The sequence below is a fragment of the Taudactylus pleione genome, unplaced genomic scaffold (assembly GCF_031769625.1).
Source record: "Taudactylus pleione unplaced genomic scaffold, aTauple2 ptg000172l, whole genome shotgun sequence".
Lineage (NCBI taxonomy): Eukaryota > Metazoa > Chordata > Amphibia > Anura > Myobatrachidae > Taudactylus > Taudactylus pleione.
In genome coordinates, this window is record NW_028284574.1 from 3,688,277 (window position 1) to 3,760,365 (window position 72,089).

Below are 72,089 nucleotides of genomic sequence, written 5' to 3' on the forward strand. Positions count from 1 at the left end.
CCTATCTTCCCCTTCTGTGTCACGCCTGTCTGTCTGCCCCTCCCCTTAGAATGTAAGCTCTCATGAGCAGGGACCTCTTCCCTCATGTGCTTCTTTTTACATTTTCTTCTACTCTCTACTCCCCATAGGGCACCTAACACGTGACTGCCAACTCCCGGCAGCTTATTGTGAGTGCTTTAATCACTCTTTCAGCAATGTATATAAGTTGTGTCCTTGTCCTGCACTGTAATGTACTGTAAGTTACTTGTTTCTTGTTCACCTATTAGTTCTATGTACTATGTAAGGCGCTGCGGAACACTTGTGGCGCCATATAAATAAAGGATAATAATAATAAATATTCCAAAAGGAAACCCATAGGCTTCTAATGGGTAATGTCATCTATAGATGGCGTTGCCTATTGAGTACAAGCTCTGGAAAGTTTCACTTTCTAGAGCTTTGAACATATTAAAAACACAGTCCAAACTCCAAAAATGGCAGTTTTCAGAGGCAGTTTTTGACCACATTTCAGCGTTAGTACATCCCGCCATACAGTATGTCTGTGTGACCACTCTACTACCATCCTGCTGTTTGTTTATTAATTTACAGCTTATACTTTCACTGCACTATTGTGACAAGAGGACTATTTTGAAGGGACTGTTGCTCTTTCTATCAAATTACTCCCTGCTAGGGGCCTTACTAATAGCTCTGTTTAATATCTGCACTAGCTCAGGTGGTCAGAGTTCTGGTAGCAACTTGGAATGGATGTTGCTGACCCCCAACGCCAAAAGAGGAAAGCCACCCAACTTATACAGAACACAAGTGATTAAAACATGAAAAAAAAACTTATAGTTTTATTGATTTAAAAAAGGACAGTATTGGATAGAGCCGTAACTAGACTTTTTGGTGCCCTGTGCCAGAAAGAGCATTGGCGCCCTCCCCCTTTATTTTTCAAATAGTGACATAAGATGCGCACCCGAAAAAAGGCCATGGCCTCATGGGTAAGGGCCAGGGAAGAGATAGTAGAGGCCAGGAGATGCTGGGGATAAAAGAAGAGGAAGCTACAAGTGAGGATGATAATAAACAGAAAATTGACAGGCCAGAACAGTGCCCCCTGCCCTGAGGTGCCCTGTGCCATGGCACGGGCCGCACTACCCTAGTTACGGCCCTGGTATTGGGTACAGAAAGTTCAACATTTTTAAAAGGCAGTTGTTTATTAGCGTGCACAGGGAAGGATGGGAAAGGGAGGAGGTTTCAGATTTCCATTAAAAACAAAATACAGTATACATTTTCTAGAATAATTGCTTATTATTTTCAATAGACTGTACTTACATGTCCATCTTTTCTTTTACATTCAATTGCACACTTTGATAACACAGTATAAACATTGAAGAGTTCAGGTTACATACACCTTCTGAATTAGATAAAACAGAAATATCACATAATAGTACATAATTACCTAGGAGAATTCATTTTATACTTGCAGACTGAGCATAATCTTTTTAGTTTCATAAAATTAAAATTTTCAGTGCTGCCAAATAGGAGGATCCCATGAAAACAGGAGTAAGGCACATGTCTCCTAGTCTTTTTTTGATGTTATTTTTGTTTGCTTACAGTATATAGTTGGAAGTTTTATAATTATCATTATGTGAATACTAAATTCTACACATTCCATGGGCTTGTTGACAGTGCACAGCATATTTGGCGTAGTGGTTAGCATTATTGCCTTACTGCACCGAGGTCATAAATTCCTGACCGAGACACTATCTGCATGGAGTTTGTATGTTCTCCATGAGTTTGTGTGGGTACCCCTGTTTCTTCTCACACTCCAAAAGTATACTAGTAGGTTAATTGGCTTCTAGTAAAATTCTGTTCTATTACTATTTCTACTGTGGTCATGGTATGTGCTGGGGAGGGGGATTTCCAGGCAGACGGAAACTCCCCCTGCGTTTGCCTATGCCAAGTGCTACGTAATATATAAATAACTGTTACTGAATAAATAAAGTGTGTACTACATGCAAAGTGTAGGCCTGCAATGTTAACTCGTATCTGATACAGTTGCATGTGAGGGATGATTTTCATGCTGCTTTTCCATGTCTCATTAGCAGACTATTCTACCGAACTTTGCCTGAGTGAGATCGCCCTTTCAATCCAAAGAGGAGATGCATAGGATACATGCATACAGTTACAGTGTCAGAAGCTGTAACACTAACATAGCATTTCGCATGCAGATACACCCGCAGTCACACACAGAATATAGGTATGCTGCATATCATTTTAATAAGCAGAAGCTGCTTGTGCTAACATCACGTCACTAAACTCACATCGCTGTGTGAATAAAACTTATTTGAAGGTAAAAAGTAGCACGTAAAGACGCTTGGCACTACCGAGTCATGCCACGGCATGGCATGACTACAAGGGCTGTTTAACGTGCAAGGAGGCTAGATGTTTGAGACCACATCTGTACTAGTCTCTGGGGGCAGCCCAGCATCTGTGGGGATGCTGGGCACACCCCCGGAGTGATGCAATCAGGATTTCCAGACAGACCTCGCCCCTCATGTTAGACCACACCCCCTTTTTGAGCACATGCGGCGGAGCTGCACGAGGAGGGTTCTGGATTGCACGCCGGGTGACACCAGACACGGTGACTCCTTTGCAGTAAAGATATATTAAATATAAACTTCTGTACAGTACCTTATATTTCTCAATACAAATCTAATAACTATAGATTATTGTTTGTCGCGCATTCTCTGTTTTTTTTCATCACTGTGAGCTCTCTCCTCTCTGTCTCAAATGGTAGATGTATTAAGCCTCAGAAAGAGATAAAGTGGAGAGAGATAAAGTACCAACAACATCAGCTCCTAACTGTCATGTTACAGGCTGTGTTTGAGAAATGACGGCAGCTGATTGATTGGTACCTCCATTGCTTCCTGTTCTGTATTTTCTTAGATTTGCAATTTGTTTTGATCCTCAGCTTCTCCATCTACATCTCTAAAATATCCTTTTCTCTGTTCTGTCTTGTTGATATTCCCCTCATATAACATCAGCTATATTATTTTTATTTTTCCCTCAGACCTAAAGTTTCTTTCCTGATTCTTTCCCTCTTCCTCTCTAGTTTTTGTTATATCCGTCTCTCTTTCCATGATGGGCAGCATGACACACTATATGGGCCATACTGTAGGCAGCCTTCCATTCTTCAAAAGTGATGTACATTATCCATAATTTGAAGAATAGAAAAAAAATTAATCCCAAAATGCCCTTAAACTACTCCTAAATTCCACCACAGACCGTCTCCCCCGAAAACTCTAAGATTCTACAAGCAATCCAAACTTCTCTCACACCTAACCATATGTCACTCAAATCTCCTCACATACCACCACATGCCACATAGGGGGATCCTGGGGTATCCAGTCCCTACTCTCCATAGCAAGATTCAGCAGCGGGCATGGGTGCAGCCGCAGCACTACCCCACATGGAGAATGGCAACGAGCCTGAATTCAGGCCCCACTTGACATGGGGCTGCAGTTCAAAAAGGCGCAGTGAGCGAGCCAATCACGTCTTGCCATGACACAAATCTAATGTGGCTGTTGCAAGTCAATCATAGCAAGTTATGTCATTGCCCCTCTACCTTGCTTAGTCGGTGCAAGATGTCAGAAAGCAGACCGGTGGCCAGGAAGGAGCGTAGAAGAGTTCCAGAAGACTAAGGAAGCAGGAGGAAGATGCCAGATGTTCTGGAGGGAGGCCATTGCAAGAGAGTTTAAACAGACTGCTGCCCACCAGGGGAAGACAAAAGGGCTGTCGTCCACCACAGGCAGGGTTGGGGAAGACAACGGAAACCCTGAGGCAGTAGTGTGCCTTGCAAAAGAGCTAAGATTGGCTGCTAAGGCAAAGACTGGTAAGTCCAATTGCTTTATATCCTCCTAGGTAACCAGAGTTTGGGCACAGGGCACGTGCCACCAACAGGCACTAGGCTTGGAGCACATTAGGCCCGGGGAGCCCTATAGCTTTGTTTAAGGCCCTTGTTATATGGGCTATTAGCTTGAAGCACCATGGGTTTCAAGCCCTGCATGGGAATGTGGCATAAACCCATTAGGCGGGAACTAGGCCTAAGGGGTAAAGGGCAAAAGGCCCTATAGGGATTTTAATTTGGGCCCATGTTATGTAGGCAATAGACCTAAGCACAAGAGGGCATTAGGCACTGTAGTTTGCTGTTACTGTACCCCCTGAATTAGGCAGACACTAGGCCTAATTTTGTTGCATTATGCCCCAGATTAGCTGTGTAGGAGGCCCCAATAATAGGAGTGAAATGGAGATTATGCTTGTACTTTTGCATTGTGTGTACTATTGCATGTGGCGTAAAATTTAATTGCTGTAGGAATACATTGCCATGGACTACAGGATTAGAGTGAAAGGGAGTACACTACATACAGCTTGTGATTGTTGTTCACTGGGTCAGCGAGAGTTAGGGCCCTTGTGTATGCATGAGTAGCCAGGTTGTTGTGTGTGGCAAACGCCAGGGAAACAAAAGTGTGGTACAGCCATGAGTGTGGGCTGTTGTTTTGTATTCAGTTGCAGGTGCTATGATCAGGACCATTCGTCCATCAAAAGGACAAGAGTGTATCGGGTGAGGACTTTGTAATGAGACAAAAATAATTCTGCACTTGTCACGTAATTGTTATTGAGAAGTAAGATCCTGACTCAATGAATATCCAGGGACTACAATCCACTAATATACTTCCTTGGTATAGCTGTTATGTACTGTATTTGTGTATCTCACTCCCTGTAATCAATCTGGATTTAGTTTTGAAGTGCTACCACATACCTTATTGATACAACACACTAACAAAAAAATCTTTAAACACTATTTACTAAAATGACTTAAATTAAAATATAATAAATCTTTATTAGTATTTAAAATATAATGTTTAGGACAATGAGGCAACATTTATCAAAATAATAGAATAGTTGCATAGAAAAAAAGTAGGAAATTATAAAGCTAAATTTGATCCTGTTAATAATCCCTGAATTTGTCTATATCAATCTTGCCTTTATGGTTGGTGATTCAAATTAAAGAATGGATTAATATAATGTAGTAATAATCCTAAATTGTACTGGGAAATAAATAAATTAACCCATCAAGGAGTGGTACATTTCAAGTTACAGTACGTGCCAAATAACTTTCACTGACTGATGTGACATGAAAATAGTACAGCTTTCACCTGCTGTCACTATAGTGTATGAATACTACCAAACTACTGTACAGATTTTAAGTCTGATACAATGTAATATTTATGTGGTTTAGCTGGACTAGTTTGGGGGTGTCATGCGCTCTGGATTTGAGCATGTTAGGAACCTAACCTACAGAGGTTACCCGGATGTGGTGGGTAGGCCCATAACCTTGGCCAAGATTATGCCAAAAACCTCTATTTATGGCAAAAATGTATTTATTTATATATAATCAGATAATTTGGAGTTGTACACTAGTATTCTCTTTTGTGTATATATCAATTGTCTCCACAGGTAGCACCACCAATTCGATATAGATATATATATATATATATAATATATATATATATATATATATATATAAATAACAGGCTTAATCCACGGCACTCAACCATCTGGGGTGCCCTTGGTATGTGACCACACCATCTACATAAAAAATATCATACAAACTCGGCACTCACATGCTTTTCAAACTGCAACTCCTTTGAACATAGGGAATGTTGGTTCCAAAATATTGGAATAATTTGTTAAGCTGACCACCACTTCACGGTCATTCCCATCTGGCCAGTCCCTACACTGATTCTCAGATATCATACAAACTCGGCATGTGAGTGCTGAGTTTGTATGATATTTTTTATGTAGATGGTGTGGTCACATACCAAGGGCACCCCAAATGGTTGAGTGCCATGGATTAAGCCTGTCGTTTATTTAAATCTTGTGGTCACACTTGCTAGGGCACCCTGTTTTTCAACTGTAAGACAAACTTTTTTTCTTTTTCCAGGTGCTTATTAACTGATAGCCCTGGGTGTGGTCCTGTCTCTTTAAGGCAGAACCCAATTAAATGTTTAAAATGTATGCAAGCTTGAGCCAAAGGTGGCAGATCAAGTTCATTTGTCTGAGAATCAGTGTAGGGACTGGCCAGATAGGAATGAAGCGGTGGTCATCTTAATAAATTATTGCAATATTTTGGAACCAACATTCCCTATGTTCAAAGGAGTTACAGTTTGAAAAGCATGTGAGTGCCGAGTTTGTATGATAATATATATATAATGGATGGTTGGCTAAGACAGAATCTGCTAAAATCAAAATCTGAAGACGCCATGTTTGCGTTGTCTGCACGACGCCATCTGACGTAGTCAGTATAATATCATTGTGCACGGCACTATTTTAGCATTGTGTACATCTGCCGTGTTACTACACACTGTTAAAGTCTTTATATAATAAATGCATACGGATACACATATGTATTTAAAAGACATATATATATATATATATATATATATATATATATATATATACAAGTCCAAATCACCGGCACTCACGGGTTCCACAATGTCCTGGGCCGGGTGCCCTCCACAGTCAGTCGCTGCAAAACAGGACGAACTGAACATAAACTCCACAAGGTGGCACTCCGTGTAAAAAACGACCAAATGTGACAAGATGCTGTCTGCAACGTTTCAGCGCCTTTAATTAGCGCTTTTTTCAAGCATAAAATACATACAAACATGTTACACTTACCAAACATATATAGAGCAGTTAGATACCATGCTGCACCGCGACATCACTTCCTGGCTCCAAACCGGAAGTCTACAGAGCCAGTAGTGACGTCACATCCTCCCGTTCAACGGTTACCATGGTAATCACCATGGTTACCAAATGACACAAATACAATGTGACCAAAAACACATAACATATAATTAAAAACAGTCTATCGTGCTCACTGGCCTCTAGATCAAACTAATCAGCGTAATAAACACAATGCATAGCGAACAGATAGAATGTAATAATAAGGCTGTGGATAATATAATATAAGTTTTAGCTATTAAGAGCACCATGAACAGAGTAATATCTAAACATATAAATTTCAACTCAAATAAACACGAATCTATTGTACACGGCCTCAAAATGTCGCAATCAATATGCTGCACACACCAGAACGTACTAAACGCTATAATGATCATAACATATCGGACCGATGCATGAATTGTACATAAATCACAAGGTGTTGACACCTACATTACTTACAAACAGCCAAGCGTAATCAGAATATAAACATATGCATAACAACCAACCTGCATAATAAAAAATTTAATAATCAAACAAAACACTGGAGCCCCAGAGTTTCATTTAAGCCTCGGGGGGAAAGTGTGTCTAACCTCATAATCCATTGAGACTCACACTGAAGCAATTTGCGCCCACGGTCCCCACCTCTAACGAGAGGGGGAACGTGGTCAATGACTTTATAGCGAAGTGCTGAAAGTTTATGTGACGCCATGGCAAAGTGTCTTGCCACTGGCTGCTCGCTAGAACCTGAAGCAAGAGCTGCCCGAATGGCAGATCGATGTTGGGCCATTCTCTCCTTTAAAGTACACTCGGTCTTGCCCACATACATCTTAGAGTATGGGCACGTTATGACATAAATTATAAATTTAGTTGAACATGTCAAATGATGTCTTATATTATACTTAGTGCCTAAATATGGATGGAAAAAAACCGATCCTGTTTGAAGGGAGCGACACGTAATACAATTGGGACATATATAACAGCCTACTTTCGGGATACCCATAAAAGATTTTTTCAGCTGAGATTTACCCAATAAAGACACATCGTTTCGCACCAAATAACAAGACATTAATTTTTTGTTGTGTAATGTTTTAAGATCGTTATCTGATGTTAATATGGGCCATAAAGATTTTGCTTGTTTGTTAATAACAGTACTAGCATGGTTGTATTTATTGATCCACAGGTGTCTATCGACACTGCGATCCTTCTTACTATTGTCTCAAATCAGCAATTTATCCATAGGAACAGCTAATGCCTTTTCTTTTGCACGATCTAAATAAATTTTATGATATCCTCTTTGAATGAATTTATCATACATGGTGTCTAACTGTTGCAGTGCTTCAGCCCTGTCAGATGGTATTCTTAAAGCTCTCAAAAATGGTGAAAAAGGCAACGCGTTTTTCAGTGGGACAGGATGAGCACTACTCGCCAACAAAATATTGTTCCTATCGGTAGGCTTAGAAAACAATGAGGGCACTAAATGTCCATCTTTTTTAGTTATGGTGACGTCCAAAAAATTGACCTTGTACTAATCAGTAGAGTATGTGAAATTAACCGGACTAGTCGAACTGTTGTGTTGTTCAATTAAAGCCACAAACGCCTGTTGGGACCCTCGCCACACAATGAATAAATCATCGATATAGTGGAAATAAGCTATGATGTTATTAGCAACATAAGGATTTGTAAAAAATATATCCTGGTCGACAGCAAACATAAAGGCGTTAGCATACGATGGGGCCACATTGGACCCCATCGCACAGCCGGAAACCTGTACAAAATACTGCTCATCGAACATAAAATAGTTGTGGGTCAAAACTAACTCCAGCATCTGTAAATACAAATCTACAGGAGGTCCTTTGTACAATGGATTGTTAGTAATCAACATTTCAGTAGCTCGTAAGCCCAGTGCATGGGGAATACACGTGTATAGATTACAAACATCCACTGAACATAAAACGCAATCGATCGGCAAATTAGGCAAGGACTTCAAAGATGACAATAAATGGTTGGTATCTTTTAAATAGGTCGGTCTAGCCTGTACACACGGTTGAAGGAGGGCGTCTAAATAGGTTGAAATGGTCTGATATAATGAGCCACGGGCAGCTAGGATAGGACGGCCCGGTGGCTTTACCGGGTCCTTATGTAATTTGGGGATCAAATAAAAAAGGGGCCTAATCGGAAAATTCACCTCTAAGGCTTTCCTAATGGATGAAGAAATAAAGCCTTGCGTGCAAGACAATGCCAGTAAGCTATCGATTTCTTTCTTAAAATCGCATGTAGGATCTTGCGGTAGCTTCCTATAGGTACTAACATCACTTAGTTGTCTAAATGCTTTTTTATAATCACATAAATTTAGGACCACAATCGCACCTCCTTTATCCGCTTGGCGGAACACAACATCATCATACTTCGATAACTGTTTTAGAGTTAATTGCTCAACTTTATTCAAATTACTAAACTTAGGTTGTGAAACTTTAGGATTGTTGCATACTGATTGGTCTAAAAGTCGAGAAAATGTCTTTAAAGACGCATTAGTATTAACGGGATCAAATGCAGATCTTTCCTGTAGTTTTGCAAGTTGTGGAGGTATATCTGGTTCCTGAATAGAGCTGTTAGCAAAATATTCTTTGATTTTAATGCTCCTGTTTAACATGTATAGTTCCTTTTTCCACTGGATTTTATCAAATAGGACTGTGGGTACAAAGGAAAGTCCTTTACTTAATACTGAGAGTTCACACTCCGAAAATGATCTATCGGACAAATTGAAGACTAGATCCTCCGCCCGCTTGGAGGCCTTCCTCTCCCTTTGATTCTGCTTACCTCTGCAGGTACGATGGGGCCTAAATCTAAAAAACGAGCTCGTGTACGTTTGCCTGTGTTAGTAGAGCCACTCGGTCTAGAAGATGCATTACTCGTGGCCTCTGCCTCACTCTCAGTGGTGCCAGTATCCTCTGATGTGTCCAACCTTGACCTATCGATGGTACGTCGGAACAAAGGACGTCTATCGGACTTGGAATATGCACCCGTCAACCAACTATAAATTCGATGATGCTCGTAATCTAAATCCACTTTCGTTTTCTTTTCATTTTTAAATTTAATTAGGTCATTTTTATACACCTCTAATTGAGTGTCTAATTTAGCTACCCAATCATGTTGTTTATCACTTGACAGTGTAAGTAAATGTGCATCCTCAAAACTCTTAATTTTCATTTTAGCAATATCAATTTCTTTTTTAGATTCTTCAATAACAAGCAATAATAAATCGAATGAACACTTGTTCAAAATCGAGGTCCATTTTTTGCAAAAATCGATATTGTTACAACCGATAGTCGGAATGTTTTTCACCCTGAATCCCCTAGGGATCTTCTTCTCCTTGTAATAATTAGATAATGTTAATCCATGGTAAAAGAAGTCTATCTCTCGTTTTTTTAGACGTACAAGATCATTGTAAATATCATGAACAGTTGGCGCTGTAATATGATTATTCAAATCTTCGGTAAACAATATGGATTCTGCCTCAGATTCTGAATAAATGTGGACCGATCCTTGTTCCAGAACAATCCTCTGGGGTAGTTCAGTAGTGATATCAGTCATGATATAATTTGTGTGCAGCGATACTTAGGTATCTAGGCAACAACAGGCCACAACCCACGCTTTAAGGCAAATGAGCACAGACACACACTAAAAAACTGGAAATATGCTTGACATGGATTAAAACGATTGAACCTTAGGGAGCTCCGTTACATAGGTAACTAACTCCAATGCACCCAGGTGCCTTGAGAAATGATGGGAATCACGTGGAGCAACACAACAAGTGCGCAACCACTAATTCACATCACACATACAAGTCCAAATCACCGCCACTCATGGGTTCCACAATATATACATATATATATATATATATATAAAAATGCAAGGTTTGGCCAGTGCTGGGAGACAAGTCCTGTGGACATGTCTGTGACTCGTAATTGAAAAACACACACATATTGTGAGGTGCAGACAAATGTTTTGAATGAAACATTGGCCCTGATTCAGAGCCGGACGCTCTGACCAGAGCACTCGCTCTGAATCAGGGCCCTTCTCCATTAAAATGGAGCGTCCTCCTGGACGCTCGTATAGCTGTGGGTCACCACCCACAGCATATACGAGCGTCCAACAAGATGGTCGCGATGGTCTTGACCATCGCGACCATCGGACTTGCGAGTGAAACCCTGTGGTCGGGTTTCTCAACCACAAGCCCTGCGTCGTGCGCATGCGCAGTGGGGAACATCGACCCACTTGCGAGCGTACTGCCGCTCGCGAGTGGGTCTGAATGACCCCCAATGTCTTTAAGTCTGACTATCATGCCTAAAGGAACTAGCATTTACATTCTAAATAGGCTAGAGAGGCCTTTGATTACGTTGTGATTCCATCAAGTATCTGCTGGCAATCTCTGATCAGAACTCCATTGTCTGTCATTTTTAACTTAGTTCAGACAGTTACTGAATAAAGCTAAATATATATTAATATATGCATATATATATAAATATGCATATATATATATATATATATATATATATATATTTAAATGATCACATGGGTATCCACAATGTGTGCATATATATAAAGTTGCATTTGTAAATAGAAACACACACAGTGCACCTTTTAGGCTGCATGTAGACACACAACGCATACTTACATATAATCATAAATATACACGCACTCATAAAAGGTTCCTAATTAATTATGATGTAAAATGCATGTATATGATATTAATGGTATACAACATGATAGACATGGCATGTTTGGTACTAAACTGACACACTGAGTATTTCCAGATATCTGAGCCTATCAGCGAGGGAGTCGCATCTTGCATTCGATGGTTATGGAATATAGGAATTATTGGTTAGAATGTATACACTGTAATGTAGTGTCTCTATCTAGTTTAAATCAATTAAAGAAAGATAATGTAATCTGGAGAATTGGGACATACCCCTAGTGAACTGTCCTATGAACTACAGCATACTACAAAGACCAAGAGCAAGAACCAATGGAATTATGTTTGTCTGTCTACATTGTTGTTATCATGATCTGTTAGGGTATATAACCTGTGTCCTGGTCCCAGTTAGTAGCCATTCTTTTGGATGACCACAGACCTCTGGATAGATGACTGTAAATGGGACCGGTGCGCCTGTGTATGTATCGACTGTACCTTGTTTATGTATAATCCTTTGCGCTAATTGTATTTAGATCTCAGCATGTAAATAAATGCTTTTTATATGAATAATAAAGTCTGGAAAGCAATTATTTCTTGGGTGACTTACAACGCTAAATAGCGACATTTAGGGTGTATAGATTATTAGGTATTCATAGTTGGGGACTCGCAGTGAGGTCACGCTACCTAATTACACGGTAACACACGGTTATCGATCTCTCTCCAAAGGGTGGATGGCGCCATACGAAGGAAAGGACACACTGTGTCCAAAGACCTGCTACCACTTGATGTTGAAAGACCGTTATTGTGTGAGTTCAAGGAGCGCTGATTAGAATCCAGGGACAATGAAGGAAAAGTTTGTTTTCTTTCATTGTTAAAGTCTGTGTTAGGGGGTAAGTCGCACAATAGCATATGCATATTTCCAGTATTGCTGCCACGTGTTCAACCAGTCATTGTATTCATAGCATGATTGCTTGTTAAACCCTCTGAATTATACTGCTATATTTAGGGAGAAGGTTTTATTTTTTTTTCTGGCAAGAAAAGGTGTATGTAATTGAAACGTGTGATTGTAAAGCGGAGGCTACTGTCTGTTAAGCCTAACTGAAACTCGGTAGGTGCCCAATAGGGTCGTACAAACTACTGGGCCAGTGTACAAAGCAGGTACATTGTGGTTATCAAGAAACGAAGGGGTTTCTTGGTCCGGCACCCATTAATCGCAAAGTCCATTGATCAGTTAGGTCCTTTGGGCAATGCAATCGAACCACATAGTTATATAAACTGTGATTGTGAAGTGGGTTGTTGTGGGAGTGAAACTGCTGGCAAGGTTAGGAGTTATTGGAACTCCTAGATGTTACCAGCTGGGAGTAAACTCAAAGTAGGAAGCGAGTGGTGAAGCTTGGAGTTAAATTCATCACAAGTACAAGAATTCGCTAGGTGGTTATTTTACTCCTCGTTTATGCACACGGACCCTATCGCTTAGCGGGAAAGTGGTGCATAGCGAGAAGAAGCGAGCGGCTGAAGCTTGTTTGAATTCGCCACAGGTAGAATAATTTACAATAGGTGGTTATTCTGCTCCTCATTGTGCAAGCCGACTGCAATGCCAGGTGTGCCGACTGTGCATAATGGGAGGGAGTGCGTTAACGTAGCTCTCTGAAAATCGTTCACCCATCGAAATGCTCTAGAAATTGCTAAGCGTTTTCTCAGATGGGTGCAGGGCAATCTCCAGTAATGGTCGATGATGTGCTGCTGATTGAAGGGCCGACTGGATAGGCCAGGTATGTTATGTTTAAAAAGTATGGTGCATATGCTATGGCGTACTGTAGCATATGGGTCAACAGGACCAAGGAATGTAGGAAACCTTTTCCTAAACTTGGTAGCTTTAATTCGGAGGTACTGAATAATGTTAGAGAGAGTATACCGTATGTTTAGTGAAATCTCTAAAGAAAAGGATAAAGTTTAATGACTGTTTAAAGTTGTGGCAGCATGAGGGAAACATGTGGCTTAGCGGTGTGCACGTGATGCTAACTAGCATCACGGCCACGATGCAAGGGAGCACGTATGCAATGCTAAACAGTGTGTGTGCCGAAAAAGCGCTCGCGCATAGCAAGGTAGCGTTGTGGAAGGTATTGTTAGTAGCGCATGAACACCACCTCCGTCCTATGCAGATGGGGGACAAGGTACAGTCGATCAAAAATCATAAAAATTTAACAAGTAACTTGTACCCTCTCCTAAGTAACTATAAGGAACATGTTTATGATGCAGATGATGAATCTGTTGTAATGTCAGTTCTCTCCCATGTTGTCCAAATGTTAGATGTACAATCACAGCAAGCACAGGTAGCTGCCCCGCTAGTACCAGAAATGGAGGTAGCCCCACAAGTGCACAAAGTATTAACAGTAGCGGTAGCGGAGGTTAGCAGTAGCGGAGGTTGTTAATACCATACGTAGTAGTAGTAGGCTGAACCCTCAACCAGGTAATCAGGCCAAAGGTAGCAGTGTGGCAGGCATCCATCCCATCCAGACAATAACTGTTCCCAAGGGGAATCCGGACACACATGGTGTAGTGGCCACCAGGAATGTAGCGATGCATTGTCCATGGACAAGAGCAGAACTACATTCCATAATGACAGAATTCCCTGACCCTAGGAAAGAACTAGCCAAGTGCCAGAGATTTGTAAAGGATTTAGGTAATGCTCATGAGCCAACCAACAAAGATTGGCGAGTGGTATTACAGGCATGTCTTCCACACAATACCGACGTGAAAAAGTTTATCACGGCCTGTGCATTGGATGGAGATGGTCCCATAACTGATGAAGGTAATCAGGACAACATAGCCCGCATTGTCACCCAGTTGGCCGTATATTTCCCAGTAGTAGTTAACTGGAGTAAGATTTTTACAATTAAGCAGAAAGAGAATGAGTCTGCAGCAGATTATTTCACCAGAGCATTGCAGACTATTACCAATACACAGGTATAGAGGATATAAAAGACAACACACACCACAGGGAAATGACAATCACAGTGCTTATGGATGGTCTTAAAGACACTCTAAAGGCCAGCGTACAGGTAGACACACTCAGGGAATCTGCAATTGAACATGATAAAAACATCCTTAGGGAGAGAGAAATGCAGAGCGAGAAACTAATGGCTGTTAGTATTCAAGCTCTGGAAGGAATGCAAATAACACTGCAGCACTCTTATCACACACAGCCACAATACACTCATCCCACACAACCTCCAAACCCTTATCCCCATACACAACCATAATCTTTTCACACTCCCCAACCCACACAACAACAACCTTTCAGTACACGTAACCACGAAGGTGTTATAGATGTAACAAGAAGGGGCACATAAGTAGGTTTTGTAAAGCTAGACAGTGGGAAACCCCAAACCAGGGAACACAGAGATACCCACAGAAGGGACACCCACCACCTTCAGGACAATTCCAGCCATAACCTGCTCACAAGTGAATGCTTTGCTGGAAGAAGATAGTTAGCTCTAGGGGTCAGGTCACACCTGTAGTCTACAGCCAGTCAGGTTAACTGGGAGTACTAGGGAAGAACCTGTAATGACGGTTGATGTAGACACAGGAATGACCAGATCAGTGATAAAATCTCCATTCTAATTCACAGGTGACCAGCAAACCAGTACCAGCAACGGGTGTAATGGGTAAAGTGCAACATTATCCTTTAACCAAATCTGCAGAGGTTACTATTGGTCCATTGCATATTAGGCATTCCTTTCTCCTGGCAGCAGCGGCCCCTACTAACCTACTGGGATTTGTTATGTAAAATGAGATGTGTCATCTATGTACCCCTGATGGTATATGTTTAGATATCCCAGAGAGAGTTGCGCATAAGGTGAGGGATATATTGGACACTCCCCAAAGGTTAATGTTTCACTCTACTGTTTCAGATAAAAATCCATCTCAGGTAGAGCAGATGTTATCTCAAATACCAGGTTCACTTTGGACCAACGATGGACAGGACACTGGATTGATGGCAAATGTAGCTCCGATAATGGTAAACTTAAAAAGTGGTAGGCAAGCTCCAAAAATTCCCCAGTACCTGTTAAAACAGGAAGTAGAGATAGTTGAGCGGTTACTACAACAGGGAATTTTAGTCCGTACAGCAAGTGTAGCCAATAGTCCCATTTTTCCAGTGAAGAAGGCTGGGGGGAGGGGCTATAGGTTAGTACAGGACCTTAGAGGGGTTAATAAGGTAGTTGAGAGCCAATTTCCCGTAGTGCCAAATCCAGCTGTCATTCTCATGCAGATCCCACCAACTCCAACCCATTTTACTGTCATTGACCACCTATTCTGCCTTCTTCTCTGTCCCTCTTCATCCTGACTGTCAGTACCTATTTGCACTTACATACAGGGGGGCACAATACACATGGACACGATTGCCCCAGGGCTTCATAGATAGCCCCAGTATCTTCTCCCAGGCCTTACACGACTGTTTACAATCTTTTCAATCTGCCAATGAATCTGTTCTAATACAATATATAGACAATTTATTGTTGTGTTCTGATTCGTTTATGTCATGTTTAAATGATAATAAACTACTGTTGCTTCATCTCTCACAGACAGGACACAAGGTTGCTAAGGACAAATTACAGCCATGCCAGACCAGGGTTAAATACTTGGGACACTGCCTAACCCAGGGGTTACGACATCTGACTAATGACAGGATACAGGCCATACAGACCATGACACTGCCACAGAACCAACAGCAAATCCGTACCTTCTTGGGCATGTGTGGATACTGCAGATCGTGGATCCCAGGTTTTTCTATTTTGGCTTTACCATTGCAGGACTTAGGACCTCATTCAGAGTCGGTCGAAGCGGCCGCACGGTCGTACAGGAAAAGGGGCCGGATATGCAAATGGTTCCCTCGCAAGTTGCGTCCCTAAGTTCGGATCGGTAGCTGGCCGACCAAGGGGAGGAAGCAGTCGGAAGACAAAAAAATACGCCCCCTTCTCGTACGCATTACACATCATCTCCGAGCATATAAGGATTAATCGGGAACCATCGGAACTGGTCGTAGAGCTTAAGGTTGACCATACCCTCTCTTAAGCTCTACGATCATGTCAGTGTAAAAACCTCCCATGTCACATGTGCCATGACCCTACTTTGTTAATTATGCACTCCCATAATCCGTATGCACTCCCATAAAATGCCATTCGCATAATGAGGCACGCCTGCGTTGGGATCTCCACTCCCCCATTTTCAAGCACCTTCCCCTGTTACCACCCACAAACGCCTCCATCTGTCACTCAAACTACCGACCTGGCTGAGTTCAAGGAGAGAGAAATTTCTGATTGTAGCGGCTAGTTTGCACATGCGCATTGCAAACTTTACGCATGCGCAGTATAGCAAACATCGGTGGTGTACGACTGTGCGGCCACTTCGACCGACTCTGAATGAGGTCCTTAGTCTCTTCCTCAAAGCCTGATCATGTCATAAACACAGAGGAAACAGAGCAGGCTTTCCTTAACCTTAAGGACAGTCTGACAAGAGCACCTGCATTGGGAATACCAGATTATGAAAAACCTTTTGATTTATACTGTACGGAAGCTAATGTTTGCGCAGCAGGTGTCCTCACACAAAAGCATGGTGATGCCAGTAGGCCCGTAGCATACTACAGTGCACAATTGGACACTGTGGCAAGATCACTCCCAACGTGTTTAAGAAGTATAGCAGCGACTGCACTATTGGTCAGTAAGAGTGAGGATGTAGTATTAGGCCATGATATGACTTTTTATACACCCCATGCTGTATCTGCATTGCTGATTTCTGCCCAAACCAGACATGTTTCCTCAGCTAGGTTCACAAAATTGGAACTAGCTCTAATAGCACCAGCAAACATGACCATTAAACGGTGCAGTACGTTAAACCCAGCAATGTATTTACCATATGTGCCTCAGGATGCACAAAGGGTGGAGAGAGGTGTCGTTTGTGGAAGGTGAGTTCTGCAGGTATACTGATGCACATGATTGTATGGAATATTCTCAGACCTTTACTGCAAGACCTGACATACGTGATACACCTTTAGAAAATGTAGATGTGACATTTTACACAGATGGGAGTTGTCATAGACAAACTGATACTGGAGAGTTATGTACAGGTTATGCTGTGGTAAATGATGAGGATGTTATAGAAGCCAAACCCCTTGGTCCACCTCACTCGGCCCAAGTGGTTGAACTGATGGCATTGAGGAGAGCGTGTGAACTGGCAGAAGGTAAGTCAGCTAATATCTACACTGACTCTAGGTATGCCTTCGGGGTAGTGCATGATTTTGGAGCTCTTTGGCATCTGAGAAATTTTATGACAGCAGCAGGCACACCAGTCGCACATTCAAAACATATAAAAGGACTATTGACAGCGATCCAAAAACCAAAGGCAGTGGCCGTCATTAAGTGTAAAGCCCATATATGAGAGGATGATCTGGTGTCACTGGGCAATAAAAGGGCACACAAAGCTGCCAAATGGGCAGCAGGTTTAAGAGTGAACATGCCAATTAACCAAATGATGATGTTTCAGATGATTGATATGCAGAAACTAAATGAGATGCAAAATTTGTGTTCCATTCAGGAAAAGGCAGACTGAAGATCTAAGGGATGTGGGCAAGAGTCCTCTGGACTCTGCAGAGATGGACAAGGTAAGCCGGTGGCACCCAAGGCATACTACCCAAGTTTGGCTGAGGCAAAGCAAGGTATGTGCAAGTTGGTCAGGGCGTACTGGAGTACACCAGGTTTCTCTTCCCAAGCTGAAAAAAGAGTAATGTCCTGTTTGACATGCTTGAGTAAGAACGTTGGAAAAACAATACAAGCTGAGCCATCCCACATTCCTCCAACAGACGGACCCTTTCAGGTAATAGAAATTGATTTCATCCAATTACTACCCTGCAGGAACCTCAAGTATGTATTAGTTTGTACAGATGTATTTTCTAACTGGGTAGAGGCATACCCAGCTGCCACTAATACTGCTGCGTTCACTGTTAAAAAGATTGTACAGGAGTTTGTATGCAGATACGGTATCCCTAGAATTATTGAAAGTGATAGGGGTACTCATTTCACAGGTGATGTCTTCCAGAGTATGTGTAAGTTGGTGGGTATTAATAGTAAACTTCACACCCCCTACCGACCCCAGGCAAGTGCCAAAGTGGAGAGGGTAAATGGTACTATTAAGAATAAATTGAGTACGATCATGGCAGGAACTGGACTGGGATGGCCAGAACCCTTACCACTAGTCCTTCATAGCATCAGGACAACTCCTAGACCCCCTCTCAATCTGTCCCTCTTTGAAGTACTGTTTGGTAGACAACCTCATTTGATTATAAGTCAGCAGGAAGATTTGAAGAGTAACAATGAGGTAACTGTAAAGCATCTTATAACAATGAGAAAACAGTTGAAGCAGCAGCAACAGAAATTTAAATTGTTGTCACCTGATATGCCTGAAACAAACTGTCATGATGTTGAACCTTGAGAATTGTTATGATCAGAAATTTTCTTACATTCAGGTTATCTGACAGATCAGTGGGAAGGCCCGTATCAAGTGTTGCTGATGAGTACAACTTCCTTGAAAGTAGCAGAGAGAGATACCTGGGTCCATTCCACTCACTGCAAAAAGGTCAACCAACCGGTGGAGATACAAGGTGGAGTCAAGACATATAACGTAGACCTATCAATTGTGAGCTTGTTCTGGGAGAGTTAAAAGTTGCAGTGAGACACCTGAGCTAAAAATAAATTTGTAGATCACTGTTCCAGCAATGGAGTGGTGTGTTGGGGTTATGTCTGTGTCTTCTTCCAGACTTTTTATCATACTAGATTGTTTCGGGATTTCTGGTTTCTGTGATGGAGGACAGATGACGAGGAGAGGTCGATGGTGATATCGATGGAGTGGAGTCGGAAAAAGGAGTGCTAAACCAATCGGGGGAGTATCTGACCAAACCCAGTACAGTAATTGCTAAGAGATCTGTTGTTTTGGGGAACTCGGAGACAGTGTGAAGGTCTATCATCTGAGAACTATAGTATTTGTGAGTTATGTGGATCCCTAGCCGATGAGAAATGCATCCAACGGTGCCAGCCTAAGTATAACCCGCATTGGGGTGGGTATCCTTTAGAGGATTATCATACCATGGTGGGCAAAGTTTTAAACCAAACTGACTGTTGGGTGTGCTCTCACATGCCTCAGGGACAGCATAATGTAGGGTTAGTGCCATTCCCATTGAATGTCTCTGAGGTTTTAGAATTGCAAAAAAGGGGAGGCACTGGTTTTAAAACTTCTTATGTCCAAAACACCCCATTCTAAACTCGACCAGTACCAAGTAGATAGATCACTTTTATGTTTGAACATCACCAACTTCAACAAACCAGGAAGTTTGGAGGTGACTGGGAATAACCAGACGATGACCTTCTCACTAAGAGCTCCATTAGACTAGGTGGGAGACACTTTCGGTATAAATATACACTTAGTTCCACCAAGGAAATGGTTGGTAGGGTACCAGAAGGGTATTGTGCCAGGATTATACAACCAGAAACGTGTGTTAGTGAAATAGGAAAATCTGAAATAGGATTATTTCTTAGAGAATTATGTTCGACAATAATGATATATTCTATCCCTTATGTACTCCCAGATGATGTGCATTTTATATGTGGAAGGAAAGCGTATAAGTGGCTCTCCCCAAGTTCCGAAAGTTTATGTTATTTGGGAAGGATACTTCCAGAGATTATGACCCTTACACAAGGTGAAATACTTGGTATCCATAAAAACACACCATCTCCATATCTTCATATGCATTATGAACACTGGTGACCCCAAGGAGGTGACAGACAAGAAGATGGATGAAATTCTGCAGCTGAAACGGGAATTTCGAAAGAACCATAATGCTTCACTGGTTGAAGTAGAGGAAAAGGTAGAAGAGTGGTTCATTTGGTTGAGCCCTGTGAAATGGTTCTCCAGACTAGGAGAGTGGGTCCAGGAACTGGTTGCTACTGTGGGTAAACTCCTGATCCTTATACTGATTGTCATCATAGTAATTGGGTTATGTGTCAGGTGTGTTCCTAATGTATTGAAGTGCGGAAAATGTACCAGGGCGAACAGAGAAACTGAGATGATGGTTGATGAGCAATGATATTATGGATACCAAGGTCAAGGAGGAACTGTATTACAATCCTGAATTAGAGTGTACAATATGATGATATAATCTGGATTTGTTTGATCATGCAAAGATGTATTGTTATTTTTAAAACATCCTAGATAATGCAGTCCCAATCCCCCTTCAAGACTTCCCTTATAGGTTAGGTGCATCCCCACATCTTTCCCATGATCCCTTATAGATCCACGGTGTGCATATAAGGGCAGTTTTAGGTCCCTTCCAGAGGCGCATTATTTAATGGTTCAAATGACCACACTGTATCATACCATACATAACATTAAACAGTATATTATCATGCATGGCTAAAGAGATTCAGGACAGGTTGTGATAGCTCTTTATTTGCTATCAAAGGGTGGACTGTCGAAGCCGGATGGTTGGCTAAGACAGAATCTGTTAAAATCAAAATCGGAAGATGCCACGTTTGTGTTGTCTGCACGACACCATCTGACATAGTCAGTATAATATCATTGTGCACAGCGCTATTATAGCGTTGTGTACATCTGCAGTGTTACTACACACTGTTAAGGTCTTTATATAATAAATGCGCATGGATACACATATGTATTTAAAAGACTTATATATATTTAAAAATGCAAGGTTTGGCCAGTGCTGGGAGACAAGCCCTGTGGACATGTCTGTGACTCGTAATTGAAAAACGCACACATATTGTGAGGTGCAGATGAATGTTTTGAATGAAACATTGTCTTTAAGTCTGACTATCATTGTATGCCTAAAGGAACTAGCATTTACATTCTAAATAGGCTAGAAAAGCCTTTGATTACATTGTGATTCCATCAAGTATCTGCTGGCAATCTCTGATCAGAACAACTCCATTCTCTGTCATTTTTTAACTTTTCAGACAGAAGTAAACCTAATATTACCAGTTACTGAATAAAGCTATATATATATATGTATATATATATATAAATATATGTATATATATATATATATATATATATATAAATATGCACATTTGCACATATTTATATATATATATATATATATACATACACTTAAACGATCACATGGGTATCCACATGTAGACCCATAATGTATACTTACATATAATCATAAATATACACGCACTCATAAAAAGGTTCCTGCACATTATGGTTTATATTAAAGTTATAAATTATGATGTAAAATGCATGTATTTGATATTAATGGTATACAACATGATAGACATGGCGTGTTTGGTACTAAATTGACACACTGTTTATTTCCAGATATCTGAACCTATCAGCGAGGGAGTCGCATCTTGCGTTTGATTATGGAATATAGGAAATTATTGGTTAGAATGTATACACTGTAATGTAGTGTCTCTAGTTAAATCAATTAAAGAAAGACAATGTAATCTGGAGAATTGGGACATACCCCTAGTGAACTGTCCTATGAACTACAGCGTACTACAAAGACCAAGAGCAAGAAGCAATAGAATTATGTTTGTCTGTCTACATTGTTGTTATCATGATCTGTTAGGTTATATAGCCTGTGTCCCGGTCCCAGTTAGTAGCCATTCTCTTGGATGACCACAGACCTCTGGATAGATGACTGTAACTGGGACCGGTGCGTCTGTGTATGTATCGACTGTACCTAGTTTATGTATAATCTTTTGCACTAATTGTATTTAGATCACAGCATGTAACTAAATGCTTTTTATATGAATAATAACTTTTTGTGCTTTGGAGCCACACTCGAGGTCTGGAAAGCAATTATTTCTTGGGGGACTTACAATGCTAAATAGTGACATTTAGGGTGTATAGATTATTAGGTATTCATTATATATATATATATATATATATATATATATAAAATATATGTTCAGGGTGTGCAGTCTGAGGTCCATTTTCTATATAGATTCGATGGTATGTCTGGTCACATGTACTGCTGATTTTTACTGTGCAACATCCAAAAAAGGGCGTGGGGGGATATAGTTCGCTAGTCATTTTTGCCATTATATTCATTAAAACAGGTGTATCATCTTATTAATATAGTCAAACATCACCATTAGGCTTTCCCTAGTAATATTTGTCACAATGATAATTTCAGTTTAGAGGTACAAATGATATCAAAGAAATAACTAATATTACGCTGGTCTTTCCTCATGTGCAAACCTAATCAAAGCTTCGAGTGCCAGCAACATTGCTATATGATTGCTCAATAATACAAATAGCTATAACGGCTAGTAGAAGGATTAGTCACCATACTGCAGTACTATTTGTGATCCTGCAGTGAGATTTGAACTTATCAACATTAAGCATAACATTATATGTTTAAAAGTCTATTCCATTTATGACAGCAGCTGCTACCAGCAGCATTGTGGTGATACATGTAATATGTGCCAACAGTATTGACCATAATATAAATTATATCACGCTGAAAGTCTAGTGTAATATTAGTTCTCTCTTTCATGTCATTTATACCTCTAATATCCCTTTCAGACATAAGACCCGAGAAATACACTGGTACATCCCGGGTCTTTTAACCCTGAAAATTTCCAGGTCTTAGTCCGAGACCCCCATTCATACTTCACCAAAACCCTGGAAATTCCAGGGTCGGATATGTTCACACTGAAACCGGGTCTGCCCTGGAATTTGGTGTGAATTTAAAGGGGATACTTTTGTTTTTGTTCAAAGCAATGACATAATATAAAAATTATAATTTTTAGAGGAAAGGCCACAAAGTTGTTTGTTTACAATGTTTTTTTTTATTGCAAACCAATAAATCTTTACATTACAATATAAGAAAATTATGAATATAGCCTATAGAAAGTTTTGGTCAATACAAAGACAACATTTTCACATAAAAAAGTTAAACAAATAATACACACTTAAATTAATTTGCTCCCCAGCCATGTGGTCTGGATGCCTACAGCTGATGTCATCTACAGGTGCACAGAACAGCCAATGAGAGAGTTTTCTTAAAACCCGGGTCAAAAACCTTGGTTGGATACATACACACTAGAGCCTACCCCAGTTTCACCTGGGAAAAACCCTGGTACAGATCGGGGTCATGGACCCAGGACTTCGACCCAGGTCGTTTCTGCTCACACCTAGCGAAAATCCGGGTTGATACATGTTCACATAAAAAAATCTGGGTTTTTGCTCTGTCTGAAAGGGCAACGAGTTAAAATTATCATTGTGAAAAATTCCGTTAGAGGATACATAAATATTACATTGTATCAGACTGACACATTGTTACAAACGGACTAGAAGCTGTCTGTAGTTTGGTAATATTCATAGACCTTAGTGATAGCAGGATAAAGCTGTACTATTTTCATGTCACATCAGTCTGTGGAAGTTATTTGGAACATAATTAGAAATGCACCACTCCTTGATGGGTTAATTTATTTATTTCCCAGTACAAGTTAGGATTATAACTACATTATAGTAATCCAATCTCTATTTTGAATCACACACCATAAAGACGAGACTGATATAGACAAATTCTGGGATTTCTTTCATAGATTGGATTTTATTATTTTATCAGGATCAAGTTTTTCTTTATAATTATGAAGACAGACAACTGTTTATAATGAGCTAAAAATGTTTCATTCATGATAAATGTTGCCTCAGGGAAGCAGTCGGGAAGCCGACTGCCTATATACCAGCAGCCGGCTTCCCGACTGTCTTATCCCGGCAAGGGTGAAATGCCGGGCGTCTAGATGTAGACGCCCGCATTTCCCCGACGCCGGGAGTCCGGCGCCCGGCATCACGATCGTAGTGATGCCGGGCGCCGCGAGCGGACAGCCACGGGGGGGGGAGGGTTAGGTTTAGGGCTCCCAGGGGGGACTTAGGGTTAGGCACCCCCCCGGGAGGGTTAGGGTTAGGCAAGGGGGAGGGAGGGTTAAGGTTAGGCACCCATGGGGGGACTTAGGGTTAGGCACCCCCCCGGGGGACTTAGGTTTAGGTAGCGGGGAAGGGGGTGGTTAGGGTTAGGCACTTAGAGGGGGATTAGGGTTAGGCACTTGGTGGGGAAGTTAGGGTTAGGCACCCCTAAGGAGGGTTAGGGTTAGGGGGGTTAGGTTAGGTTAGTGGATACTTACCTATCCACGATCGGGATTTCCAGCGCTGTCGGGCTTCTGCTGTGTCGCACTCTGCTCCTATCGGGCTGCCGCTGACGGGAATCGAACCGCCAGCCGTATTTCATACCCATTCCGTTGCCTCATTATCCTGAACATTCTATATTAAATAATACCTAATAAAGATTTACTATACTTTAATTTAAGTCATCATTACTGTTGGAAATTAGTGATTTAAGATCCTTATAGTGCACCACTATCTTCTCTTGTTGTATCAGGTGAAGATACAGTAAGCTGTGTTTGTTTGTCATCCCTACACCACTTCCCGTCAGATGCTTTCATTCTGGTTACACCCTGGTGCTTGGCACTGAGGTGTAACCAAGTCTGAGGCCAAAAGTGCCAATGATGACCATCCACTGATCCCAGTGGAGGTCATCGTGGTTCAGCGCATGTTTTCCTTTTCCAGGACTGTTGACCAGAGCGTATCATCGGCCTGAAGGTGAGAGCGAGTGGCATAAAGTAAATACCCGACTACACCTACACTACAGCAGGCTTGCACCCTGGCTTGTTTCTGACTCTCCTCTGCAAAGTCTGCATATCTTTGACCTCAAGTGTACCAGACTTCAGCTTGTTGACTACTCTCGATATATATTTATATATATATATACTTGTAAAGGTCACCCCCTCACGTGTGCGTCTCACTCTGGCTGCTGTCCTGCACCCTGCTCCCGCTCTAGCTGCTGCCCTGTCCCCTGCTCTATATATATTTCACAACCACCCAATTACGCTAGGAGCTAGTACATGGGACATACAGTACTTAGCTCTTCTGTGAAACCTGTTACCGCTACCAACAGCCATTACCTAAATTATCGCTGTTAACCTTGTGGCCACCACTGTTACCCTGTACACTGCTGTTAACCAATATAATAATATTGTTATTATTATTTAGTTTACTAATAATTAAATTATATACCAATAATGTACTGGTCTGATCTTTTTGGGGCTGATTACATTTCAAGTAATGTTAGCGAACGTGACAGCACATCACTAGGAATTGAATCAAACTTTTTGGTTTAAACAGACTGATCCTTAAGCCTTTTTATCGGATACATACAGGATTAAGATATAGTTGTATTATACAGTTTATCTTACTTGCCAAATTTGTTGATTCATTATATTTGACAGATTTGTATATTCTGTATTCCATTCATTAATCTCTTCTGCATATATCAATCTGGAGACCTTGTCTTTATAGTACATATTAAATACAACATCCAGTTCTAACATCCAGTGTGTGTGTGTGTGTGTGTGTGTGTCAGGTGTTTTGATTGGCACTACAAGGAAATTGTGACTTGAGCTGTCAGAGAGACCAAAAACACCTGACTAAGGGAGTAAAAGTTCAGGTGTTAAATTGATGAGGCATGTTAGGTTTCTTCCCAGCAGTCTCAGAAGGATTATCATATGGCTTGGTTTGGTTAATGTTAGGATACTATGTCATCCAGTACAACAAACATTGTAGAACAATAGTAAACTTTGCATAGAGGGATATGTAAATCACACAGGGTCTTAGGAGCTGGCTTGTTACAGGCTAGTAAGTCAAGGTCACGCATAACATTGTATGTGAACAACTTCTCATTGGTAAGTGCTGAAAGGTTCCAGACACAAGGTGTGGCCCTTTGTACAATATTCCAGATGTCAGAGGGGGAGCTTATGAGTAGTAGGGTGACAGCAGAAGTAAAATGAATACAAATAAGAGAAAAAAAATCAGACATTTATGTTATTTATCTTATTTCAATCAATTTAGGGGGTCTCAATTCGTTGAACAAAATGTGGGACGTCATAAATATGACATCCTAGAAGTATTTGCCTCAGGACAAAAGGTATCAGAAAGAGCTGGCAGGGGCACTGCGAGGGGGAGGAGGAATAGCAGCATTCTTGTAGCTCTGTACTGCACACTGCTTGTTGTGTTACAGATGGTGATATGTGACATGTTGACATGTGCTATTAGTATGACACCATAGGAGGTTAACAACAGACACCAACGGAATGTACATATGGAGTTAGGCCACAACAGTGTTCCTTAACCAGGAAGTGATGGCATTATAGACAGTAATGGCGGTAACAGCAGTATAAGGAGTGACAGAGGGAGATAAGTGACAGACCATCTGGTTATGAAATACAGCACTGCGACGCTGAGCACAGTGAAGATGGCATGGCAGCGCATGCGCAGAGCACCCTTACCCTTAGTAAAAGACACTGGGCTGCTTCAGTGAAGGGGCAGACAATAGATAGCGCTGGATCTCACTCCTTCCCAACAAGAGGGGCAGGGCATGGACACTTGCACACTGAGGCCCTGATTCAGAGCCGGATGCTCTGACAGAGCGCTCGCTCTGAATCAGGGCCGTCCTTCTGAATTTTTAGAGCGGCCTCCTGGCCGCTCGTATAGCTGTGAGTGACCATCGCGACCATCGGGCTTGCGACGAGACCCTTGTGGTAGGGTCTCGTTGCTGCAAGCCCTGGAGTGCTTTCGGCTCTATCAGAGCCGAAAGCACTCCCACTAACATCACTTGTACTTGTGATGTCAGTGTGGCCGGCCCCAGACGGTAGGCGTTCCCATGGGAAGGCCTCCGTCTGGTCAGCCACGCCCACCAAAGGGGGCGTGCTGTCACTCAGCATCTACAGCACGCCCCCTCTGTGCTCTCTTCTTCAAAAGAGCTTGAACAGCATATCTTGAAACCCCAGTCTGCTTTGAGATCTTTGCCTGGGAGAGACCTTGCTGATGCAGTAGAACTACCTTGTGTCTTGTTGCTATGCTCAGTATGACCTGTGACATGAAACTGTCTTCCACAACCTCACTTTTGTAGCAGAGTTTGGCTGTTCTTCTCCCAGTTTTAATCCTCTTACTCAGATGTTTCCATTTCAGTTAATGACTGTGTTTCAACCTACATATTAAATTAATGATCATTATCACCTGTTTGGTATGACTGCTTATTGATACAACTGACTATAATCCTACAACATCCCTGACTTTGTGCAAGTGTACCTAGAAGAATTGATGCTGTTTTCAAGGCAAAGGGTGGTCACACTAAATATTGATTTGATTTCTCTATATGGCCTAAAACTGCACTACAGCTAAATAGTTACTGTGTTTGCAGGTACTTGGAAAGTTTCTACACTCATGTATAGCAATAATAGAATAATATTTAAAGTTTCAGTATCCCTAGGCTAGATATAAGGGATGGACTGTTTTACTGGTGTACAATCATATGGTTACTGAGATTACAGGGCTGGGTGCTACTCCCCCCAAAAACACCTGACTGCTTGACAGTCAAAGTTATCTTGAAAAGCATGGTGAATTGTTTTACCATGTTTTTATTATATTCGACCTCACTTCATGAACTCATAGACACAGCATGGAGTAGATGCATGTATGTAAAATGCATTAAACCGATTCAGCAATTTCTGATAAACATTATTTTTTTTCCTTTGTCCTGTGACATGACGCATCTCTGTTGCGCTATTTACCTTTACGTTTAACTTTCATTAAGTTTCAACTAACCAGAGGGAGAAAAGTGTTCCTAGCTGCCTGCTTATAATATTGTCCACCTAAACATTCTGTGTCTTTGGTATTTGGGCTACTCTGCAGACATAAAGTATATGCATGGGAGGCTTGATGGATGGATGGAACGATTACTTGTCACCAGAGCCGTAACTAGACATTTTGGTGCCCTGCGCCAAAAAGAGCTTTGTGCCCCCCCTCCCCCCCCCCTATCAAACAGGAACAGTGCACGTGCGGACCAAAAAAGGGGCATGGTCTCATAAGGAAAGTGCTTGGCCACACTATAGCACCCACAATTAACATTAGCCAAATAGTACTGCCAGTTTTTCAGGGCAGGATTAAGCCTTTGGGGTGGCTCGGGGCATTTAAGAAAGTGGGGCCTGTCCCCACTCCTCCTGTCCAACTCTATATCAACTGAACAAATTAAAAATGATGGGGTAACAGCAATTAAAATGTAGGTGAACAGGCGGGTAATGCAAGGCAGTGGAACAGCATTTTATGTGTCTATCTATCTCTCTATCTATTTACAGTCTCTCACTTTCTGGGGGAGTGCTACATCTATCTATCTATTGACATACACCCACATATATATGTACACACCATGCTGGCACATGTACAGCAGGTCCTTTCTCCAACAACCAAGAGTGTAGGGTAAGGAGATGATAGAACCCCTATCCCGTGCCCACCCCAGCTGTATTGCCCCACTTTAGTTCAGGGAATCCTGTGCTCTCAGTTGCTTACCTTTATTGTCCTGTCTCCTCCTGCTGCACAGACCCGCTCCTAATGGAAGCGGCTGTAGGCAACACTCCATCATCCAAGTTACAGGAGGAGGTCAGGTCACCAGGGTCAGTGGCCGCAGTGACAGTGCAGCAGGGGGGTGAGGGAGGTCTTGTTAGATAAGGAGTGTGACACACTTTCCTCCAGTCTTGGAAGACACTACACAAGACGTTGAAAAATCGGAGCACACGAGGCAGGCAGCTGCAGTGCTACCTGCTGTAATGTATGTATTAGTAGCAGGGTGCCCGGCAGAGAAGCAGCCGGGCACACTGCTACTATTATACATTGTAGCAGACAGCCACAGTAGATGAGAGGCAAGATAAAAGGGGTTGATCGTGGGTGGAAGCAGCCGGTTCTGCCCTGAGGGCATATGCGCTCTGTGCGGGTGCACCAGCCGCACAATAGATTCGGCCTTGCTTGTCACCACTTTTCTGGCAAAGGTTAATGTAACGGCGCATACCTTTTATTCATCTAATTTATACAGGATATCTTAACTGCTATCTAATTTAGATTAAATAATTGAATAGTGCTGAAAAACAATTCACATACTTAAAATGATAATCTAGACCATTTAATGCTAAGAATATAACATTTGCAAATAAAACTGAGTTTGACCTACATTTTGAAGTCATCATGAATAATGTGTGAATCTACATGATTGATTGTTCGGCTAGGTTGAGGTTGTCTGAACAGCAAAATATACATTAGTACTGCTGCATGGCAATATATCCTATATCTTCTTTGGCTCCTGTACCAAATACATAAACCTTTCCTTTTGCTATAATACTGAAACTATCAATTATCTTCCACCAGGACACCAGTAGACTGCAGTACTAATGACTCATGGATCATTGGCCAAGACAAAGACCACTGTTTTATGTAATAGCTATTGGATTTTACCCAACAATATTACTCACACAGCTGTGTCAGGACTTGTGTGAATGAGCTGACAGGTAAGTAGAGTATATTGGCCAGATATGCAAATAAGTAAATGTAACATTGTACAGTCTCTATGAATTGGTATTTTACATTACATATCTTTAGAATAGAAAAGCAAAACTGCTTCTCTTCTATGATATTTAAAAATGTTTTCTCCAATATGCAACTACAAGTTCACAATTGAACTGTAATTTCAAAGAAATTAACTTAGCTAAAATTGATGAAGAAAAATGTATTTCTACCACTTTCTATAGTAGTCTGGGCAACAGACATCTGTGGACTCGGTACACTTGTGTTTTTTTGTACCGGACATCCCTCAATAGCAGTTATGTTCTTTTCACTATCATCATTTCATGATGGAGATAGCAAAAGATTATGTATGAAGAATTTCTATATATAAATAAATCACTTTTTCAAAATGGAATTTTATTAAAATATTTTCAATTCAAATATTAAAATTTTTGAGCTTTTAAATAAAAGTCTGAAATACAATCAGAGATATAACTATAGTTGATGGCACATAGGTCAAGTTAAAAATATTCTTTTAAAATTCCATAGTAATTCTAATATTGGTGTTGTAATAAACACACACTGGAAACACAAATTAGTAAAGGTGCAGTGCTTATTACCAGCTTAATGGTAACAGACAAGCGACACTGGCTCATATCACATCCACATTCAATTCAGGAGGTACCAGGCGCATACCCAGCCAGTCAGTGCAGTGTTTTTTAGCATCCATGGGATATGGGAGCAGAAGACCCACTAGAATGCCCCTGTTAAAATTACGGTACTGGCCACAGTGCTTCACCTGGGCTTGTGACATCGCAAATTGGACCCTGGAGGACTGGCAACATGTGGCGTGGTCCGATGAGTCACAGTTCCAGCAGTGGCGTCAGAAGGGGGGTGCGGGGGGTGCGGCCCGCATCGGGTGTCACCCTTCAGGGGGGTGACACCAAAAACAGCAGCATACAGAGCCGCGGGCCGCACCTGCTGCCAGCACACCCCCTTCCTCTCCACCGAGGTCCTGCACTCCGCCGCCGCCGGGAGTGACTTAGTTCTCTCTCCGCGGCCGGTGTCCAGAGCCACAGACAGGCACAGAGCATTTCTATGTGCCTGTGTGTGGCTCTGGATGCCGGCCGCGGTGACGTCATCACTCGCGCGGCATGAGGAAGAAGGAGGTGCGCGCCCGGAACCCTCCTGGTGGAAGCCAGCCTGGAGTGGACATCCTGAAGATAGGTAAGTACTAGTATTGCACAGGGGAGGGGGCACAGCATAAGGGGCATTACTGGGGGTGTTCTGGGGGCACTACTGTCTGGGGGCTCTGCATAAGGGGATCTCCTGCGGGGTACTGTATAAGGGCACTACTGGGGTACTGTATAAGGGCACTATAGGGGGCATTTTATAAGGGGTGCTACTGGGGTACTGTATAAGGGCAATATAGGGGGCACTGTATAAGGGGTGCTACTGGGGGTACTGTATAAGGGCACTACTGGGGTACTGTATAAGGGCACTATAGGGGGCACTGCATAAGGGGAGCTACTGGGGGCACAGCATCAGGGGCTGTAATACAGGAAGCATTGCATAATGGGCTTTAATATAGGAGGCATTGCATAATGGGTTCTAATACAGCAAGCACTGCATATTGGGCACAACTACAGGGGGCATTGCATAAAGGGGTATTACTAAAGGGGAAACTGCATAATGGACACTATTACTGGGGGCATTGAATAAGGGGCACTACTACTGTGGGCATTGTGTATAAGTGTCAATAACGTGGTCATTGTGTGAAATGGACACTACTGTGTGTCAGAACATAAATAAGGGACACTACTTTATTGTGTAATGTGAATCTCTAGCACTATGTGCGGTGTAATGTGGATAAGATTGTGCTACTGTGTGGCGTAATTTGAATTAGGGATAGTATTGTATGGCCATGTCCCTTTCTTTCAAGGTCACGCCCCTTTTTTGCGCTACACGCCTTAGGCGCATGCTGTCCTTTTATTGATAAATCGCCGGGGGAGGGGGGGGTCGTTCCACCACATCTCTAGGACCACTTTAAGCATTGCTACCCAGAATATCAGGCGTGGCATCGACACGCCTGCCGGGTGCGCCTGGCATTCCGTGAGGAGCACAGTGTGACTGCTGGACTGGTAAGGGGGAAGAGTTCGCGGAGCTGCGCTCCATGGTCCCGATTTTTTTCCTTTGGGGGGGGTGTCACCGTGCATTACAGTACCGGGTGACACCAACCCTAGTGACGCCTCTGAGTTCCAGTTGTTTTGGGCTGATGGTAGGGCATGGGTGAGGTGCAGACCCCATGAGGACATGGACTCCAGTTGTCAACAAGGCATGTGTGCAGGCTGGTGGTGATTCCATAATGGTGTGGGGTGTGTTCACAGGACATGGGTTAGGTCCGCTTGAACACATCTTTGACTGATAACCACTGAAATTCATTGCTTGATGACCATTTGCATCCCTTCATAGACTTCATATACCCCCACAACAATGGAATATTCCAGCAATATAATGAATTGTGTTCATCGAATGATGTTGCTCACCTGACATCAGCTCTATCAAGCATTAATGGAACATGATGGAGAGGTCCATTCACATACAAGTTCCTGCACCTACAAATATCAGGGAGCTGTGGGAAGCTATCCAGACAGCATGGGTCAACATCTCTTCAGAGGTCTTCCATCCACTTGTGGAGTCAATGCCATATTGAGTTGCTGCACTTTGCCAGGCTAGAAGGGGTCATCTATTCCATGACTTTTGGCACTTCGGTGTCTATCTATCTATCTTATATTAAAATACACAGTGTATATATATATATATACATATATATATATATATATATATATATATGAACCAGCAAACAATAAGTGCTGAAATGATCCTGTTTAATCCAACAATTTAGTCACTTCAGTCTTTTATTAAGGACACAAATATGAACTTACCATGTCAGCACTAAATACACCGAAACGGAATCAGCATGTAATACCGCTGGCCGCACAGGTTCAAATCCTGACAGCGGAAGCCCGGCAGGGGTGAAGATCCAGACAGCTAAAAAGGTAAGTATAACTAACCCTATTCTGCCCCCTAACCCTAACCCTCCTTTAGGGTGCCTAACCCTAACCTGCCCCGCTAAGTGCCTAAACTTAACCACCCTTCCCTGCGTCGTAAACCTAAGTTCCCCCTGGAGCAATAACCCTCCTCCCCACGGCTGTCCGCACCCGGCTTACCTTAATTCGCTATGCCAGCCGTCAGGCTCCCGGCGTAGATCTAATGAACAGCATCGGGATTTCGACACCTGTCATTAGTATCTTGCCGGGATTTGACAGTCGGGAAGCCAGCAGTCAGCATTGCAACCATCGGCTTCCTGACTGCATACCCACTGAAACCACCTACAATTAATTGCAAATTAACAAATGTAGTGCCCACCATTCCTAGAGGCACGGGAACACTGTTCCACAATTAATACAATTCCAAAACCCAGAAAACAAAAACATGTAATCACCAAAAGACAACCATAATATACACACATAACAACAAATAGATCATTGTATCATGGTGTCAAAAACAAAAAAAAATCAAACCACATATAGTAGACACCATACATATGAATAATGTATAAATCACAAATAAAGCAGGACAGAAAATACTTATGTACAAAACAAGCTATAATCTAGTTATAGAATGCCATAGTTTCCTGAAATGTCTATCTCTTCCTATGTATATGAATGGAAAATGCAAGAAACATGAGTACAAAACAGACATATAACCTACTTATGCAACCGTATCAATACAAGCCCAATGTATACATTGCATGTAAATAATATCTAAAAATAAGAACATGTCCTTCAGGGCAGTGGCATCAAAAAGACAAATTTACATTTGCACCTTATCTGACTATTTTAAAGCTAACTTTAGAGTAAAAAAAGTGTGCAATATTAAAGAACTGCTCTATGGACCTTTTTTTTAAAGAAAAAAATTAATTTAACAAAAAACAGAAAAATAAACATCGAAATCGTGTCACAGACAGCAGAGGAATAAATTACAAAAATATCACCACCCAATCAAATAAAAAAAAACAGGATATAAAATAACATCGGACACATATTGGTGACCAAATTATTGATACAAATAAAAACTTAAAAAGAAAGACAACAATCATAACACAGATGTTATGGGGGTAATAAATGGAGGGAGAGAAAGGAAGGGGAAAATGACCACAGCAAGAAATGGAATAAAAAGTTACAGACCAATCTGTAGGGAAGTTGATAGCAATGGAATGAGTAATTTGAGGTGAGGGAGGCAGCGCATACCACCAATGGGTCTCCGTAGGTGTTCAGCACTCAGAGGAAGAGGGAGATGGAGGTCTATGTTCAGCAGAGAGCCAGGGAGCCCATACTTGGGCAAAGATATGGCCTCTATTATGAAGATAGTAAGTTATATCCTCCATAGTGGTCACATGCCAGATCTGGTGTTTAAGCACAGAGAGAGACTGTGGAGAAATAGTTTTCCAATTAAGGTCTATCAGGGATTTGGCCCCCGAGAGAATATGCAAGTAATTTCTTTGAAAATGTATCAAGATTTGGGGGTGGGCAGCATAACAAAAATACCCAGGAGTCTTTTGCTACCAGGGATTCCATAAGAGAGTTAAAAAGACCATGAACCAAGTCCCATAAGGGGATAATATATGGGCATGTCCACCAGATATGTAGCATAGTGCCCCTATGGCCACAGCTCACCAACAGTCAGGTGATGAGGAGGGAAACATTTTATGGAGTCTCACAGGGGTATAGTACTAACAATAATAAATGTTATATGAGGTTTCTTACATTTTAGTAGAGATGGAGCATTTAGCAATTCCTAGTCAAACTTCCTCCAATGTCTCCTCATTCGGAGGGGGAACTAGATCTTTCTCCCATTTGGCCTCATAAAATCTTGGGGAGGGAAGGGCTCTATCAAAGAAAATAGAGTAAAGTTGCAAGATCAGGTATTTGGTTAGGGGACAATATTTACAAAGGTATTCAAAAGGCGTAAGGTCCCTAAGTACCGATGCAGAGGGGTAGGGAGCGCAAAAAATGGCAGGGGGTAACAATGCACTGAACCAAATAGGAGTCAGGGAGGTAAGGTACAATTTGAGTGAGTGCTGATCCCAAAGAGAGATATTAAATTTAATGGCAGGAAGCTGTTTAGAAGTGACAGGGCGTTGTGCAGGGGATAGGCCCCACATGGAAGTTAGGTCAGGAAGAAGAACGTCGGCAGCTTCTAGATCTAGCCAGGAAGTGGACCCTGGGGCAAAAAAGAGGCGACAATTTACGAGAAATGGGAAGCCAGGTAATAGATTGTAATATCTGGGAGACCCCTGCCACCAGCATCTGCTGGCCTTTTCAAAATAGTGGCCAAAATCTCGGGGGGGGGGGTCTTTGGTTCCAAATAAAATGTACCAGAGCCTTCTGGATATCATGAAGGAGGGTGGCTGGTACAGCCACAGGAAGTGTTTGAAACAGAGCGATTCCAAAAAGTCAAGTCAGCTTGCATTTTGGAAAAAAGAGGTGGAAAGTTTTCGTGATAAATAAGGTCATAGCGAGACACGAGACATGAGATAAATCCCCAAATATCAAATCCGTTTGAGTTGCTGCTTAAACTTGAAATCAGCCTTTAGAGTCGTGGAGTACTATAATTAGAGACAACACTATAGGACCACAGACCAGTGAAAAGGTTGGGAAGGAAAGTCAATGGCTGGGTTAGGGAAAGCAGGATCTCATCTGCAAAGAGAGAAATCTTGAACTGAGTGTGCACCACCTGCACCCCCCATATATCCGGTGGGATCTGCTCTGAGAGGCAAGCGGTTCTATCAGAATGGCAAAAATCAGAGGGGACAGGGGGCAACCCTGCTGGGTAGCATTACTAATGGAAAATGGGTCAGAGGGGCACCATTGATAAGAACCGTAGCAGAAGGAGCAGAATACAAAGCTAGGACCCCTGTAAGGAAATCACCCGTGAAGCCAAATGCCTCAAGGGTGACCTTCATGAAATCCCAGGAGATCCTATCAAATGTTTTTTCGATATCGAGGGAGAGCATGATAGTAGATCTCCTGGAGTTCGCCACATGAATAAGGCCAATGGCACATCTAGTGTTGTCCCTAGCTTGACAACCAGGGACAAAACCGAACAGGTCATAGTGGATCAGAGAGGGAAGGAGGGTGTTCAATCAGTTTGCCAGAATCTTAGCATAGATCTTTAAATCTAGGTTAAGGAGGGAAATGGGTCTACAGCTGGCGCAATTAAGTGGGTCTTTGCCCTCTTTAGGGATCACAATGATTCTGGCTTCCAACATTTCAGTCGGGAAATAGATACCTTGGAAAGCATTATTAACAAGGGCGTGCAGGTGGGGGGCAAGCAGATCCATGAACTTCTTATAATAAGCAGCCGTGAAACCATCTGGACCTGGGGACTTACCGGATTTTTGGGTTCATATAGCTTGTTCAATTTTATCAGATGAGATCTCAGCATTGAGATGATTGAGAATGCTAATGGGTAAACATGGCAGTTGGGACTTAGTCAGAGATTAGCTAGGAAGTAGGGATGGATAATGGTGTATCTGAGGTAACCGTGAGGTTGTAGAGATTAGAGTAGTAGGATTGGAAGGCAGTTCTAATACCTGCTGAGTCGTGAATCAGTTGGCCATGGGAATTACGCATATAAATAATATTTTTGTGGGTTCTACAGTAGCTGTATGAAGACGAGCTGCAAGAGTCTGCTTTGTCTCCCTTCTCATAAAAAGTTTGGCAAAGCCATCTAAGGCGCCACTTGTTTAGAGAAAAGATCAAGTTTGGATTTGGTCTCCTGGAGGGTAGTCAAATTAGCAGGGGTGGGAGCGGATTTGTGTATAGTTTCTAAGGTGTGCAGTCAAATAGAGAGTTTGTTGATCTGAGTAAGGGATTCTTTTTTTTTTTCCTGGAAGCCATACTGATCAGGTGTCCCTGCAGTACTGCTTTATGTGCCGTCCAAAGAGTAGCTCTAGAAATATCCGGGTGATCATTAAGGTCAAAATAATCTTTCATATGAGATTTAAGTCTCGGTTATGGAGCAGAGAGTCATTAAGATGCCAAGTCATGGGATGGGGGCAGGGTAATAAGCAAGAGATATTAATAGAGATGGGAGCTCGGTCAGACCAAATGAGAGAGTGAACCTGGGCTGAATGAAGATGTAAAGTAAGTTTGTGACTAAGCAGGATAATATCAATATGAGAATATGAATTGTGTGGGTGGGAGTAGAATGTATACTCATGAGTGGATGGTTCCTTAATTCTCCAGGAATCATAAAGGAGCTGACACTTCATGAGGCTGAGGAGGGATTGCGAATGCCGAAAGTCCGGAGGAGAAGATGCGCTACAGGAACAGAACAGTCTAAAGTATTATTTAGAATTGTGTTAATATCCCCAGCAACAATAAGTTCACCCTGGTGGAAACTAGAAATAATGGGGTCTTGCTTGGTTAGGAGCATAAACATTTAATAGAGTATACAGTCTATTGTTAAGCTTACCCACTAAGATAAGAAAGTGGCCTTCCTTATCTCCAAATGAATCAGATAGTTCAAAGATGAAATGGCAAGTAAATAGGATCGCGACCCCACGTATTTTTAGTAGTGATATCTGTCAGGGTAGGCCCTAGAATGGAGTTCTGGGTGGGAGCAATGCAAATAATGAGTTTCCTGCAGGAAAACTAAATCACCCTGGTGGAGCTTAAGAGAGCTGAAAAAGGTAGGCAGCCTCCCAGTCTGCTGCCCCCCACTGACCAGAGTGTGTTTAAAGCATGTCACAACACAGACCCAACTATGGAGCCTGTAAGGGCTAATCAGATGTGTTCAGAAGGTGACTCAAACAGAATATTTTGGGAAAATTGGCTTATGTATGGAGAGACCAATGTCAATGGTGAGCATTCAAATGTAATTATTGAAAAGCAATTGATTGTGCAAGAGTCTTAAGGTGCCCATCCACTAGGAGACATGAAAACGACTACACGATTACGACTGTAATCGTGCAGTCATTTGTCAGTCTGTAATGAGCCTGCACTGAATGAGCAGTCGTTCAGTGCAGGCTCATCAATCATCTGCAAACATGCTCAACCTGGCGTCATCGTCAGGTTGAGCAGCATGTTTGCACGATGATAGATGTTTAAACAACCAGTGGGCACGCGCATCGCTGGTCATTTTAGACATTTCTGCAAATGATCTAGGAACGATTGAATGATCGTTATCATTTAATCGCTCAACTGAATCGTCTAGTGGATGGGCACCTTTACAGGGACAGTTTGTTGAAAGTGGCTCACGGTATCCCCCTGGCAGGACATTTGGGTGTGTCCAGAACCAAGGCCCAGCTAATACACAATTTTTATTGGCCTGGTATGATGACCAACATAGCTAACTACTGTCGGTCATGTCATGCATGCCAGGTGGTGGGATAGTCTGGTGATGTGAAAAGGACACCCTTGCCAGTTGTCTCAGAACCCTTTGAGCGGGTTGCTGTAGACATTGTGGGGCCCCTAGCTATTCCCAGTAGCTCTGGGAAGGAATATATTTTGACAGTAGTAGATTATGCCACCTGGTATCCGGAAGCAGTGGCTCTGTCATGCATCTGGGCAGATAAGGTTGCTGATGCCCTAATAGCCATCTTTTCCAGATTGGGGTTCCCAAAAGAGATGTTAATGGACCAAGGTACCCAGTTCATGTCGAACCTTATGCAGAGCCTCTGTAAAAAGATGCATGTGGATCACCTCATTACGACCCCTTACCACCCCCAAATGACTTGTGGAGAGACTTAATAGCATCCTAAACAAATGTTGCGGACCTTTGCGGAGTCCCAGGGAAGTGACTGGGAGAGGTTCCTGTCACAGCACCTCTTTGCATATTGCAAGGTGCCATAGGAATCAACCGGATTCTCACCCTTTGAACTCCTATATGGGCGCCGTGTGCATGGCCCTTTAGATTTGATTAGGGAAGAGTGGGAGTGTAAGCTGGTTACTCCTGAGCAGTCAGTGGTATACTATGTAGTACAGTTCAGGGAGAAGCTGCAATCCCTGATGGCGATGTGCAGGATAACCTAAAAGCTGTGCAGATGAAATAGAAGAGGTGGTACGATCGCTACGCGAGAGAGCGCATACTTGAGGTAGGGCAGAAGGTTCAGGTTCTAAACCCGCTGCAGCAGAACAAGTTGCAGGTTGCCTGGCAAGGCCCTAACTCCAAAATACACCCCATCAATGTTGTAGATTATGTAGTGGCGCAGGAGGCAGGCCAGAAAAGACAGAAAATCTACCACATCAACATGCTTAAGGTGCCCCTCCACTAGACAATTAAATTGAGCGATTGAACGATAACGATCATTCAATCGTTCATAAATCATTTGCAAATCGTTTGCAAAAATGTCTAAAATGACCAGAGATGCACGTGCCCGCTGGTCGTTTAGACATCTATCATTGTGCAAACATGCTGGACAACCTGATGATAACGTCAGGTTGAGCATGTTTGCAGATGATTGATGAGCCTACTCATTCAGTGCAGGATCATCACAGACTGACAAATGACTGCACGATTACAATGTCGTAATCGTGTAGTCGTTTTCATGTCTGCTAGTGGATGGGCACCTTAAGGCGTATCATGACAGGGAAGCGTGTGTTTCAATTGTGTGTAGCTTGCTTGAGGATGCAGGAATCTGACCCCTTGTTAGACCTGGCAGTTGCTGCCCAGGGAGGAGGGTCTCTGAAAGACGCCCGCCAATGTGAGATGCTGTCTGCAGTACAGCTAGGTCCGCTAGCTGACGTGCTACACACGTATCAGGCACATTTTACAGGGAAGCCTGGCAAGACACACCTAGTGATCAATCATGTTAACACTGGCACCCAAACTTTGCGACAGGCAGCCTACCGCACCTCCCCAGAAGTCTTAGCATCCATGAAATGGGAGATTGATGAGATGCTGCAGCTAGTGGTGATTCAGAGGTCCCATAGTTTGTGGGCAGCCCCAGTAGTACTGGTTCCCAAGAAATGTAGAGGTACCCGATTCTGTGTATATTACAGGAGATTGAATGAGGCCACAGTGTTCGATGGATACCCCATGCCTAAGGTAGATGACTTGCTGGATCATCTGGCCCAGGCATGATACATCACTATCATGGATCTCAGCCGAAGCTACTGGCAGATTCCATTGTCTCCTGAAACCTGTGATAGGTCCACAATTATCACCCCATTTGGGCTGTTCGACTTCTTCGTCATGCCCTTTGGGATGAAAAATGCCCTTGTGTCCTTCCAGTGCCTGGTCAATGACCTGCTGGCAGGCCAGGAGGGACATGCAGTGGTGTATTTGGATGACTGTTGTATTCAGCCAGACCGGGAAGGAACACCTTGATAGTGTTTTGCACAAAATCACTGGAGCAGGTCTGACTATCAAGCCAGAAAAATGCCAGCTTGGCATGAGTGAGGTGCAGTATCTGGGACACCATGTAGGGGGAGGTACTCTGCACCCAGAACTGAGCAGAGTGGAGGCTATCACTACATGGCCTACCCCTCAGTACAAGAAACAGGTCAGGTCATTATTGGGGACTGCAGGGTACTACCATAAATTTGTACACAATTACGGTGCCCTCACCAAACCCCTAACTGACCTGACCCAAAATAAGCATCCGAATCTGGTTGCATGGATGGCAGACTGTGAGCAGGCCTTCAGAGCCCTGAAGTCCACCCTGGCTCAGTCTCCTGTGCTGCAGACCCCAGATTTTAAAGGTTTATCGTGCAGACTGATGCCTCTGACTGGGAGCTGGGAGCTGTCCTCAGTCAAGTAGATGGGCAGGGAAAGAAGCACCCAGTCCTCTAACCTGAGCAGCAGTACACATTTACCATCCAACACAAAAAATGATCCGAGCACAGGAATGCAGATGGACTCTCCCAACAAGGCAACAAGATAGAAGCTGTGGCACAAGGAGGTAGGTGATGGATGATCGCCATCTCCCTGCACCATTTTTAGGAGGGAGGTGTGAGCATCGCCATGGGTTACAGCGATTCAACAAAGTACCCCCCAGTGACAGCTGTCTGACACTAGTCTGTGTTGCACCAGTTCTTTCTTGTACGCTTGCAATTTCCTACCTGTATACCTGAAGGTGTCATCATACATCTCGGTGATATTATCTATCAATTAACCAAGATCTTCGATATATCTAAAATTTAGTGTACCCCGAGCGATCCTGGTGGGATCCAATGCTACTAAAACTTGAAAACCAGTTGTCTCACTAATTAACTGTGTGGCTTTATGCACATCACCAGGTATCATATTTCTTTTGCCTCCGTGTTCATACTGCGTGTGAAGATATGGTGATGGTGTGTTTTTATGAATACCAAGCATTTCATCATGTGTGAGGGTCATAACCTCTGGAACTACTCTTCCCAGGTAACACAAACCTTCAGAACTCGGGGAGAGCCACTTATACGCTTTCCTTCCATATATAATATATACATCATCGGGGAGAACATAAGTAATAGTATGCATCATTATCATTTAACACATTTCCCTTGCAAATAATCCTATCTCAGGTTCTCCCATCTGGTACATGCAAGTTTCTGGTTGTATTATCTTAGCACAATATCTGTCTGGTACCCTACCAATCATATCTTTGGTGGAACTTAGTGTATACTGATACCTAAAGTGTCTCCCATTAGATCTAATTGAGCGTAACAGATAATAATTCATAGGCTCATTATCAGCTCTCAGTGAGAAGGACATCGTCTTATTATTCCCCGTCACTTCCCAACTCCCTGGTTTATTGGGGTTGGTTACTTTTAAACACAAAAATGATCTATCTACTTGGAATTGATGGAGTTTGAAATGATATGGTTTGGATGAGAGGAATTTTCCATCCAACATTTACCCTTTTTGTAATTCTAATATTTCAATAATATTCAGGGGAAATGGCACCAACCCTACATTATGCTGTCCCTGTGGCACGTGTGAGCACACCCAAGAATCAGTCTGATTTAAAACTTTGCCTACCATGCTATGATAATCCTCTAAAGGATACCCACCCCAGTATGGGTTACATTTAGGCTGGCACCGTTGGATACATTTCTCATCAACTAAGGACCCACAAAGCTCACAAATACAGGAATCTTCAGACAATAAACCTCCACACCATCCCCGAGTATCCGGAATAGCAGATCTCTTAACAATTACAGTACTAAGATTGGTCAGACACTCCCCTGGTTGGCATAGCACTCCTCCTCTTGACTCCACTCCATCAACACAACCAACAGCTCCCATCTCCTCTAAGGGGTGCCCCGTCACAGAAACCAGATATCCCCGAACAAACCAGGATGATGGAAACTCTGGAAGAGAATCTGAAAATGAACACAGCAGACCAGTCCATTGCCGCAGCAAGGACCTGCAAATTTCTTTAGCTCAGGCATCTCACTACAACCTTTTAATCCTCCCGAAACAAGCTCGCAATCGACAGGTCCACATTATCAGCCTTGTCTCCGCCTTGTTTCTCCACCAGTTGGTTGACCTTTTTGCAGTGAGTGGAATGGACCCAGATAACTCTCTCGGCCACCTTCAAAGATGTGGTACTCGTCAACAACACCTGATATGGACCCTCCCAACGATCAGTAAAACAACCTGAACATAAGAAATTTCTGATCATAACATATTCTCCAGGTTCAACATCATGACAGTTAGTTTCAGGCATATCATGTGACAACAATTTCAGTTTCTGCTGTTGCTGTTTTAACTGTTTACTCATTGATATCAGATACTTTACAGTTACCTCGTTGTTACCCTTCAAGTCTTCCTATGGACTTATAATCAAATGAGGTTGTCTACCAAACAGTATTTCAAAGGGGGACAGATTTAGAGAGGGTCTAGGAGTGGTCCTTATGCTATGTAAGACCAACGGTAATGCTTATGGCAATCCTAGTCCAGTCTCTGCCATGATTTTATTTTGGTTTATTTTTAATAGTCCCGTTCATCCTCTCTACCTTGGCACTGGCTTGCGGTCGGTAGGGGGTGTGAAGTCGACTATTAATACCCATCAGTTTACACATGTTTGAAAAACATCACCTGTGAAATGAGTACCCCTGTCACTTTCGATAATTTTAGGGATACTGTATCTGCATACAAACTCCTGTACAATTTTCTTGGCAGTAAACGCAGCAGTATTAATGGCCGCTGGGTATGCCTCAACCCAATTGGAAAACACATCAGTGCACACTAATACTGTACATACTTGAGATTCCTGCAAGGTGGTAATTGGATGAAATCAATTTGTATTACCTGGAAAGGTCCGTTAGTCAGTGGAATGTGGGATGGTTCGGTAGGGATCATTTTCCCAATGTTTTTCCTCAAGCAGGTCAGACAGGACATTGCTCTCTTTTCCGCTTGAGAAGAAAACCCTGGTGCACACCAGTATGCTCTCACCAATTTGCACATGCTTTCCCAAATGAGTCAGACCATGCGCTGCCTTAGCCAGGCTGGGGTAGTATGCCTTGGGAGCTACTGGCTTACCTTGTCCATCCCTCCAGAGTCCAGAGGACTCTTGCCCACATCCTTTGGACTTCCAGACTGACTTTTCCTGGATAGAACACAAATTTTGCATCTCAATTAATTTCAGCATATCAATTGTTTGAAAAGACATAATTTGTTCCGTTGGTATATTCATTTTTAACCCTGCTGCCCATTTTGCAGCTTCATCTACTCTGTTGTTGCCCAGTGACACTGGATCATCCTCAAATGTATGGGCTTTACACTTAATTAATGCACCATTTTGGGCAGTTGGATTGCTTTTAGTAATTGTTTTATATGTCTGGAATGTGCAACTGGTGTGCCTGCTGCTGTCATAAAATTTCTCAGACGCCATAGAGCTCCGAAATCATGTATCACTCCGAACGCATACCTCGAGTCAGTGTAAATGTTAGCAGATTTGCCTGCTGCCAATTCACACAGTCTTTTTAGTGCTACTAACTGGGCTGAGTGAGGAGGACCAAGGGGTTCAGCTTCTATGATGTCTGTGTCATTTACAACAGCATAACCTGTACATAATTCACCTGTGTCTGTTTGTCTATGATAACTCCCGTCCGTGTAATATGTCACATCCACATTCTCTAAAGGTGTGTCATGTTGTCAGGTCTTGCAGCAAAGGTCTGGTTCAGATATTCCATACAATCATGTGCATCACTATGTCCGCTGAACTCACTTCCCGCCAGCAACTCATCTCCTTCCACCCTTTGTACATCACGTTGTACATATGGTAAATACGTTGCTGGGTTCAGCATATTGCAACGTTTAACAGTGATGTTTGCAGGTGCTATTAGAGCTAGTTCCCATTTGGTGAATCTAGCTGAAGAGACGTGTCTGGTTTGGGCAGAGTTCAGCAGAGCAGATACAGCGTGGGGAGTATAGACAATCATATCATGGCCCAATACTACATGCTCACTTTTACTCACCAATAGAGCCGTTGCTGCTACACTTCTTAAACATGTTGGGAGTGATCTTGCCACAGTGTCCAATTGGGCACTGTAGTATGCTACGGGCCTACTGGCATCACCATGTTTTTGTGTGAGGACACCTGCACTGCAACCATCAACTTCTGTACAATACAAAATTCATAATCAGGTATTCCCAATGCAGGTGCTTTTGTCAGACTATCCTTAAGATTAAGGAAAGCCTGCTCTGATTCCTCTGTGTGTATGACATGGTCGGGCTTTGAAAAAAGAGACTAAGTCCTGTATTGGCAAAGCCAAAATAGAAAAACCTGGGATCCACATTCTACAGTATCCACACATTCCCAAGAAGGTGTGAATTTGCTGTTGGTTCTGTGGCAGTGTCATGTTCTGTATGGCCTGGATTCAATCAGTAGTAAGATGTTGTAACCCCTGGGTTAGGCAGTGTCCCAAGTATTTTACTCTGGATTGGCAAGGCTGAAGTTTGTCCTTAGCAACCTTGTGTCCTGTTTGCGAGAGATGAAGCAACAAAAGTTTAGTATCATTTAAACATGACATAAATGAATCAGAACATAGCAATAAATCGTCTACATATTGTATTAGAAGAGACCCATTGGCAGGTTGAAAAGATTGTAAACAGTCGTGCAAGGCCTGGGAAAAGATACTGGGGCTGTCTATGAAACCTAAGGGCAATTGTGTCCATGTGTATTGTACACCCCTGTATGTGAAAGCGAATAGGTACTGACAGTCAGGATGGAGAGGCACAGAGAGAAAGCAGAAGAGAGGTAAATGACAGTGAAATGGGTTGCATTTGGTGGGATCTGCATTAGAATGACAGCTGGATTTGGCACTATGGGAAATTGGCTCTCTACCACCTTATTAACACCTCTAAGGTCTTGTACCAGCCTATAACCCCTCCCACCACTCTTCTTTACCGCAAAGATGGGACTGTTGGCTACACTGGCTGTACAAACTAAAATTCCCTGTTGTAAAAATCGCTCAATTATGGGATAAACCCCTAATTCTACCTCCTGTTTTAATGGGTACTGGGGAATTTTTGGAGCTTGCCTACCGCCTTTTCAATTTACCATTACGGGGCTTACGTTTGCCATTAATCCAGTGTCCTGTCCATCCTTGGTCCAAAGTGAATCTGGAATTTGGGAGAACATTTGATCTACCTGGGATGGATTTTCACTTAATCTGGTAGAGTGATACATTATCCTTTGGGTAGTGTCCAACATATCCCTCAGCTCGTGCGCAACTCTCTTAGAGATATTTAAAAATACACCATCAAGGGTACAATATATGACACATCCCATCTTACATAACAAATCCCTTCCCAGTAGGTTAGTAGGAGCTGCTGCTGGCAGGAGGAAAGAATGCCTGGAATGCAACGGCCCGATAGTAACCTCTGTGGATTTGGTTAAAGGATAATGTTGCACTTTACCCGTTATGCCCATTGCTGGTACTGTCTCGTTGATTACCTGTAAATTAACGGGAGATTTTATCACTGACCTGGTTGCCCCTGTATCTACAAGAAAAGGATATTTAGTACCAGCTACATCAACCATCATTACCGGTTCTTCCCTAGTACTTCCCTAGTACTTCCCGTTAACCTGACTATCTGTAGACTACAGGTATGACCTAACCCCTAGCGGTTGCTCCCACTCTCCAATAAAGCATTAACGGCCACAATTGGAGCTGGTGCCTGGGGGACATTTGCTGGTCTCTGTGTATATCCTTTATGGGGATATCCAGGTACTCCCTGGTTGGGGGGTCCTACCCTCTTTGCCGTACACTTCTTACTTAGATGTCCTGGCTGGCTGCAATTAAAACACTTTTGTGGGTTGGGTGGATGAAAGGATTGTTGTATGGGTTGAGCAGGAGAGAAATGTGGTGGGTATGGGTAAGGATATTGAGGGAGAGGATATTGTGGGAGATATACACCCAATTGAGTTACAATGCGGGAAATATTACATTGATTAATTTAATCTGTTAAGGGAACATCTCCATCCAATACACAATCCGAGATAAATTATGTCACGCCGATATTGCATGGTAGACAGGCCCTTAACACCACTCGCCAATCTATGTTGGTTGGCTCGTGAGAACTACCCAAATTTCTCATAAATCTTTGACATTTGGCTAATTACTTTTTGGGATCTGGGAAATCATTCATTATGGAATTTAGTTCCGCTCTTGTCCAAGGACAATGCATTACTACTTCCCTTTTGGGCACTACTCTGTTCGCATCCACATTCCCATTCGGAACAGTTATTGTCTGGATGGGATGCAGACCGGCCGCACTGCTACTTTTGACCTTATTACCTTGTTGGGGGTTTACAAACAAAGAGTATGGTGGTCGCTCACATCAACTTAATGACATTGCACAGGGGCAACCTCGGGGGCCCCATGCCCAAACGCTCACCCCAAAATAATTGTTGCTACCTAATAGTAGCACCCACTCTGGGTCATATAATTACAAATTAATGTACTGCATAATAACAGTACATGTATAAGCTGAGAGCAGATTCACCTAGAAGGTACCCCAGACACCTCCTAATGGCACTATTCAGACCAACACATCCTCCCAATGCTGGCTCCTTTCATGCCTCACAAAACTGCAAACAAAGAGTATGGTAGTCGCTCACAGCAACTTAATGACATTGCACAGGTGCTTGTAAAGGGTGGGGTTTACACTGAGCTACAGAAAAAAAGGGGATTTTCCCTCCAGCACACTGCAGCAAAATCAACAAAAATACTTGAATCCTACATGATAATAGAAATTCAGAGGTATTGGTTTACATACATTTGCAAATATATGAATAAGCGCTGGGCCAACATCAAGGCTCCTCTATACCAGCGTCCCTAACATTATGGGGTTCACGTCCGAGACGCAGGGAACCCCAAAAGAATCCAGCCAAGCACTATCCCCAGGGCATCACACGAAAAATGGAAAAAAGGTCAAAGTGTAGTGTAAAGTATAGTTGTGTAAAGATAAATCAATAAGTGTTAATGGTAAGGGGTTAAAATTACATAAATAATAGACAAACAAATAAAAAGGTTGGGGGTTTAGTCTGTTACTGCAACGTATAGGGTTAACAGCTTCCTCTACGGGTGCAGTGGATGTTAACACTTCCTGTACTATCACTGATGGAGATGGCGACACCACTTGTGATTGTCGTGGTTGAGCATCTAACATGTGTGAAGCATGGGAAATGGCAGACATAACAATAGGCTCATCATCCACATCATAAACATTTTCCTTATGGTTACTCACTGGCAATAACTTCCACAATGCTACCTTGCTGCACATGCGCGCCATTTTGCGACTCGCACGCATTGCAATTTAGCGCTGCGGGTGTACTTTCTAGTAAAGCGTTCGCAATGCTAGTTTGCGTCACTTGCACACCTTTAAGCCACGCATCCCCTTCATGCTGCCATAATTTTAAACATTCGTTATATTTTACCTTTTCACTTGAGAACGCACCAGACTGATGTGATCTTGGACATTGTTCAGTACATCCTTATCAAAACTACCTATTCTGGGAAATGGCCTTACACTCTTTATTGTCATCTTAAACCATATATCACAGTACCTAATTGCATAAGCACCATACTTAGTATGCATTATACGACATGCCGATCCAAGCGGAGATTCCATTAGCAGCACATCATTGTCTAACATCTCTACTGTTTGCGTGGCTCCCATCCTGGGACAAATCCTATGTTTTTCAATAAAGATTTAAACTAGTGAAAGACAGTCAAGATACTTTCACTTACCTGCGGACATCTTGGAAAAAGGATGTATCCATGAACCCTATGGAAGACCTCTAGACGCCTCCACTCACCTATGGAAGAAAAGCTGCTCCCACTCAGAAATCCCTTTTTGACTACGTTTCAACTGCTAGGGGGCAATAAATACCCTTTGTTTTCCAGTTGATTTTGTCCACCCTCTCACCAGTTCACAATCACAGTTTAGCCCAAAACTATGCAGTTCAATTATAGTGCTCAAATAAGCCTAACCGATTACTGAACGCTACAATCACACTGGGAGCCGAACCCTAACAAAAATAACAACCCATACACCTGCCTTGTGTAAAGTAAACAGTAAGCTGCTATCAAGTCACTTGGCCGTTCGTTACGCCTAGCACTTGAGGGTCCTACGATATCCTTAACATGTAGGTCCCGTGTTACACCCTAAACAAATACTCACAGTTACACACTTTTTTTCTGCGCAGAAAATTACACGTTAACCTAGTTATTGACAACAATTGATAATGTAATCTCAACGGCTTTGTTTAAAACATGTGCCAGCAATACCGGAAATACGTATACGCTATTGTGCGACTATTCGCATAAACAATAATACGACTATTAGACAACCGTGTTATGACTCTTACACTTAGCTGCATACGCAAAAATGCAGCACTCCCTTTTTAACCCACAAAAATCAACCTATCGACGAAGGAAAACAAACTTTTTCCTCCCCCGTCCCTGGATCCTTAATCAACGCTCCTAAAGTCACAGTAACCAGTAGTGCAGTCTTAGCAACAATGGTAGTAACAGATTCTGAACGCACTATGCATTCTCCTGCCAGGTGCCTCCACCCTTTTGCTGAGAGTTCCATACTGAGTGTTACAGACCGGTTGCAAGACTAACCTGCGAGCCCCCAACTAATGATACTGGATTTAAACTTCTATACGCTCCTGCCTATACCTTCTAGAATTATCGCTATTTATGTACGCAGTCATACAGTAAATAAATGCCTTCAGACCTTGAAATGTGTTTCCAATGCACAAAGGTTATTATTCAACATAAAAACAGTAGGTTACATGCTGTGATCTAAAGACAATTTAGCACAAAGAAATCATACAGACCTAAGGTACAGTTATACATATGCATGTGCTCTGGGACCAGTTACCGGCATCTACAAGAAACCTCCATCAACAGCATCAGCAAGAAGACTCCAGATTGGAGTCTGTACACACATTTATCCCTTACAGGGATAAGCAGCACAATAGGCAAGTTTGGCATGATTCCATTGGTTCCCAATCACGGTGCTTCTGTTACAGGACATTTAACCGCCGCATGCAAATCTAAGCTTCTAACATTACAAAGTACATTTTAGTGTTTTAACTCTCTACAGTCCATAAGTTGAGAATGCATGTTGCGATCTTCTCACCGATGACACCGGAAAGCTGTTGAGACAGCGTTCAACACCAAACACGGTTTGCTGATCATGTACTAAACCTTAGATATCAAATAGTCTTTATTTCACAACATTAGTAATAAATTAATAAACCTTGAATATTACACTTTGAAGCTATGGAACCTTTTATGTGAGTGTGCAGTGTGTAAGTATGAGGGGTTTGGGAAAAGACGCTAGTTAACTTGGGGCAGATGCGTAAGCATGAAGCTAATAAACAGTGTTCGCATGCAGGATATTATGCATTCGCTAATGTGTGTCATGTTAACAGCGCAACTGTGTGTATTTAATGTGTGTATGGGTTAGTGTGAAATATGCGATCGCATGATGCTAATAATAGCATCGCCGTATGTACTTAAGTGTGAGTTTCCCTAAAATGGCGCTGGGTGGCCATTCGCAAAATAGCGTCGTGCAGATCTCATTTTCTAAGATGGTGTCTTGTGACCATTCACAAGATGGCGTTGTTCCAATCTAATTTTAAACTGATTCTGTCTCAGCCAATTATCCAGCTTCGACAATTATTATAATTCCCCTAAAGTATATATTTCAGAAATGGCAGCTTGCTAGGAATGGGTACAGTATGTCAAAACTGGATTGCATAAGCTAATCAGAACAAGTGGTCAAGTGACACTTAGCCTTTGAAGACAAAGCTTCATGGAAGTAACGTCTGTTCTCACACTAGGTGGCCATTGTCCAAGCCCAGTGCACAGACATACTGGTGGCTAAAAGGGTCATTTGTAGCACCTTATATTATCAGGTATCCTACAATAAAATATCTTCAAAGCCCAAAGTGTTATCTGAGGTTTACATCTACACAGACCCTGGAGAACAAAGGACAGTCCTTTTGAGCCTGGGAAGGGTAGGGGAAGCTGAGGGAGAGGAGGCTGTGGAACCATAAGAGCCAGCTACTCCTGCTAGATGGCGTTCACTCTTCATGGGAGTAGCTGTGTGCTAGGAGTGCTACTCCATCTGCGGTCTATGGTGGTCTTCCTCCACACACACAGATCCCCTAAGATCTCAGAGCAAGATAACTTAGGATTCTGACTTTTTATCATTTACTTTTATCTGAAATCTGTGCATTTGTATCTGTATGTCTTGTTTATTCACCTGTTTTTTCTTGGAATTTAATCCTGGAGATATTTTCTCAATAAATCCTAAAACTTTATCAGCGTTATCTCTGTGCTCTAATGAATTAACGTGACTGGAGAGGTCCATGCTAGACTTGTGTAATAATTGTGAGTTTAAGTGAGATTTAAGTGTCTGGCAAATGCAAGAGCACTATATTAATACTCTTCATGGTGGCAGCCTAAGTAAAACCCACGTCACAACCAACCAGCTGCATCAGGTTGGCATAACTGAGCATAGGCTGGGCCATGGTGTCATAACAGTTGGTAACCCTGCTATTCACTAAAAACAGAAAATAGATGCTTTAATCAATCTTGGCTTCAATAGTGGGTGGATAGATGACAAAATACTTTCTTACTGTATCTTATACAATTAGACCTGACATCTACATGATTGTCAAATTAGATAAAAATACTGAAGCGCCACCAGGTAGGCCCTTTAATTCTGCACTGGGGTCATTAAATCAACCCTTGGCTGTTTTTGTTGATTATTTTGTACAGCCAGTGAGCAAACAACTAAACGGTTTAACCTATGACAACACTGAGTATTTTAAACTTATAACTTTGTGCTTCCAGATGCACTCTGCCTGCTTGTAACTTGTGATGTTACAAGCATGTGCACTTGCATAAGGCACCAAGCAGGAATGCTGTTTATCGAGCAGACTATGTAAAAAATTTAAAAACTTGGGTCCTCCAATGGAATATCTACTATCTATGATTGAGATTATTTTATATCTTAACTATTTCAAATTTGAAAATACCTTCTATTGACAATGCACAGGCACTGCAATAGGGGTATAATTTGGCCCCATATTATACTAATATATTAATGCATTCTTTTGAGCGACAATATATTTTCAATAAAATGTTGCTATATTGCCGTTACATTGATGATATATTTTTTTGTCTGCCATGGTGATATTTACTCTTTAACTTTCTTTTTTTTACCAAAGTGAATACTCCAATTAAATGGACTATGGAGGCAGATGTTGAATGTATTCATTACTTCATTGTACAATTCAGCAGAATTGGCAACACATTGGAGACATCCTATAGAAAATCTACAAATAGAAATTCATTACTACATGCATCCAGTTATCATCCACCTGCCTTGATCAAATGTTTGCTACTTTAACAGATGATTTGCATTAAACACCTTGTCATTGATCCTATTAAATGTGTATCAGAATTAAGTGATGGGGCAATGTTTTTTTAAACATGGCTATGCTGAATCTATGGTCATGCAGTCTATGTCCAAAGTTATGCAGATTAACAGAAAACAGTTGCTAAAACACAAAAATAAATCTTCAACAGCCAATGGGATCCAGTTGGGAGCATTGTATAACACCAGATCCAGATACATGCAAAAGGCAGTGAACACTAATTGGAAACTTTTGTCAATAAAGGAAACTTTAAAAAAAAAAAATTGCCAAAAAACCCATGTTATATAAGAAACATGGAGGAAGCTTGAAGGATATTTTTGGACGCAATGATCCCATCGATAAATATATAACACATCATACATTACACCACCAGTTAAACCAGGTGCTGTGTGTGCTGATGGTTGTATCACTTGAAATTTTGTGTAACTTTTTAAATCACCCCTTGAATGCCAAGAAAATACCTGTTAGACAGAGGTTGACGTATTCAAGCTCAATGGTTATATAGATAGTTAAATGTCCCTGTGATAAAGTTTGTCGGTAAGACTGAACAACACCTTAAACAAAGGTTGGTTAACCACAGGTCCAGTATTAAATAATCACTTATAAAAAGTATGACTAACCGGTCCCAAACATTTTCTGCTCATGAGACATTAGGTCTGAGGCCGAAGGTTTATGCCTATTGAACAAATTACTAATCCATCTAGAAGTGTCAATTTACAGTAGTTTACTCAGAATGACTACTGGAACTGCTCAGCAGGGCCAGGAAATCTGCATCGGAAGACGCAGACCCTGGCCTCGCCACTCCCAAAGAATGGAGGCAACATGTATCCAATTTCAGGTATGCTGGCAGGCCCTGCCCCCAACACCCACAGCATACCAATCATGCAGCACTAGGGGCACTGCAAGCGTACTCACAGATAGGGACCTGTACAGTGGAGATCCTGTGCATGCAAAGATCTTTAACAATCTGACTTATACGCAAACCATTGTGCTTGTATACAAGACTGAAGTCCATACATGGTAAGTTGTATATGTGTCCTTGTTAAAAGACTGAAGTGACTGAAATGTTGGATAAACATACCGGATGATCATAGCATCTAATATTCGGAGAATGCTGGTTCGTCTTCTTTATTGTTGGACCAGGGGAGAACTCTCTGTTTCATGCACCAGTTTAATAAATGTGCTATATATATATATATATATATATATATAAAACAAACCCTCAATGCGCTACTAGTATTCCACTGTGACCATAAATATCAGTTCAAAAATTATAAGTAAGCTGCTCCTCTTGTGCAATCCTTGCCAGCAGATGGATCTAGAATGACAATACAACAATAAGACAAGGGGGTGCTAATAGTGCAGTTTTTTTGGAAATTTCAAAGGAATAAAGGTAATGTGCGTACATTTGATAAAAAATAGTATGCTTATCTCAATGTAGATTTGCTTGGAGGTGTGACAATTCAGAACAAACTACATTTGGTTCAACAACTTCATAGTATAGCCCAGCACCAGGGATAAACAGAGAGAACTCATAGGGTAGTATATAAAAAAAATTCTTTATATCATATATAGATTAAAAACTCGTACATAAAGTATTCTTGACAAAATAAATGTGTGTTTTATATATATATATATATATATATATATATATAAATATATATATATATTAGGGGTGAGCGGGTTCGGATTTCTGAAATCCGAACCCCCCCGAGCCCCCCCGATCCGAGTCCGATCCGAGTCAGGCTCGACTTTTCCCGCCTGACTCGGATCTGAAATCGAGGCAAAACGTCATCTTCCCGCCTTCCGAGTCTCGCGGGTTTTGGATCCTATATAAGGTACACACGTCGGCGCCATTTTCTCACTCGGCTGTGGACAGTGAAGAGGGAGGGTGGGAGTTAGGGCTGTGTAGTGTAGTGTAGTGTAGTGCTGCTGTTGTCCACTACTTCAAAGTCCATAGGGGCTGGCTGTGTTGTGCTGTGCTGCTGTTGTTAATAGGGGCTGTGTCCACTACTTCAAAGTCCATAGGGGCTGGCTGGACTGTGTTGTGCAGTCAGTTCTCCATAGGGGCTGTGTCCACTCCAAAGTCCTGTGCAGTGTCCCAGTCCTAAAGGAGTGCTGTAGTGTTGTCCAGGGGGTGCTCTGTCCATCAGGGGTGCTCCCCCCAAGTGCCAAAAAAAAAATTATTTTCTGTGTTTGTGAATTGTGTGCGCAGTAGCCGCACGTGCATCAACAAAGTAGTGCCAAGCGTGCGCCTGTGTCATAAGTAAAGGGCCGGCTGGCTTGACCGTTAAAGGGTGCTGTAACCCCCGAAAGTACACTCCAGTCCTAACCAAAAAAAAATTATTTTCTGTGTTTGTGAATTGTGTGCGCAGTAGCCGCACGTGCATCAACAAAGTAGTGCCAAGAGTGCGCCTGTGTCATAAGTAAAGGGCCGGCTGGCTTGACCGTTAAGGGTGCTGTAACCCCCGAAAGTACACTCCAGTCCAAACCAAAAAAAAAATTATTTTCTGTGTTTGTGAATTGTGTGCGCAGTAGCCGCACGTGCATCAACAAAGTAGTGCCAAGCATGCGCCTGTGTCATAAGTAAAGGGCCGGCTGGCTTGACCGTTAAGGGTGCTGTAACCCCCGAAAGTACACTCCAGTCCAAACCAAAAAAAAAATTATTTTCTGTGTTTGTGAATTGTGTGCGCAGTAGCCGCACGTGCATCAACAAAGTAGTGCCAAGCGTGCGCCTGTGTCATAAGTAAAGGGCCGGCTGGCTTGACCGTTAAGGGTGCTGTAACCCCCGAAAGTACACTCCAGTCCAAACCAAAAAAAAAATTATTTTCTGTGTTTGTGAATTGTGTGCGCAGTAGTCGCACGTGCATCAACAAAGTAGTGCCAAGCGTGCGCCTGTGTCATAAGTAAAGGGCCGGCTGGCTTGACCGTTAAAGGGTGCTGTAACCCCCAAAGTACACTCCAGTCCAAACCAAAAAAAAAATTATTTTCTGTGTTTGTGAATTGTGTGCGCAGTAGCCGCACGTGCATCAACAAAGTAGTGCCAAGCGTGCGCCTGTGTCATAAGTAAAGGGCCGGCTGGCTTGACCGTTAAGGGTGCTGTAACCCCCGAAAGTACACTCCAGTCCAAACCAAAAAAAAAATTATTTTCTGTGTTTGTGAATTGTGTGCGCAGTAGCCGCACGTGCATCAACAAAGTAGTGCCAAGCGTGCGCCTGTGTCATAAGTAAAGGGCCGGCTGGCTTGACCGTTAAAGGGTGCTGTAACCCCCGAAAGTACACTCCAGTCCTAACCAAAAAAAAATTATTTTCTGTGTTTGTGAATTGTGTGCGCAGTAGCCGCACGTGCATCAACAAAGTAGTGCCAAGAGTGCGCCTGTGTCATAAGTAAAGGGCCGGCTGGCTTGACCGTTAAGGGTGCTGTAACCCCCGAAAGTACACTCCAGTCCAAACCAAAAAAAAAATTATTTTCTGTGTTTGTGAATTGTGTGCGCAGTAGCCGCACGTGCATCAACAAAGTAGTGCCAAGCGTGCGCCTGTGTCATAAGTAAAGGGCCGGCTGGCTTGACCGTTAAGGGTGCTGTAACCCCCGAAAGTACACTCCAGTCCAAACCAAAAAAAAAATTATTTTCTGTGTTTGTGAATTGTGTGCGCAGTAGCCGCACGTGCATCAACAAAGTAGTGCCAAGCGTGCGCCTGTGTCATAAGTAAAGGGCCGGCTGGCTTGACCGTTAAGGGTGCTGTAACCCCCGAAAGTACACTCCAGTCCAAACCAAAAAAAAAATTATTTTCTGTGTTTGTGAATTGTGTGCGCAGTAGCCGCACGTGCATCAACAAAGTAGTGCCAAGCGTGCGCCTGTGTCATAAGTAAAGGGCCGGCTGGCTTGACCGTTAAAGGGTGCTGTAACCCCCAAAGTACACTCCAGTCCAAACCAAAAAAAAATTATTTTCTGTGTTTGTGAATTGTGTGCGCAGTAGCCGCACGTGCATCAACAAAGTAGTGCCAAGCGTGCGCCTGTGTCATAAGTAAAGGGCCGGCTGGCTTGACCGTTAAAGGGTGCTGTAACCCCTGAAAGTACACTCCAGTCCAAACCAAAAAAAAATTATTTTCTGTGTTTGTGAATTGTGTGCGCAGTAGCCGCACGTGCATCAACAAAGTAGTGCCAAGCGTGCGCCTGTGTCATAAGTAAAGGGCCGGCTGGCTTGACCGTTAAAGGGTGCTGTAACCCCCGAAAGTACACTCCAGTCCAAAGCCAAACCAAAAAAAAATTATTTTCTGTGTTTGTGAATTGTGTGCGCAGTAGCCGCACGTGCATCAACAAAGTAGTGCCAAGAGTGTGCCTGTGTCATAAGTAAAGGGCCGGCTGGCTTGACCGTTAAAGGGTGCTGTAACCCACAAAGTACACTCCAGTCCGAACCAAAAAAAAATTTATTTTCTGTGTTTAGCCGCACGTATATATCAAATCGATATAACATAAATGGAGGACCAAACTTTCTCCGATAAAAATAAAATAGAGAAAGATCAAGAACCACTTCCTCCTAGTGCTGAAGCTGCTGCCACTAGTCATGACATAGACGATAACATGCCATCAACGTCGTCTGCCAAGGCCGATGCCCAATGTCATAGTAGAGGGCACATACAATCCCAAATGGCAAAGTTCAGGAAAATGACCTTGAAAAAGACATTTAAATCAGCTGAAGAGAAACGTAAACTTGCCAATATGCCATTTACGACACGGAGTGGCAAGGAACGGCTAAGGTCGATCCCTAGTATGTTCATGACTAGTGGTTCAGCTTCACATGACGATGGAAGCCCTCCTCCCACTAAAAAAATCAAAAGAGTTAAGCTGGCAAAAGCACAGCGAAGAACTGTGCTTTCTAAGAAGATATCACAAATCCCCAAAGAGAGTCCAAGTGTGGTGGTGGTTGCGATGCCTGACCTTCCCAGCACTGGACGGGAAGAGGTGGCTCTTTCCACCATTTGCACGCCCCCTGCAAGTGCTGAAAGGAGCACCCACAGTCCACTTGCTGATATGCAAATTGAAGATGTCACTGTTGAAGTACAACAGGATGAGGATACTGGTGTAGCTGGCGCTGAGGAGGAAGTTGGCGAGGAGGATTCTGATGGTGATGTGGTTTGTTTAAATCAGGCTCCGGGGGAGACAGTTGTTGTCCGTGGGATGAAAAAGCCCATCACGGTCATGCCTGGGCAGAAGACCAAACATTCCACCTCTTTGGTCTGGCAATATTTCTATCCAAATCCGGACAACAACTGTCTTGCCATATGTACCATATGTAAAGGTGAAATAAGTAGGGGTAGGGACGTCAACCACCTAGGAACATCCTCCCTTATACGGCACCTGCAGCGCGTTCATAAAAAGTTACTGTCAAGTTCAGAAACTTTGGCTCAGACCGTAAGCAGTCCAGGGACACCTAAATCCCGTTGTCCTGTTGTATCCAAGCGCCTGCAAACCACACCGTCAACTCCCTCCTCGTCAATTTCCTCCTTAGTCAGGATCGGAAGTAGTCCTGCAGGCCATATCACTGGCATGACTGACTCTCCTATCCGGGATTCCTCCGGAGGATCCTGCATTGCTACGCCTACTGCTGCCGCTGCTGCTGTTGCTGCTGCTGCTGGGAGTCGTTCATCATCCCAGAGAGGAAGTAGGAACACCACTACTTTTACTAAACAATTGACCCTCCAACAGTCCTTAGCGAGGAGGATGAAGTACGACAGCAGTCATCCTGAAGCAAAACGTATAACTGAGGCCTTGACTGCTATGTTGGTGTTAGACGTGCGTCCGGTATCCGCCATTAGTGCAGTGGGATTTAGACAATTGATGGAGGTAGTGTGTCCCCGGTTCCAAATCCCGTCTAGATTCCACTTCACTAGGCAGGCGATACCGAGACTGTACAGAAACGTCAGAAAAAGTGTCCTCAGTGTCCTGAAAAATGCCGTTGTACACAATGTCCACTTAACCACGGACATGTGGACAAGTGGAACAGGGCAGACTAAGGACTATATGACTGTGACAGCCCACTGGGTAGATGTATCACCTTACGCAGCAACAGCAGCAGCGTCACCAGTAGCAGCATCTCAGAAACGCCAGCTCGTTACAAGGCAGGCTACGCTGTGTATCACCGGTTTCAGTAAGAGGCACACCGCCGACAACCTCTTAGAGAAACTGAGGGAAATCATCGCCCAGTGGCTTACCCCACTTAGACTCTCCTGGGGATTTGTGATATCTGACAACGCCACCAATATTGTGCGGGCATTACATCTGGGCAAATTCCAGCACGTCCCATGTTTTGCTCACACAATAAACTTGGTGGTGCAGAATTTTCTGAAAAGCGACAGGGGCGTGCAGGAGACGCTTTGGGTGGCCCGAAAAATTTCTGGCCACTTTCGCCATTCAGCGACTGCGTGCCGAAGACTGGAGCGCCAGCAAACACTCTTGAACCTGCCCCGCCATCACCTGAAGCAAGAGGTTGTGACGCGGTGGAACTCAACCCTCTATATGCTTCAGAGGATGGAGGAGCAGCAAAAGGCCATACAAGCCTATACATCCACCTATGACATAGGCAAAGGAGGGGGTATGCACCTGACTCAAGCGCAGTGGAGAATGATTTCCGTGTTGTGCAAGGTTCTTCAGCCCTTCGAACTTGCCACACGTGAAGTCAGTTCAGACACTGCCAGCTTGAGTCAGGTCATTCCCCTCATCAGGCTTTTGCAGAAGCAGCTGGAGAAAGTGAAGGAGGAGCTAAGACGGAGCGATTCCGCTCGGCATGTGGGACTTGTGGATGAAGCCCTTCATTCGCTTTGCCAGGATTCCAGGGTGGTCAATCTGTTGAAATCAGACCACTACATTTTGGCCACCGTGCTCGATCCTAGGTTTAAAGCCTATGTGGTGTCTCTCTTTCCGGCCGACACAAGCCTGCAGAGGTGCAAAGACCTGCTGGTGAACACACTGTCAGCTGAAGCGGAACGTGACACGTCAACGGCTCCTTCTTCATTTTCTCCCGCAACTGGGGCTGCCAGGAAAAAACTTAGGTATCCTAAGCAACCCGCTGGCGGTGATGCAGGGCAGGCAGGACCAAGTTTGGACATCTGGTCCGGACTGAAGGACCTGGCAACAATTTCTGACATGTCTACTGTCACTGCATATGATACTGTCACCATTGACAGAATGGTGGAGGATTACATCGGTGACAGCATCCAAGTAGGCATGTCAGACAGTCCATACCTGTACTGGCAGGAAAAAGAGGCAATTTGGAGGCCCCTGTACAAACTGGCTCTATTTTACCTGAGTTGCCCCCCCTCCAGTGTGTACTCCGAAAGAGTGTTTAGTGCAGCCGGGAACCTTGTCAGCGAAAGGCGTAGGAGGTTGCTTCCACAGAATGTGGAGAAGATGATGTTCATCAAAATGAATTATCAGCTCTTCCAGGGAGACCAGCCTCCAGAAGGTACAGAGGGACCTGTGGTGGTGGATTCAAGTGGGGACGAGTTAATACTTTGTGAGGATGAGGATGTACACACTGAAGAGGGTGAGGAATCGGTGGATGAGGAGGATGAGGATGACATCTTGCCTCCGTAGAGCCAGTTTGTGCAGGGACACATTAATTGCCAGCTTGTTTTGTGGGGGCCCAAACGAACCAATCATTTCAGCCACAGTTGTGTGGCAGACCCTGGCACTGAAATGATTGATTTGTTAAAGTGTGCATGTCCTGTTTATACAACATAAGGGTGGGTGGGAGGGCCCAAGGACAATTCCATCTTGCACCTCTTTTTTTCTTTGCATTATGTACAGTTTGGGGCCTAGTTTTTCTAACTGCCATCCTGCCTGCCACTGCAGTGTCACTCCTAGATGGGTCACGTGTTTGTGCCGCCCACTCGTGTCGCTTAGCATAGTCATCCAGCTACCTCGGTGCAACCTTTTGGACATAAAAACACTATTGTGAGGTGTGAGGTGTTCAGAATAGACTGGAAATGAGTGGAAATTAAGGTTATTGAGGTTAATAATAGCATAGGAGCAGAAAAACCTACAAATTCTGTGATTTTAGCTGTTTTTATGCTTTTTTTCAAAAAAATACAGATCCAAAACACAAAACCCAGAACCCAAAACACGGAAGGGTGGTTTTGGCAAAACCAATCCAGATCCAAAACACGAAGAAAGATCCAGATCCAAAACCAAAACACAAAACACGAAAAGTGGCCGGTGCACACCCCTAATATATATATACACACACACACACACAAAAACCCATCAGCCTTAACATTAAAACCACCTGCAGAAATATTGTGTAGGTTCCCCCTCATGCCACCAAAACAGCTCTGACCAATCAAGGCATGGACTTCACAAGACCTCTGAAGGTGTCCTGTGGTATCTGGCACCAAGATGTCAGCAGTAGATCCTTTAAGTCCTGTAAAAGATTAATTAAAAAAATAATCAAATAAACAAAAGGCACTGACCATTGCATTCACCACTCCTAGACTTGGGGTGCATTTGGTATGTGACCACATTGTTTACATAAAAAAAACTATTTTTTTTTTTTTTTTAATTGATCGTTTTGTGATCTTTTTGTAATCACATCTTCTCATGCACCCCAGTATTAGCTCATTTAAACTAACTTGTCTCAGGTGCTTTCCTAGGTGTTTAATGTGCAGGTGAGCTTCAAACTAGGAAGCACATTTTTACTTCATTCTAATGTGATAGCAATTGTTATGTCTATATGGTGAGTGCAGAGCCTCTGTGATTTATCAATCTCTCTATTTATCTCTCTATCTATCTATATCATAAAAAGCAAATGTCTACCACTCACTTTGTCGCATAAGATAATACTGTTCACCGTTTCTATCCTAGATAGACTCAGAACACAGCTCAGAGTAGAATACAGGCACTGGATAGAACCCTAACTTCAGGTGTGTTAGGTTTTAAGTAAAACCAAACTGCTCAACTCTACTGGAATGTTCTAAATTATAGGAAGTCATTTTGATTGCCCTTCTGATTTTGTGGCTTTTGGTATTGTATTTATTGGATCAAATTATTTTAGATGTCAAATCTTTTTTTGTCATGTGATATCAAGGCTGTCTTCACCTTAATTTACTCATGTTTTAATTTGTAACATTTGTAAAACATGAAGACAGTTTAAGGAGAGGATAGCATTGCATAGATCGGCAATCCGTGCAGCCATACTCTCTGGAGACAGTGATCTGCCAGTGGCACATAATTTTGCCACCTATCCACATGCTTTGGCAACAGTCTGGTCCAAAATTATAGACCATGAACCACACTTAGACCCGTATTCAATTAGTTTCACACCCGCGACACTTTTTCGCCTGTCGTACTTTTCCCCTACATCACGTACTTTAGCTGTGGAAGCTTATCGCACGCGTCCCCATGGTTCGCCCTATTCAATTCTAAAAGATGCAAAAAACACAACCTGGCGAATGCAAACCAGGCAAAAAGTGCTGTCAGAATTGGGGAAACCAGCCTGACACCTCCTAAAAGATGCTCTAATATTGGGAATCAATGTACATGCCCCCGAATAGTCCTAATAAAGCTATTTGGGGTACTTAAGGTGTGTTAATTTCTTCTAATTAGCGTCTTTGCAGAAGTGGTATAGAATAGCATTAAGCAGGTTTTTTTGGTGTAAATAAGTAGTCCTGTCAAATTTGGGGTACTTAAAAATGGGTGCAAGCATGGTTTAAAGTCGCTAAAGTAAAGTTTTAAAAAACGCACCTGAGGCAAGCACCTGCAATCAAAAAAACACCTCACCTATACTTGCAAACCCCCCAAAAAGTCTATTTCGCTAGTTTTTAAGTTTGTACACCCACTTTGCACTTTTTCGCCCCCATTTTCAAAGTGCTTTTTTTTAGCTGTTTTTTGATGCAGTTATCCTTTGGTGGGCTGTCCCAAGGGTGCTGAGTGGTTTCCCCACCTTTGCACCCCAAAATAGTGATTTTGCACTTTTTTTCTCCACCTATTCTTAGGCAAATCTATTTTGCCTATTACATTGATTGTGTTTTCGCGTACGCGAAAAGTGTTTGCAATTGAATAATGGAGATAAGTTTCTGCCTGGTGAAAAGTCGCAATCGGCGATACTTTTTCGCGGATTCCGACTTTTTGCGGCTAACTGAGTATGGGCCTTAGTGAGAGGGAGTTATAAGGACAAATTATTGTCTGCTGAAGTCATGGCTGGATTGATTGGTTGGGTGTGTGTGAGGAGCAGGGGCAGATTGGGAAACTAAACTGGCCCTGGAAAATTTTCAGAAAGTGGCCCATGTCGGCTAACTGTAAGAGCAACCTATGGATTGCCGAAGGTGCGCCCTGAAAAAGGAGCTGCTGGGCATGTCCCCAGTCTCTCTCTCTCTCCAGTGAATAGACATCCTACTCATGTGCGCAGTATCTATTCAGTGGGTGAGAGGGGAGGGTTAGGTTTAGGGTATGGGAAGGGGGAGGTTAGGTTTAGTCACCAGGATGAGACAATTAGGGGTAAGGAAAGGGGGGGTTAGGATACCGACCAACGGGTGTCGGTATCCTTACCCCATCAGGATGCCGGCGTTGGGATTTTGACCGCCGGGATCCAGAGCACCGGCATCCCGTACCCAACCCAGTGGTCCTAATGATCGGGGTGGATAAAGTGCATTGTTCAAAGAGAGGTAGGACACTGGGCTGGATGTGGGGGTGTTTGGGGGAGGGAGAGAGTGATATATGAGAGAGACACTGGGTTAGATGAAGGGACAGTGATATGGGGGTGCACTTGGCTAGATGGGAAGGGAGGGCAGTGAGATTGGGGGTGGGAAGGGAGAACACTGGGCTCAATGGAGTGGGCACTGTTACTGGGCTGACTGGGGTTTTATAAGAGGTGGGGCAGCGAGAAGGAAGCTGGTTGTGGAGGAAAGGGGGAAGACATTGGGATTAAGGAGGGGGTCAGTGAGATGATGGGGGTTTGAGGGACCCTGGGCTGAAGAAGGGGGGAGACACGGGGATGGGAGTACTTACTTGGGGTTGTTGATTTGGTCCCCACACACTCACTGTAACAGTGACCATAGCAGCAGCACCTCATCTCTGGCAGCTGGGAGCTGAGGTCCAGGGTCGGGTTGAGAGTGGAGTGGCGTGGTGGTGCAGCATGGCACGGCCCGTGGGGTGGGATTGCTGGGCCGTCAGTCTCAGGCAGCCACCTGAACAGAGATGCATGTGCCAGTAAAGGAAAATCAATATCAATCAAAGCTGGACATGGATTTATTAACACACAATGCTAAATGGCTGGCCATATCTTATAATGTTACTAAAAAGACAAAAACATGATGCAGCACCTTATAGCATTTAAATCTAAGTATAAATAGAACCCTTATTAGTCCATTATTCTGAAAGTGTTGTAGACACCTTATGCAGGACAGGCTAAATTATACAATCAATGACAAGTAACTGTAGACACATATCTCACACATACCATTGAGCAATCACAGTGTGCCTGAAATATGCTGAGAATTTTATTTTGCAACATAATTTATAATATGCTCAAAATTATATATTTTTTGTTATTATTACCTCCTTTATTCAGATGTTGGTTACCAACGAAATACATAAGTTTATTTTTGTAATCAGTGCTTTGATTGTGATGCTATTTGTCTTGTTCTGATAACTTGAGGTGCATTGAAAACTATATATTGGCATGGTAATTTTCATGGCTCTGGAAATGATATCTCAATTAGCAATTTCAGTGCATGCACATTTTTATGTCTAAATTAGGATATGAATGCAGTTTTCCCCACTGTATACTTTCCAAAGTATATTGGTCCTAAAACTCAACTGAAAGAACTTCAAAACTCCAAAAACCTTACTTTATACAGAGATTTACTGTATCTGTGCCTCCATCCTCACACACAATAACTGACACTACACAAAGTGCCTATTTATCAAATAAAATGCAATATACTTGCAAATATTAAGGATCCTTGAACGTACTGTATGAAGGAGAGACCGCAGTAGATATATAACTCCATATCGGACAGCAGCCGCAGCCCCAATAGGCTTGGCCCTGATAGGATACCGTTATCTCCAGATTGCATTATCCTATAGTAGCCTCTCCATCATGCGCCAGTCAATGGCCTCACATGTGCTGTGTACGACGGGGACCCGAACAGGAAGCAGTGTGATAGAGCTACGCTATCACACTGTTTCCAACTTTTCGCCAGGACAGGTTCTTACCGGAGCCTGGAATTAGAAGGGAAGTTTCCATGCTCAACCACAGGTAGTTAGTTCTACGGTTAGTTGTAAAGAATAGATGCAATCAAACACTGAAGTTATGTCCCAAAACCTCAATTGTATATACAAATATTAATAGGATGCAAATTGTAATAAATTGTGAAAACAAGCACAAATAAAAAAACTCAACAACAGAAAAACAATAAAAAAATTAGAAAAGAAAAAATAATTGAGAAAACAAAGGAAACCAAGAGTATTCTTTTAAAGAAAATCAACCTTGATATTGTGGATTGGTGGAATAATGGATGTTGCTTAGTATGATAGTGGGTAGCTTAACATTAATTGATGGTTAATCCTTAATTGTTAGAAGTATGTTCCAACCACTATTGGTTAATGTGGTATTCACTGATAGTCAATACTAGTCACTGTGCAAAGATGTAAAGTTCCAACGGTTAGTAAGTCAAGGTGCGGCATCCCGTAACTCCAGGTACCCTACTTACCCACTGTGTTCTTCCAATAAGCTGTGTCCCAACCTTTCTCACCTCTCCACGAACGGAGCCCTGGGAATCAAAGCGGGGGGTATGGGATTAAGCTTGTCCTGGCTTCTCCTCGGTTCCGTATGTCGGAGTGCGTGGACGTGTTGCACTCCGGCTTGGTTGCTTTGGCAGCCTCGTTGGTCCGCTCTGTTACCGCGATACTGGTTAGAGTTTGTGTGTTACAGATGGCCGTCTGTGTTCACCTCTCGGCGGAGGTTCTATGCAGCTTGCTGCAAATCTCAGGGGAGAATAGTGTCAGCTCCGACGCGTAGCGGCCTTAAACCTTCTTCAGGGATGTAATCGGAGCCTGTCTCCTGGCAAGAGGATTTTAGTAAATTTGTGTGAAGATATTCATCTTCACATTTCAAATTTATGCAAAATATATTTATCACTTCTGCATTAAAAAATCCAGATTGTGCTAAAAATGCCACCAAGCAGTGAAAAGAAAATTAACACATCCTTGTATCTACTTCAGTCATAAGGGGAGGGACACACTGGCCAACTAGCTGCCACCAAAGGCCATGGGTAAACTGTGACTTTATAAAACAAAGGGACAAATCCACTACGTCCCTCCAGGGTATAATCATTTTTGGAAAATTGCCCTGCCAGGTCCAGGTGTTGTCCCCAGAAGTAAACAAAGTTAATCTTTTAAATCAATGACCAACAATTCCCCTCACTTTAACAGCACAAAGACAGTAATTAGACAGATTAAATAACATTAACATCTCCAGTATTTTAATATTTCAAACACTATTCTCATTCATACTGTACAATATATATATATATATATACTCAGTGAATTTATTAGTTACAGCACTACACCTGATCATTAAAGCAAATATCTAATCTGACAATAATGTGGCAGCAACTCAGTACATAAAATCATGCAGACATGGTCAAGTGATTCAGTTGTTGTTCAGACTGAACTAAACACCAGAATGAGAATAAATGTGATCTAAGTGACTTTGACTATGGAATGATGCTTGGTGCTAGTACATAGTTTGAGTATCACAGAAACTGTCTTGTTAGTGAAACAGGAGAAATGCCAGATAGGCTCAAACCAATTGGAAATTGACAGTAACTCAAATAAACAGGCATTAAAACAATGGTACTGTACCGTATGCAGGAAAGCATCTCTGAATGCACTGCACGCCAAATCTTAAACTGGATTCGCTACAGAAGCAGAAGAGCACATTGGGTTCTGATACTGCCAGCTAAGAACAGGAAAGTGAGACTATAGTGTTCTCAAGCTCACCACAGCTGGATAGTTGAAGACTAGAAAAATGTTGCCTGGTTTGACAAATCTAATATTCTCTTGTAACATGCAGATAACATGGTAACATTTTAGCATAAACAACATAAATCCATGGATCCATCCTGTCTTGTACCAATGGCTGTGTTTTTTTTAATCTATACCAACTGGGAATCACTTAAATGCCAAATCCTACATCAGTATTGCTGCTGAAATTTGGCCTGATTCAGAGACAGACGCTAATGCGATCGCAACTGCGTTTTCGCACGCAACACAGCTACGAAAATATTCTAATATTATCAAAGATCACCTGAGCATAAAGACACCCACTGTTGCCTTCTTACCTGTGTGTGACTATGCATACCTACATAACAATCGGTAACATTGAACCACATCGGCAGCCATCTTACCCTTGCAGCAGGTCTGACATGCCGCAGCCTTGGGATCTCTTCTGACATGCAGAGCTGCAGTGACTAATTTATGCACGCTCACGTAACGGCGTTTAAATTGACAGGCACGGCTGGGTTTTTCTGACCACTCCCCATTGCCACCCCCTAGTGACAGGCACGGCTGGGTTTTTCTGACCACTCCCCATTACCACCCCCCAGTGACAGGCACGGCTGGGTTTTTCTGACCACTCCCCATTACCACCCCCTAGTGACAGGCACGGCTGGGTTTTTCTGACCACTCCCCATTACCACCCCCTAGTGACAGGCACGGCTGGGTTTTTCTGACCACTCCCCATTACCACCCCCTAGTGACAGGCACGGCTGGGTTTTTCTGACCACTCCCCATTACCACCCCCTAGTGACAGGCACGGCTGGGTTTTTCTGACCACTCCACATTACCACCCCCTAGTGACAGGCACGGCTGGGTTTTTCTGACCACTCCCCATTACCACCCCCTAGTGACAGGCACGGCTGGGTTTTTCTGACCACTCCCCATTACCACCCCCTAGTGACAGGCACGGCTGGATTTTTCTGACCACTCCCCATTACCACCCCCTAGTGACAGGCACGGCTGGGTTTTTCTGACCACTCCCCATTACCACCCCCTAGTGACAGGCACGGCTGGGTTTTTCTGACCACTCTAGATTACCACCCCCTAGTGACAGGCACGCTGGGTTTTTCTGACCACTCCCCATTACCACCCCCTAGTGACAGGCACGGCTGGGTTTTCCTGACCACTCCCCATTACCACCCCCTAGTGACAGGCACGGCTGGGTTTTTCTGACCACTCCCCATTACCACTCCCTAGTGACAGGCACGGCTGGGTTTTTCTGACCACTCCCCATTACCACCCCCTAGTGACAGGCACGGCTGGGTTTTTCTGACCACTCCCCATTACCACCCCCTAGTGACAGGCACGGCTGGGTTTTTCTGACCACTCCCCATTACCACCCCCTAGTGACAGGCATGGCAGGGTTTTTCTGACCACTCCCCATTACCACCCCCTAGTGTCGGACTGGGGCATGAAGGGCCCACAGGGGAAGTACAACGGAAGGGGCCCCCTGAGTGTTGGCGGCACAAAGCTGAAGAGGTGTGGCCAGCCACCGGAAGGAAGTGATTCTTCTTTCTTTCTTGCACAGTAGAAGGGGCTAGTGTGTGTCTGCTCTCTTGCCACTGCCATCCACTTTGAAATAAATGGGCAATACCTTGTGCACTAGTCGGTGGTAACTATTAAAGAGGTAACCAATTATATCATACAGATATAATATATACCCACACCATCCATCAGTATACACAGTTCCCGCCAGGATTTGGGCAGGGCGCACGTGTGCGGGGGCAGTAGCGTTCCCAAAAAGGGGGAGCAACCCCGCCGACATCACTGTTCGGGGCAGGCCATGTGTCCAGCACCTACGGAGGTGCTGGGCTTCCCCAAAGCTCACCCTTAATGTGAATAGATGCCGTGTGCATGCGGCTGCAGAACGGCAGCGACCAGGCTGTTTTAGCAGGGTGTGGCACTCTGCTAAAACAGCCTAGCATGAACACTAACTGATATCATACAGCCAATATACACTGATCACTATACACAATCTATTCTGATTTCACACACCTGATATATAGTACACTGATCATCATACAAAATGAACACACAAGTCACACTGATATCACACAACTAAATACCTAAAAAATAGAGCTTAGCTATGACGCCGGCATCCTGACAGGGTTAGGATGCCGACACCTGCTGGTAAAGTAAGAATCCTATCCCTACCCCTAACCACTCCCCCCAGTGCCTAACCCTAACCCTTCCCCTAGTGCTTAACCCCTAACCCCACTACTTACCGTTGATGCTGGCACTGGGATACTGACTAGTGTCGAGATTCCAGCGCCAGCATTCTGAGTGTCCGCATCCCGCATGTCAGTATTTCAACTACATCCCATATTTGGAGACACATTATTTTGTGTCATTGTTTACTCCCACTGAATACTATTCTACAGGGTCCCATGATCCGACAGTTTTCTCTTATCAAAATATGAGCTTTCTAAATACTATCACATGCTTTGGTCATAGAAAAAAATGAGTTCAAACACATTACATGGTCAGCCTTATAATTATATACACTGGTTAGAATATCAATGGTGCTAAGTGTATGTTAGGTCCGCTATGCACAGTGTGTCTGGTGACCTGGTTTGTGTGACAATAACTAGAAGGAAGAATAAAGATGGGAACTTCAGAAGACGTGGTACCAATCAGTAATTCAGCATACAGTATATGGACAGTGAGTGACTGTAGGCATCTCAGTCCTTGCACATTCAGACGTACTTATGTACATCAGGGAGGGGCTTGGGAAGCAGCAGTTGCATAAAGTCACAGACATGAGACTGCCAAAAGATGCTCACACAGACGCTGCAGCGCCCAACTCAGTATCAGCTTCACAGTGTATAATGTACTATATATGTATCTAAAACAGGGGTGGGGATCCTTTTTTCTGCCGAGGACCATTTTGATATATATAACATTATTCACGGGCCTAGTACAGGCCATGCCGCCTCCATGTGACATCACACGGGGCGGGGTCACAATCGCCAGTGATTACAGCATAGCCCAGAGCATCCTAAAGATGCTCCGGGGAGATGTAAGGGCAGCGAAGTGACTGTCTGAAGCGTCCTAAGGATGATCCAGGCAGCACTGCAGCATATATTCTGGCTGCAGGGTGCCATTATAGACACCCTGCTAGCCAGACGAGCCTAGCAGAAAAAAGCTCAGAGGGCCAGGCCAAATGATTCCGCGGGCCTGAGGTTCTCCATCCCTGATCTAAAATGTACTTTGACAAGAGCTGTGCTAACCAGTGGCAATACATGTACCGTATGCTGGCCAGGAGTGTTGGCTTTATAGTATGATGTGTGTTGGTATAGGCCTTTCACTGCCATTGCACACAGAAGGTTAAAATCTTCCATCACAAATACAACATAATACAATGCAACACACCTGGGGTAAAGATTAGGACAGCCATTTCCTCAGGTGGTGGGCATAGTGTATGAGCAGTGGTCCATCTTGAAAGCAGATGTCATAAATATTTTACTACTAAATTCACAAAGTGAAAATGTAAAAACCTATGGGGGCTGGTTTGTGGTTTGAAATGAAGGGTACGTGGCAGATATTGGAAACATCTGCTGCTGTACCTCCATGTTAAATTCTGGGGTTCCTTAATATTTGCAGGTACCCCTCAAAAATGGGTGTGTTCGGGGGATATTATTCAAATATTAATTGATAAATAGGCCCCTACTGGATGTGTTGTTTTTGTTTGTGGCTGTCTATTAAACAGTGTAACCTATGGCTCCACAGAGGCAGTGAAAAGTGTAAAGTATGATTGGCTGAAAGGCACCTACCTTACAGCATGCAGTCTGGACAGTCTGCCTCACCTCTGTAGCTTCTCCAGAGCAGTGCAGTAGGGCGGATTCCATGCACAAGGCCAGCTTGGACAGTCTGCCTCACCTCTGTAACTTCTCCAGAGCAGTGCAGGAGGGCGGATTCCATGCACAAGGCCAGCTTGGACAGTCTGCCTCACCTCTGTAACTTCTCCAGAGCAGTGCAGGAGGGCGGATTCCATGCACAAGGCCAGCTTGGACAGTCTGCCTCACCTCTGTAGCTTCTCCAGAGCAGTGCAGGAGGGCGGATTCCATGCACAAGGCCAGCTTGGACAGTCTGCCTCACCCCTGTAACTTCTCCAGAGCAGTGCAGGAGGGCGGATTCCATGCACAAGGCCAGCTTGGACAGTCTGCCACGCCTCTGTAACTTCTCCAGAGCAGTGCAGGAGGGCAGATTCCATGCACAAGACCAGCTTGGACAGTCTGCCTCGCCTCTGTAACTTCTCCAAAGCAGTGCAGGAGGGCGGATTCCATGCACAAGGCCAGTTTGGACAGTCTGCCTCGCCTCTGTAGCTTCTCCAGAGCAGTGCAGGAGGGCGGATTCCATGCACAAGACCAGCTTGGACAGTTTGCCTCGCCTCTGTAACTTCTCCAGAGCAGTGCAGGAGGGCGGATTCCATGCACAAGGCCAGCTTGGACAGTCTGCCTCGCCTCTGTAGCTTCTCCGGAGCAGTGCAGGAGAGCAGATTCCATGCACAAGACCAGCTTGGACAGTCTGCCTCGCCTCTGTAACTTCTCCAGAGCAGTGCAGGAGGGCAGATTTCATGCACAAGGCCAGCTTGGACAGTCTGCCTCACCCCTGTAACTTCTCCAGAGCAGTGCAGGAGGGCGGATTCCATGCACAAGGCCAGCTTGGACAGTCTGCCACGCCTCTGTAACTTCTCCAGAGCAGTGCAGGAGGGCGGATTCCATGCACAAAGCCAGTTTGGACAGTCTGCCTCGCCTCTGTAGCTTCTCCAGAGCAGTGCAGGAGGGCGGATTCCATGCACAAAGCCAGTTTGGACAGTCTGCCTCGCCTCTGTAGCTTCTCCAGAGCAGTGCAGGAGGGCGGATTCCATGCACAAGGCCAGCTTGGACAGTCTGCCTCGCCTCTGTAGTTTCTCCGGAGCAGTGCAGGAGGGCGGATTCCATGCACAAGACCAGCTTGGACAGTTTGCCTCGCCTCTGTAACTTCTCCAGAGCAGTGCAGGAGGGCGGATTCCATGCACAAGGCCAGCTTGGACAGTCTGCCTCGCCTCTGTAGCTTCTCCAGAGCAGTGCAGGAGGGCGGATTCCCTGCACAAGGCCAGCTTGGACAGTCTGCCTCGCCTCTGTAGTTTCTCCGGAGCAGTGCAGGAGGGCAGATTTCATGCACAAGGCCAGCTTGGACAGTCTGCCTCGCCTCTGTAACTTCTCCAGAGCAGTGCAGGAGGGCGGATTCCATGCACAAGGCCAGCTTGGACAGTCTGCCTCGCCTCTGTAACTTCTCCAGAGCAGTGCAGGAGGGCAGATTCCATGCACAAGGCCAGCTTGGACAGTCTGCCTCGCCTCTGTAACTTCTCCAGAGCAGTGCAGGAGGGCGGATTCCATGCACAAGGCCAGCTTGGACAGTCTGCCTCGCCTCTGTAACTTCTCCAGAGCAGTGCAGGAGGGCGGATTCCATGCACAAGGCCAGCTTGGACAGTCTGCCTCGCCTCTGTAGTTTCTCCGGAGCAGTGCAGGAGGGCAGATTTCATGCACAAGGCCAGCTTGGACAGTCTGCCTCGCCTCTGTAGTTTCTCTGGAGCAGTGCAGGAGAGCAGATTCCATGCACAAGACCAGCTTGGACAGTCTGCCTCGCCTCTGTAACTTCTCCAGAGCAGTGCGGGAGGGCGGATTCCATGCACAAGGCCAGCTTGGACAGTCTGCCTCGCCTCTGTAGTTTCTCTGGAGCAGTGCAGGATGGCGGATTCCATTCACAAGGCCAGCTTGCATTTGCTATACAAATAAAATATGATATTTTAAGATCTCTCTATAATAAAAAAGACCCCTCCCTATGAAGTAAAATAAATGGCTAAAAAACATTATGACCAAGTAGGGCAGCACTTTCTCATTTATTATCAGGCTTTAGACCCAATAATTAGAATTTCCTATTGTCTCTAATCATGGCAATAAATTATTTACCACCAAGATGTATTAAAAATCACATCATGGAATGCCAATAGGAACCCGTCCCTGAGATGTGTAAAGTAAAGTGATCGCATCAGGGAGCTACTGTGCTTGTGCAGACATCAAACAGTGCACGCGCTATTACCAGGGTGGGATCCAGAGGATCCCTTTCCCAGCTACAATAGCTAATACCATCAT